Source organism: Triticum urartu, chromosome 3A (assembly GCF_056163025.1).
Source record: "Triticum urartu cultivar PI428250 chromosome 3A, HENAU_Tu73, whole genome shotgun sequence".
Taxonomy (NCBI): domain Eukaryota; kingdom Viridiplantae; phylum Streptophyta; class Magnoliopsida; order Poales; family Poaceae; genus Triticum; species Triticum urartu.
In genome coordinates this window covers 520,913,593-520,985,681 of record NC_141875.1, presented here as the reverse complement: position 1 = coordinate 520,985,681, position 72,089 = coordinate 520,913,593, and the positions used below count along the sequence as shown (strand labels likewise).

The 72,089-nt window shown below is 41.7% G+C and overlaps 1 pseudogene; it reads left to right on the top strand.

Annotated features, from left to right (window-relative positions):
* Positions 1–33,479: 33,479 nt before the first annotated feature.
* Positions 33,480–35,339, top strand: LOC147980348 (uncharacterized; annotated as a pseudogene).
* Positions 35,340–72,089: the final 36,750 nt, after the last annotated feature.

The window sequence follows — 72,089 nt, the reverse complement described above, 5'->3', positions numbered from 1 at the left end:
GCTATCACTATGCGTATATGGCTGGTGGAAAAGCTCTATGGTTATAATGTTTTTGCGTAAAGCCCATTTTCCCCAACTACAAAGGAATATAATTTATTTAACTACTAAGTTTGTTGAAAACATTGAGAAGGTTCCTCCAACTCAATCCCAAATTAACATCAATAACCCAACAAATTATTTAAGTAACATGATGAGATCAATATGATAATCCAAGAACCAGATACTCAAGATGTCCATAACCGGGGACACGACTAACCATGATTAGTTTATACACTCTGCAGAGGTTTGCGCACTTTTCCCCACAAGACTCGATCTCCTCCGTTGTATTTCTCGCACTACATGATGTTTGAGAAACGGATGACCGAGACACAGTCTTTTAGAAGCATTAACTCTCTACTCTAGATAGACTATACCACCTACAACCCACTACCTGCTAGTCTATCTCTTCAAGAGCTTCACGCAACTTACTCAACTATGCTAGAGCCCATAATAGCTTGTGGCTGCACACGGAAGTTTATAGCATGAATAATCTTATGATCCCTTTGAGCCTGGGTGGCATTCCATAGGGTGATCACACGGGTCCTCCGGGATCCCCTTGGGTAAACACTGGGTTCTCCAGGTGCCCAGGCAAACCACTGGGTGCTTCACGGTGCCCCAACCAATCCACCCAGATGTGTATTAAAGTAGCCACCTTAAGTTAACCATTAAATAATAACTCTCACATCTATCATGAATTCTCTCAAACCAATCCACGTCTACGAGCATAGCATAGCAATATGAGCATAACGTAAAAGTAACTCCCAGGGTTTGAATGCAGGGCAATAGGTTCCTACCTCATCAACTACTTCCCGATACCCACATGTTATCAAGTCCTAACCATGCAATGTTTGAGGGTTGAAACTAATGCATAAAAACTGGGTATGAAAGGGATATGATCAAAGCGTGAACTTGCCTTGTACTGTTGGTGAAGATGATTCACACTCATAACTCTTGATAGTTCTACTCGTCACACTCCGTTCAATCTACCGTGAGCAAGCAATAGTAACCACACATACGCAATCACTCAGAAGATCGGGAAGAACGAAGAAGACAGTTCGGAAAACATCAAAACCAAGCAGATAACTCTTGCAACATAAAACAATTTCTAACAGTACCAAAATTATGTGAATTTGGCCTTATCAGAAAGTTTAGGTCAAGAGCTTCGATTTGCAAAAAGAATCAAGTAAATCGGAGTTACGAAACTCAAGTTATGAACAAAAGAAGTTTGAATACAAATCTGTTTGAATTCAAAATTTAAAACTTTCAAAAACTTGTTTAAGTTGTTTTACTGGATAGAGGAGATCGTAACAAAGAGGTGGGCGTTGGTTTCATCTAATTTGGATGAACGAGTAAAAAGTTGTGGCTATTTGAAAAATCAGGGCCAAGCTGTTTTACGGAAGAAAAATAGCTACGACTAACTTCTAATGTATAAATATGTAGACTAATTGATAATCTAATTATTCTATCATATTAGTCTAGAAATAATAAACTACGGAAGTATAAAAAACAAAGAAAAATACCTTTATAACAAAGAAAAGACGACTTTAGAGAGAAGAGACAATTTCTAGAAGTCGCGCTGGAGAGGAGAAATATATTTTTCTTAAATGAATCTAGTCAAACCAAAATATTGATTTAACCCAAATCGGATGATTTTTTGGAGGCTCTATGGGTCTATATTTATTGATAGAAAAGAGGCTTAGAGGTCAAAGGCTAGGCAACGTGGGACTAAACGTAGATGAAAAGAAAACAAACAGAGAAGAAAAGAGGCGGCTCGCATGGGCCTAAAGGCCTTCGGCCGGCCGCGCGCACGCTGCGGCTGCAGCTTTTTTTAAACAAAATTCGGCCTAAAAAAATAGAAAGGCTGGCTGGGCCTGGCCCATTTAGGAGAGAGAAAAAAATGAGGCGCCCGCTGCCACTATGCTATGTGTGTGGGCCATAAATAACTGTGGGCTGCATGTACAGTTATTTTTTTAAATAAAAACAGACGGAAAAATGAAAAACGAAAATAAAATAAAATTATATAGGCATACTATATATCAAAATTTTGAGAAAAAGATTTTCTATGACATGAACATTATTCTAGCTCCAAATAAAATACACAAAATTTCAAATAAAGCAAAGAGTGCTACTGCTCTAATAAAATCCAATAAAAATCATTTTAGAAATACCAAAATAATTTCAAAAATATTTCTCTCCAATTTTTTGATGTAGGGAATCATGTTACCCTATTTTCCATTTATTTTATTTTTGGAGAAAATAATTTGAATAAAACCCAAATAACTCCAAATTGAAAATAATTTCAAATGGACTTTAAATTTGATCCTTTTAAACTTCCAACTCGTATTTCATATATTTTGAAGAAGTCATTTTATCTTCTCTCATGAAAATCATTGAGTTGCTTAAAGTTTCTGAATTTGAAATATTTCCAAATAAAATTCAAATCTTTTCAAAATCCCCTTTTCATTTAATTAAATGGAAAAAGTGATATCATCTTCTCTCGAGGGTTTTGTATTTGAAAAGAATTTGAATTCATGGAGATCAAAATGCAAAAAGGTGAAAGTTTGGGAAAGTCCTTTTATTCCCTCTCATTTAACTTTCAAAAACTTTCGAATTTCACTCAATCAATCAACAACAATCAAATAAACAAACAATCTATCTATTTATTATAACATTCCAAAATTTAGAATTTTGGGATGTTACAAACCTACCACCCTTAAAATGAATCTCGTCCTCGAGATTCGGAGAGGCTAGCAAGAAAAAGGTTAGGGTTTGGGGGTCTCTTCAAAATCCATCAATTGTCACAGGCTGGGGTCTGGGGTGCTACCACCCTTAGAAGCATGGTTACGGCTCCATCAAAACTCATATACTTCACCCATATTGTTAACAGTGTCGGTCTTCTCAGATCTTCAGGATAATTCCTTATCTGGGCTCTTTCAGTAGTGGCATAACCTTTTCCTCAATTATTATGTCTTTCATCTAGGTAAGGTTCTTCTGTGACTGGGTCTTCTTTGCTGACAGGTCTGGTGCGAAAACTAAACAACTATCGATATCTCATGGCGGTCATCCAATTATGGTTTCTCCTGCAGGAAATGGGTCTAGGTTGATCCTCACCATATAACCTACGGTTGGCAAAGCTGCTCTGTACAAGGGAAAATTGCTATACCATTCTAAGGTTTCAACAAGGTTTAATATCGTCGTCTCTCTACTATAGGTAAGTCACTCAGATTTACCATCCCATATAGCAAGGCGAACAATAAGAGTAAGTCGGTATGGTGATCAATCCATCCCGCACCCAAATCATTACCTTGTACATGGTTTAGCGAATCTCGCATTCTAACACTCGGTCATCCTCTCAAGCTTTGCAGAATTTCTCTTGTTGACGAACCAAGTTCGAATAAATCCATTGATTCTGCAAGCCAAACAAACATCTATCATTTCTTCACAACTCTCAGGTTTTGCGTTACTCTTATAAGATCGTCTATTGATAAAATCGTAACTTCTTCCAGGGTTTTTCCTTCATCAAGAGTGTGCTTGCTTCTTGGCAGGTCCTGGGGTCTGTGGGTTATGGCCCATCTCCTCACTTGTAAACCTTGAACTCATCCTCTGGGCAACGGATCGTTATTCCGACATCCAACTTCCAGCTTCCTAGCATACTTAAAATCCATCCAATTATACTGTCTTTCTTCCTTCTATTGGCACCAACTAAAACGTGATTACTTAGACTCATCCTGGAGTTACAATTGCTCCATATTACCAACATTATACCTCCTATATGTCCTATAGTACTTCATCCCTTCATACTCTGGGATATCCCACTTATCGAGACAAAACTCATTCTTATTTTGTCCGAAATCCACTCCGTGGAATATCCTTATCTTTTCCAGGGGTCAAGGGTTCTCACAGGGTACTACCACCCTTAAAATGCACAAATCTTCCATAGACCATATTTCTCATACCCTAAAAAATGGCCAAAATCCTTCTTCATAGAGTAACAACTCATAAAACCCAAATCTTTACCAACGATGCTAACTTTATTGATTCTCCAATGATTACAATCTCTTGCTTTTCCATTACATGCCTCAACTCAACACCTCAATATAAAGGAAAAATGTTCTCACTACTACTACTATACTTCTCACAAACACAACTAATTATCACAAGTCTCCTCCTTCTTGGGACAATCGCTGGCAAAGTGCCCTGCTTCATTACAACGAAAACATATTACTTCTGACATGTCTCGAGGTTTCCTCATGATTACATAGCCTCCTTGGATCCTCGGCTTCCTTTTTGGGCAACTGCTGAGGTAGTGCCCTGACTCCTTGCACCTGTAACAGGTGATATGACTCAGGTCCTTCCTGGTATCCAATCTACTTCTCTTCCTGGACTTTTCCGTTCCAATCAGGGCTTCTATTTCCTGGGGGTCATACTCTACTTCCTCTGTCGGGAATTCTACTAGGTCTCCATTCAGACAATTCTGGGAGATGTGTCCTTCTTCTCCACATGAATAGCATGACTTGGTGCAGGGTTTAATTGGGTCTTCTTCGGGTGTGTCCTCCACCTCTTCCTTCATCACAGGTTCTTCTAAAATTTCCATGAGGGCTCCTTTCATCGCTTCTTTCTTCTGCTGGATGGTTCTTCGTACCATGGGGTAAATGTGACACTGAGCAGGATAGTGGGTAGTCCCTTCACACAAGAAACAAGTAATCTGCCTAGTTGGGCATTCTTCAACTGGGTGACTTCCTTCACAATTAGGGCATTCATCCTTGTGTTATTTATGGGTGTGTCCTATTTCTCCACAAATCTTGCATGCACAAGGTTTCCTCATATCCTTTCCATAAGGCTTCAACTTCTGGGACACAAGATGAGATCTTTGCGGAGTCAACTTTAATTCTTTCCACGTGGTAACTCCTTGCCATCCATTCATGGTTTGGTACATCCTCCACCAAGTAGCAACACCTCTTTCAAAGCACCGAAGAGCATGTTGGGTCATATCATTTCCAACTATAGGGTTATTCTCCATGTGATCCTCCATGTTCTGAATCCATCGGTCTGTCTCCAACTGACTCATCGGTCCAGAAAATACAAGCTCATCTCCATTCATCCTCTATTGGGTCCATGGGTTTGGGGTGAGATGAGAGAGACAAAGGGGGATGCACACAATACAAACAATAGTTTTGAAGAGACGGATTTTATTTGTGGCTGTCGGAAAAAACATCGAACAAATGACAGCTCACAATCGTCGCATCTAACATAGGTATATAACAGGGGTTTGGTCTTTTAAAGGTCAATAAATCTTCAACGTCGCCAGACTCTTCAGGTCTTGTTCATGTCTCTGATGGCTTCTTTTGATCATGCTTGTCCTTCTCAAGTTCCTCTGCCAGATTTCTATTGACGCGAAGTCTCTAGTGACATCCTTTAATATTTCTGGAGTTGTGTTCCAAACTTCTGGGTTTCAACATCCTTGGCATGAGCCATGGTCCTACTGTCCTTTAGTTCCTGACAAATCTCCGGTATCTCGAGGTTGTAGCTCCTCTAGCTTGGCTACTTTCAGCTTCTAGTTTCTGAGTTCTTCACGAAATTCTTCCTTGTCTAATACGGCTCCCTGGAGCTCCATCTTAAAATTCTTGATGTACTACTCCAGATCCTGGTGATACACTGGCTAAGGTTAAAACTTCATATTTTGCTGATAGATGCTCCATCAGCCTTCTTCCATCCATTCCATTCTGAAGAAATGCATCCTTAACTCAGCACGGTGACAATAGCATCAGCGGGCGGTGACATCACGGATAACCGTGTTTCTGCTCTTGTCATTTCCACGAGCTAGCACTCCATAGTTGATATCTCCCGCCTTAGGGTTTTCTTGACAAAACTTCAAGTTCTCATGCTCCTTGTTTCATTCTTTCTCCGATACACCTTGATCTCGGTATTGACAGCTTCCATAGTCTGCCAAGTTTCATAAGGGTAGCCTTCCTAGGTCATACAAATCTGGGAATTCTTCAGAGCCTTCAAGTTCTCCTTGTCTTCGGTCTTCAACCGTTGTGGTTTCCATTATTCAAATGCACGGTAAATACTCTTCATTCCGACGTGGTCTTAGTTGTCCGATATCTTATACTTCTAGAAGTGGTCTCATTAGTCGAATCTTCATGTGGTCAAAAGGGGAAAGGAGTATAGTCTCACTAAAAGGGAATATTTGAATAAGCTCAGAAGAGAAGAGAGGAAAAAGATCTTTTGAAAATGAAGTTGTAGAGAAAATCTTTCCTATGGGCTTGCCAATTTCCAGGGCCACGTCCTACAGTCAACATGTGCTCTGATACCATCCTGTAGCGACCCGACCTCAGACGGTCAAGTCTTTGTGCTTAAGTGTCATCCCTGGATCGGTATGCTGACACACACAATACTCGAGGATTTATAACAGAGGTAAATCACATGTATAAAGTAACGTAAATACTATTACCTCAAATCCAAATAGCAGAAGTAACAAGGTTGTGGATTCCCATCAACACCAACGGCAAAGTTGAGTGTAGAAATCGTAATCCTAACGATAATCCTGCAACATGAGACGTTGCAGCCACAAAGGGTCAGTACATTGAATGTACTGGCAAATTCACACCATAGGATAATGATGAATAATAGCTATCACTACATGCATATATGGCTGGTGGAAAAGCTCTATGGTTATAATGTTTTTTGCGTAAAGCCAATTTTTCCCTATTGTAAAGGAATATAATTTATTTAACTACTAAGTTTGTTGAAAACATTGAGAAGGTTCCTCCAACTCAATCCCAAATTAACATCAATAACCCAACAAATTATTTAATTAACATGATGAGATCAATATGATAATCCGAGAAGCAAATACTCAAGATGTCCATAACCGGGGACACGGCTAACCATGATTAGTTTATACACTCTGCAGAGGTTTGCGCACTTTTCCCCACAAGACTCGATCTCCTTCGTTGGATTTCTCGCACTACATGATGTTTGAGAAACGGATGACCGAGACGCAGTCTTTCAGAAGCATTAACTCTCTACTCCGGATAGACTATACCACCTACAACCCAGTACCTACTAGTCTATCTCTTTAAGAGCTTCACGCAACTTACTCAACTATGCTAGAGCCCATAATAGCTTGTGGCTGCACACGGAAGTTTCTAGCATGAATAATCTTATGATCCCTTTGAGTCTGGGTGGCATTCCATAGGGTGATCACACGGGTCCTCCGGGATCCCCTTGGGCAAACACTGGGTTCTCCAGGTGCCCGGCTAAACCACTGGGTGCTCCAGGGTGCCCCAACCAATCCACCCAGATGTGTATTAAAGTAGCCACCTTAAGTTAACCATTAAATAATAACTCTCACATCTGTCATGAATTCTCTCAAACCAATCCACGTCTACGAGCATAGCATATCAATATGAGCATAATGTAAAAGTAACTCCCAGGGTTTGAATGCAGGGCATTAGGTTCCTACCTCATCAACTACTTCCCGATACCCACATGTTATCAAGTCCTAACCATGCAATGTTTGAGGGGTTGAAACTAATGCATAAAAACTGGGTATGAAAGGGATATGATCAAAGCGTGAACTTGCCTTGTACTGTTTATGAAGATGATTCGCACTCATAACTCTTGATAGTTCTACTCGTCACACTCCGTTCAATCTACCGTGAGCAAGCAATAGTAACCACACATAAGCAATCACTCAGAAGATCGGGAAGAACGAAGAAGACAGTTCGGAAAACATCAAAACCAAGCAAATAACTCTTGCAACATAAAACAATTTATAACAGTACCAAAATTATGTGAATTTGGCCTTATCATAAAGTTTAGGTCAAGAGCTTTGATTTGCAAAAAGAATCAACTAAATCGGAGTTACCAAACTCAAGTTATGAACAAAAGAAGTTTGAATACAAATCTGTTTGAATTCAAATTTTAAAACTTTCAAAAACATGTTTAAGTTGTTTTACTGGACAGAGGAGATCGTAACAAAGAGGTGGGCGTTGGTTTCATCTAATTTTCATGAACGAGTAAAAAATTATGGCTATTTGAAAAGTCAGGACCAAGCTGTTTTACGGAAGAAAAATAGCTACGGCTAACTTCTAATGTATAAATATGTAGACTAATTGATAATCTAATTATTCTATCGTATTAGTCTAGAAATAATAAACTACGGAAGTATAAAAAAACAAAGAAAGATACCTTTATAAGGCAAAGAAAAGACGACTTTGGAGAGAAGAGACAATTTCCAGAAGTCGCGCCGGAGAGGAGAAATATATTTTTCTTAAATGAATCTAGTCAAACCAAAATATTGATTTAAACCGAATCGGATGATATTTTGGAGGCTCTATGGGTCTATATTTATTGATAGAAAAGAGGCTTAGAGGTCAAAGGCTAGGCAATGTGGGACTAAACGTAGATGAAAAGAAAAGAAACAGAGAAGAAAAGAGGCGGCTCGCATGGGCCTAAAGGCCTTCGACCGGCCGCGCGCACGCTGCGGCTGCAGCTTTTTTTAAAACAAAATTCAGCCTAAAAAAAGATGAAAAGGCTGGCTGGGCTTGGCCCATTTAGGAGAGAAAAAAATGAGGCGCCCGCTGCCACTATGCTACGCGTGTGGGTGATAAATAACTATGGGTTGCATGTACATTTATTTTTTTAAATAGAAACAGGCGGAAAAATAAAAAACGAAAATAAAATAAAATTATATATAGGCATACTATATATCAAAATTTCGAGAAAAAGATTTTCTACAACATGAACATTATTCTAGCTCCAAATAATGTATACAAAAATTCAAATAAATCAAAGAGTGCTACTGCTATAATAAAATCCAATAAAAATCAATTTAGAAATACCAAAATTATTTTAAAAATATTTCTCTCCAATTTTCTGATGTAGGGAATCATGTTACCCTATTTTCCATTTATTTTATTTTTGGAGAAAAATAATTTGAATAAAACCCAAATAACTCCAAATTGCAAATAATTTCAAACGGACTTTAAATTTGATCCTTTTAAACTACCAACTCGTATTTCATATATTTTGAAGAAGTCATTTTATCTTCTCTCATGAAAATCATTGAGTTGCTTAAAGTTTCTGAATTTGAAATATTTCCAAATAAAATTCAAATCTTTTCAAAAGCCCCTTTTCATTTAATTAAATGGAAGAAGTCATATCATCTTCTCTCGAGGGTTTTGTATTTGAAAATAATTTGAATTCACGGAGATCAAAATGCCAAAAGGTGAAAGTTTGGGAAAGTCCTGTTATTCCCTCTCATTTAACTTTCAAAAAATTTCGAATTTCACTCAATCAATCACACACCAATCAAACAAACAATCAATCTATCTATTTATTATAACATTCCAAAATTTAGAATTTTGGGATGTTACAATGGGAGAGAGGGGAAGGAGGCTCACTGTAACATCCGATTCTTGGAATGTTTGTTTTTTCTGAAGAAAAAGTTTTCCAAAAATCAGGGCGAGAAAATTTCAATTGTTTTATTTGTTAACCAAACTTAAATTGGAATTTTATAATTTAATGGATTTAATTTGAACTAATGTGAACCTAAATTAAAATTTGTGTTTAGTTCTTTTCTTTTACTCGGATATTATTTTCTTATCTTGGGCATATTAATATGCACCTTTGAATTTTCTTCGGTGCTTTTGATATTTGTTCGAGTTTCTTTTCCTTCTCTAGATTTTCCTAAAGAGGAAAATCATTTTTATTCTTTCAAACTCTAGGCCAAATTCCCTTGATCCAACATCTTTCTCTCTTCCCTGGGCATGCAACCTACGTTACTTTTCCATCAAAACTGAATGGCCTAGCCAATCTGTTTTTCTTTCTCTTTCTCAAATTCATTCGTTTTGTCTCACCTGAATGGGAAAGCCCATTTGTTTTAATTCTATATGATGGGCCACAGCTGACCTCTGTCTCTCTCCATTTTTCTCCTCCTGTTCCAGCTCATGGGCCAGCCCATCTGTCCCAGTGAGCGATCGTCTCCTCTCTCTCTTGTTTGTATGTACATGTGAGAAAACATACAGGAAGAGAAACGACCAACAACCAAGCGTTTTGCCTCCTGCCCTCCTCCTTAATTCCCTCTTCTTGACTTTTCCCTTACCTTATCTCTCTCCACTTGCCATCTTCCAAGCGCCAGTCTCAACTGCTTCGTCTCCTCTTCCACTCACGTACACGCACACCACTACAGAAGGAAACCTACACCCATGAAGAAACCTCCTCTCTAATTCCCTTCAACTCCCCATCGTTTCCAGACCGGCTAGTACATATAGGTGCACCTCCACCTCCTCTTCCACCCCACAGAAACTCCTACCTCTCCCTTCTCTTTCTCTACAGAAACTCTCTCTCCAAAGAATGGTGCTCCATGGACACCGTTGCTCGTTCCCGGTGACGTAGACTATCTCCGTTAGCACCCTTGCGCCCTATGGTTCATCTCCACACCACGAATCCATTCAGAGAAGAAAGAACGCGTTTCGACAACTACATGCGGAGAATTCAGCATGTTCGTCTACACTGTTCATCGAGTTCGTTGGATCGATTCGTCATGCTCGGTGAGTTTCTGTCCAATTACTTTTGCACATGCACTAAACCATGTTCAACCTATCTCCTTGACATCCTAGTTCGACCTATTTCTCTTGTTGGCCGCGTCAACCACGCCATGTCCATGAATCGGAGTCCATCCAATGGCATCCACATATTTCTTCAGTTTTTATTCATCATATGACTTTGTTCCTAATAGATGAAATATTCTCTATGGCCAAAGAAGCCCGTTGGTAGAATAATCTTGCTTGTTGGGTCAATTGATTTTAGTTTAGGTTTTATCTAGTCGTTCTTGTTAAGTGTAACACTAGTTTTTAATATAGTTCTATATGATTTTGTGTAGATAATTCCGTGCATCATGTAGTAGTGAGATACACCTTTGTATTAGTTCTTATGTATTACTACCATGTGGAGTATTTGATCGGTCAACTTTTCTTGTTAGTATGTTATTTTATTATGTTCGTGATATGCCTATGAGTGTATGTTATTCGTCTTATAATTTTAGTTCGACGTAGGACTTGTTAGATTTATTTCTTTCACCGATTATAGTTATTCAAAAAAATTGATCAACGTGTTATTTCATGTTGATATTTTTCTTTCTTGTGGTATATAGTTATGATATGCATATGTACATGTTTTTGCAAATTATTACCATGCATAGGTTTATGTAGAATTACTGTAACCTCTGTGTGATTATGCAATACCTAATGTCTTGATTATTTCATTTTTTGTTTAGAATGAATATATTATAGATATTGATTATATATTCATTTTCTTCCATGCCACATGTTTGTTTTGTTTGCAAATATGCCATGTCTACGAAAGATGTTTACATATTTTTAGTACGTGTTGTTGCATAGTATTCTTTATGCTAGATGTCAAATGACATGCCTTACTGTTTGGATATGAGTACATTGTAGTTCATAGCATAGAATATTATTGGCTAGTTGTTCCTTTTATTTTATACATGTCTGTTATACAAGATTGCATGGATAGTTGCTCATGAAATCATTTAGTTTTGTATTGCTATATATAATTTGTTCTTGCAAAATAGAATTTAGTTTATTTCATCTTGGTAACTATCATGTGTGTCCATTTACCTTAGTTTATTACCATGCCATGTTAGCACTTGCTCAAAGTCCTACTCATGTTTTGATTGTATATGTGTTATATCATTGCTACTTTATATTGTATGACCAATCATATGGTTAATATTTGCTTGGTAGAAGTACATGTTAGTAGTTTATGATCTCATATATTTTAATTAAGTAGGATTCTTGCTTCAATATCGTGCCATGATATTGTGATTGTATAACTAGATGGCATAGAGTGTGTGTATATTTCTTGATTTTGCTGATGGCATGATTTAGTTGTTTAAATTGCCTACATGCTTAGTATGATGTGTCCATGTGTTTGCATGTTATAAACAACAATTGTTGTGTGCTACTTTCATTCTTCCATGTTCATGCGTGTCAACTAGTCTCATAGAGTTGTGTCCTATTTCCATGCTTTCTATTTATGTAGTCGATATAAACTAAGTTGGGTGTTGCATTGTATTGTATTGGTATCGTAGTGTGGTATCTCATGTGATGACCATCCATGTTTACACATCATATTAGTTTATTTGGTTATTGCATTGTTGTATGCCTAGCGTTTGATATGTTTTGATTATCTTTCTATTGCATTATGATATGCCTAGACATCTTTCATGCAAGTAATCTGTCATGTCTTATGGTGTTGTGTGTGTTATGGTTGCTTAGTTTAGTTCTTTCTTATAGATGTTTAACTTCATTACATCTTAGTCTTATGAGTGTTTTAATACTTGTTGCTATGACTCTTATACTTAGGACGAGTCATATGTCATGTCAGTAGAGTTGTGCTTTGATCACACACTCAGTGTGTGTATCGTGCTTTATTATTGCAAGCATGTGGTGATAATATTGTTGCTGGTGGTCATTAGTATTAGTTGTTCATTATTATTAAGAGCATGTCCTAATTTATTATCTTCTCTTGATAACTTTTATTTGTGATGCTTGTGTTATTACTTAAGACATCTGTATGATCCTATACTCACATGCCTTGTGTGAGATGTGTGTTATTATATTAAGTTGTTTAATTAGTTTATACCATAGTATTGGTTTGTCTTTTATTATAGAAATGCTTGCTAATAGTTGTTATGATTGATGTTTGAGTGCTTAACTAGTATGGCTTATAATGTTGGTTTGGTTGTCATATAGAATACTTGCTTTTGAGTTATTATAGTTGTTGTTTATATTTGCTTGCTAATAAACATTGTAAATATTTAGATTCTATCTAAATATTTATTATGGTTAAGTTTTACCTTTATCATGCCATGGTAATGATTGTGTAGTATGCAAAGGACACTTCATTATCATGCGTGTTGATGCCATTGCTTTTGTTTTATAGTTAGGTGAGATGTGTAGTGGGTACTATTAGTGGTTAGTACCATAGTTCGTATTAGAACGTTAGTATTGTTGGCAAGCTTTGATTATCCATCATCAACCTAAACCCTGTCAATTCATCGAGTCCTCTACTTACCTTCTAGTCACGTTATCTCCTTTTGGAATCTCCATCTTGATCAGTATCTTGCTATCCATCCACTCTTAATTTGTTTTGGATGTTATTTGGATTTTCTATTGCTTTGCCATTTATTGTTTGTCTTTTGCTATCGTTACGACAAGTAGGGAGTGACGACGATGTTGGACAAGGACAGAATCAGGTTACTGAAGAAGGACTCAACAACGAAGGCATGCCTCCTTCTTTGATCATACTTATCCTATGTTTTACAAAATTGCATTGTGTTTTATGGTTACTATATGCATGCCATTTTAATTCTTGTAGCTAGCATGTCGATTGACACATTACCTTGAACCGCTTGTCGCCTATTCGTTTGACACCTAAGTAGAAGTATATAATTTCGGTAGAGTAGAAGTGCTTAGCCATGCTTATCACCCTATAGGTGGCTTGTTGAATGACCTCTGAGTCATTGACAGTTGAAACTTAACGCTGAGTTAGGCCAGTTGGCCTTGTTGACCTTCTCTATCCTCTTCTACTCTGGGTGAAACTTACCATCTGAATACTGGCGCGGGCGGCAGCTGAATCAAGGATTGAAGGAGCGATTGGCCGCCCTTCACGAGTTGAAGGGGGAAATCAGTTGTCCCTGCCGCATAAGGCCTAATAAGTCTTGGATTTGAAGATTGTGATAACAGTACAGCCACATGCTATATGGGCACTGGCTTGGTCAAGTAAGCTATCCAGCCTTAGGTGTCGATGTTGTCATACCGCAGATGGGATAGCTGCCTTGCGAGGAGTATCCTCGGCACAGATGGGGGGACCGGTTTGAGGACGTACTCTCAGTTCCGTGCGCCAGACCCGGTGGGCATGTCACATCTTTGGGGGATCTAGTCCAAAGACCTCGTCACAATCTCCCGGCCGGTATACCAAATGCTGTACTATACTAGTGGCCACTGGTGGCATCAAGACGAGATTGTGTCGTGTGGGTAAAGTGTACGACCTCTGCAGAGTGTAAAACTATTCGAATAGCCGTGTCCACGGTCATGGACAACACATGAATCTTTCTTGACGTACACGACCTGTCTTGCTTATTCCCTCTTTGCCCCTATTCTTGAAACCTATGAAGGACGTGAGTTGATCGAGGATCCTCACTTGATGAAAGTTGTTCTGAAGATAAAACATGTTTTCATCTAAAACTGCTTCCATCCAACTACTTTATTTGTTAAACAAAATTAGCTTTACGCAAATGAGCCATACAGCCTTCCTTTGAAGCCACATGTAGCTATTAGGTCCTTCCCCGAGGGAGGCATGTTGAGTACGTAATGTACTCATGGCAATAAATTTTTTGACAACAGAGTTGCATGGAGATGAAGGTGATGACTACGGCTACTATGGCGATCCGTAGGAGTGAGGTCACGTGGACTACATCGACTGCCTGTGGCTGAGATGGAGTTGCTACGCATTGTACTTTCCGCTGTTTTTCTGAATGTAATAAGTGTCATGAGACATTTATCTAGGTATGCCTTGTGGCAAGATATATTTAAAATTGTATTACCTTTTATGTATTGTGCAATGATATCATTTCACTGTGTTGTCAACAATGATCCTGGGGTTGACAAATATACATAGGAGGGTCTGGAAGTTAATTCTGGGTTCTCACAGAAGTGGTATCAGAGCCGATGTCGACCTAGTCGCGTGGCCTTAGTTAGAAATGGAAAGCCTTTGGAATTATTTTGTTAAGAAAAATATATTTGAAAAGGATCATTCTCGTACTCTTCTTCTTCACTATTGCTCTTCTTGCATTGTTACATTCAAATAAAGTTTAAAGTCTACTTCTCTACCATTTTCTCTATAGTATGTGAAACCCATTTCCCCGCCCATGGTTTTGAAATGTTAGAAGATTCACAAGATGTGCCAAGAATTTCAAGATACTTCAACCCATGAAGCTCCGAGTAGCAATGTTTTGTCAAGTGAAGACACAACAAGAACTTAAGGAGTCAGCAACCGCTGACGATGCTCCAGTCATCAACATTGAAGATTTACTCAAAGTTATGATGTGACCTGCCATATAGGATTAGGTTGGTTAACACCCTTGTAGTGATAGGACCCATAACTTGTAGACGCAAAACCTTTCTTGTGTGAGTATTGTCTGCATATTTTTCTTCTGGCTTTTTCCTATGCAGTCATACTAAAACCCTGTTTGCAAAAATGAGTTGCTTTTGAGTTCTATTTGAATAGCTTCATGGTTATCTCGGTGTTATCTTTTGTTTATCTTCTGGGGTATCTCCGCCTTGTGTAGGATCCTTTTACTCTTCTTATGCTCTTTCCCTATTGTCTATAACCCTGGATGTCACCTCGTGATGAACAAAGTTGCGACAACCCGCTTGGAGATCTATTATCAGCATGAACCTTATGGGAAACCTCTTTTAAGGGGGGTAGTAGACGGTGATTTGGTGAGATTGAAGAATTGATGACCTTCATCCGCAAAGAAGACGAAGATTTGAAGATTTTCAATACATGTACTATAAGTTCAACCTGAATGAAGGATCAATAAAAGCTTCACCTATAGAAGAAGGACAAGACTGAATAATATGTTCAACCACTCAGAGAAGCTGCCAGATTATCATCGCCAAGATCGAAGGACTGCTACCAAGCATTCATCAAGCTATAGATAGTATCAATAATAGAAGTATCTCCAATCAAGACCACAAAGTTGGTTGCCACCAAAATCGGAATGAACCGTGGTTCCATAAGGTTCCGAGAAGAACAATGTTGAAGACGAAGCTAACCCAAACCCATTCTCTTTAGTCAGTCTGAATCTCGAGGACGAGATTTCTTTTAAGGGGGGTAGATCTATAACATCCCGATTCTCGGAATGTTTGTTTTTTTTAGAGAAAAAGTTTTCCAAAAATCAGGGAGAGAAAATTTCATTTGTTTTATTTGTTAACCAAGCTTAAATTGGAATTTTATAATTTAATGGATTTAATTTGAACTAATGTGAAGCTAAATTAAAATTTGTGTTTAGTTCTTTTCTTTTACTCGGATATTATTTTCTTGTCTTGGGCATATTAATATGCACCTTTGAATTTTCTTTGGTGCTTTTGATATTTGTTCGAGTTTCTTTTCCTTCTCTAGATTTTCCTAAAGAGGAAAATCATTTTTCTTCTTTCAAAATCTAGGCCAGATTCCCTTGATCCAACATCTTTCTCTCTTCCCTGGGCATGCAACCTACATTACTTTTCCATCAAAACTGAATGGCCTAGCCAATCTGTTTTTCTTTCTCTTTCTCAAATTCATTCGTTTTGTCTCACCCGAATGGGAAAGCCCATTTGTTTTAATTCTATATGATGGGCCGCAGCTGACCTCTGTCTCTCTCCATTTTTCTCCTCCTGTTCCAGCTCATGGGCCAGCCCATCTTTCCCAGTGAGCGAGCGTCTCCTCTCTCTCTTCTTTTTACGTACATGTGAGAAAGCATACAGGAAGAGAAACGACCAACAACTAAGCGTTTTGCCACCCGCCCTCCTCCTTAATTCCCTCTTCTTGACTTTTCCCTTGCCTTATCTCTCTCCACTTGCCATCTTCCAAGTGCCAGTCTCAACTGCTTCGTCTCCTCTTCCACTCACGTACATGCACACCACTACAGAAGGAAACCTACAGCCATGAAGAAACCTCCTCTCTAATTCCCTTCAACTCCCCATCGTTTCCAGACCGGCTAGTACATATAGGTGCACCTCCACCTCCTCTTCCACCCCGCAGAAACTCCTACCTCTCCCTTCTCTTTCTCTACAGAAACTCTCTCTCCAAAGAATGGTGCTCCATGGACACCGTTGCTCGTTCCCGGTGACGTGGACTATCTCCGTTAGCACCCTTGCGCCCTATGGTTCATCTCCACACCACGAATCCATTCAGAGAAGAAAGAACGCGTTTCGACAACTACATGCGGAGAATTCAGCATGTTCGTCTACACTGTTCATCGAGTTCGTCGGATCGATTCGTCATGCTCGGTGAGTTTCTGTCCAATTACTTTTGCACATGCACTAAACCATGTTCAACCTATCTCCTTGACATCCTAGTTCGACCTATTTCTCTTGTTGGCCGCATCAACCACGCCATGTCCATGAATCGGAGTCCATCCAATGGCATCCACATATTTCTTTAGTTTTTATTCATCGTATGACTTTGTTCCTAATAGAGGAAATATTCTCTATGGCCATAGAAGCCCGTTGGTAGAATAATCTTGCTTGTTGGGTCAGTTGATTTTAGTTTAGGTTTTATCTAGTCGTTCTTGTTAAGTGTAACACTAGTTTTTAATATAGTTCTATATGATTTTGTGTAGATAATTCCGTGCATCATGTAGTAGTCTGATACACCTTTGTATTAGTTCTTATGTATTACTACCATGTGGAGTATTTGATCGGTCAACTTTTCTTGTTAGTATGTTATTTTATTATGTTCGTGATATGTCTACGAGTGTATGTTATTCATCTTATAATTTTAGTTCGACGTAGGACTTGTTAGATTTATTTCTTTCACCGATTATAGTTATTCAAAAAAATTGATCAACGTGTTATTTCATGTTGATATTTTTCTTTCTTGTGGTATATAGTTATGATATGCATATGTACATGTTTTTGCAAATTATTACCATGCGTAGGTTTATGTAGAATTACTGTAACCTTTGTGTGATTATGCAATACCTAATGTCTTGATTATTTCATTTTTTGTTTAGAATGAATATATGTTAGATATTGATTATATATTCATTTTCGTCCATGCCGCACGTTTGTTTTGTTTGCAAATATGCCATGTCTACGAAAGATGTTTATATATTTTTAGTACGTGTTGTTGCATATTATTCTTTATGCTAGATATCAAATGACATGCCTTATTGTTTGGATATGAGTACATTGTAGTTCATAGCATAGAATATTATTGGCTAGTTGTTCCTTTTATTTTATACATGTGTGTTATACAAGATTACATGGATAGTTGCTCATGAAATCATTTAGTTTTGTATTTCTATATATAATTTATTCTTGCAAAATAGAATTTAGTTTATTTCATCTTGGTAACTATCATGTGTGTCCATTTACCTTAGTTTATTACCATGCCATGTTAGTACTTGCTCAAAGTCCTACTCATGTTTTGATTGTATATGTGTTATATCATTGCTACTTTATATTGCATGACCAATCATATGGTTAATATTTGCTTGGTAGAAGTACATGTTAGTAGTTTATGATCTCATATATTTTAATTAAGTAGGATTCTTGCTTCAATATCGTGCCATGATATTGTGATTGTATAACTAGATGGCATAGAGCGTGTGTGTGTGTGTGTATGTATGTATTCATGTATTAGATCATGCCTAGTTGTCCACTATGCAGTTGCAAGTGTAGGTTGTACAACATAGGAATTCTTGCCATCTTGTTACTCATTCTAGTATAGTATATTTCTTGATATTGCTGATGGCATGATTTAGTTTTTTAAATTGCCTACATGCTTAGTATGATGTGTCCATGTGTTTGCATGTTATAAACAACAATTGTTGTGTGCTACTTTCATGCTTCCATGTTCATGCGTGTCAACTAGTCTCATAGAGTTGTGTCCTATTTCCATGCTTTCTATTTATGTAGTCGATATAAACTAAGTTGGGTGTTGCATTGTATTGTATTGGTATCGTAGTGTGGTATCTCGTGTGATGACCTTCCATGTTTACACATCATATTAGTTTATCTGGTTATTGCATTGTTGTATGCCTAGCGTTTGATATGTTTTGTTTACCTTTCTATTGCATTATGATATGCCTAGACATCTTTCATGCAAGTAATCTTTCATGTCTTTTGGTGATGTGTGTGTTATGGTTGCTTAGTTTAGTTCTTTCTTATAGATGTTTAACTTCATTACATCTTAGTCTTATGAGTGTTTTAATACTTGTTGCTATGACTCTTATACTTAGGATGAGTCATATGTCATGTCAGTAGAGTTGTGCTTTGATCACACACTCAGTGTGTGTATCATGCTTTATTATTGCAAGCATGCGCTGATAATATTGTTGCTGGTGGTCATTAGTATTAGTTGTTCTTTATTATTAAGATCATGTCCTAATTTAGTATCTTCTCTTGATAACTTTTATTTGTGATGCTTGTGTTATTACTTAAGACATCTGTATGATCCTATACTCACATGCCTTGTGTGAGATGTGTGTTATTATATTAAGTTGTTTAATTAGTTTATACCATAGTATTGGTTTGTCTTTTATTATAGAAATGCTTGCTAATAGTTGTTATGATTGATGTTTGAGTGCTTAACTAGTATGGCTTATAATGTTGGTTTGGTTGTCATATAGAATACTTGCTTTTGAGTTATTATAGTTGTTGTTTTATATTTGCTTGCTAATAACCATTGTAAATATTTAGATTCTATCTAAATATTTATTATGGTTAAGTTTTACCTTTATCATGCCATGGTTATGATTGTGTAGTATGCAAAGGACACTTCATTATCATGCGTGCTGATGCCATTGCTTTTGTTTTATAGTTAGGTGAGATGTGTAGTGGGTACTACTAGTGGTTAGTACCATAGTTTGTATTAGAACGTTAGTATTGTTGGCAAGCCTTGATTATCCATCATCAACCTAAACCCTGTCAATTCATTGAGTCCTCTACTTACCTTCTAGTCACGTTATCTCCTTTCGGAATCTCCATCTTGATCAGTATCTTGCTATCCATACACTCTTAATTTGTTTTGGATGTTATTTGGATTTTCTATTGCTTTGCCATTTATTGTTTGTCTTTTGCTATCGTTACGACGAGTAGGGAGTGACGACGATGTTGGACAAGGACAAAATCGGGTTACCGAAGAAGGACTCAACAACGAAGGCATGCCTCCTTCTTTGATCATACTTATCCTATTTTTACAAAATTGCATTGTGTTTTATGGCTACTATATGCATGCCATTTTAATTCTTGTAGCTAGCATGTCGATTGACACATTACCTTGAACCTCTTGTCGCCTATTCGTTTGACACCTAAGTAGAAGTATATAATTTCGGTAGAGTAGAAGTGCTTAGCCATGCTTATCACCGTATAGGTGGCTTGTTGAATGACCTCTGAGTCATTGACAGATGAAACTTAACGCTGAGCTAGGCCAGTTGGCCTTGTTGAGCTTCTCTATCCTCTTCTACTCTGGGTGAAACTTACCATCTGAATACTGGCACGGGCGACAGCTGAATCAAGGATTGAAGGAGCGATTGACCGCCCTTCACGAGTTGAAGGGGGCAATCAGTCGTCCATGCCGCATAAGGCCTAATAAGTCTTGGATTTGAAGATTGTGATAACAGTACAGCCACATGCTATATGGGCACTGGCTTGGTCAAGTAAGCTAGCCAGCCTTAGGTGTCGATGTTGCCGTACCGCAGATGGGATAGCTGCCTTGCGAGGAGTATCCTCGGCACAGATGGGGGGACCGGTTTGAGGACGTACTCTCAGTTCCGTGCGCCAGACCCAGTGGGCATGTCACATCTTTGGGGGATCTAGTCCAAAGACCTCGTCACAATCTCCCTGTCGGTATACCAAATGGTGTACTTTACCAGCGGCCACTGGTGGCATCAAGACGAGATTGTGTCGTGTGGGTAAAGTGTACGACCTCTGCAGAGTGTAAAACTATTCGAATAGCCATGTCCACGGTCATGGACAACACATGAATCTTTCTTGACGTACAGGACCTGTCTTGCTTATTCCCTCTTTGCCCCTATTCTTGAAACCTATGAAGGACGTGAGTTCATCAAGGATCCTGACTTGATGAAAGTTGTTCTGAAGATAAAACATGTTTTCATCTAAAACTGCTTCCATCCAACTACTTTATTTGTTAAACAAAATTAGCTTTACGCAAATGAGCCATACAGCCTTCCTTTGAAGCCACATGTAGCTATTAGGTCCTTCCCCGAGGGAGGCATGTTGAGTACGTAATGTACTCATGGAAATAATTTTTTTGACAACAGAGTTGTATGGAGATGAAGGTGATGACTATGACTACTATGGCGATCCGTAGGAGTGAGGTCACGTGGACTACATCAACTGCCTGTGGCTGAGATGGAGTTGCTACGCATTGTACTTTCCGCTTCTAAATGTAATAAGTGTCATGAGACATTTATCTAGGTATGCCTTCTGGCAAGATATATTTAAAATTGTATTACCTTTTATGTATTGTGCAATGATATCATTTCACTGTGTTGTCAACAATGATCCTGGGGTTGACAAATATACACAGGAGGGTCTGGAAGTTAATTCTGGGTTCTCACACTCACGGTCATTGCCGAGTAGGGGGTCGGGGAGGCTTGAGGAGGCTGGCATGTGGAGGAGACATGGAGGCGTCCGACGAGGTGATGGCAGAGACGGCGAACGGCGGCGGGTGCTGTGATATCTACTACGCAACTTTATTCTTGTAGACACGTGTTGGGGATCTAAGCGCAAAGTTTTGTAGGATATTAGCAATTTCCCCTCAAGTGGATGACCTAAGATTTATCAATCCATGGGAGGCGTAGGATGAAGATGGTCTCTCTCAAACAACCCTGCAACCAAATAATAAAAAGTCTCTTGTGTCCCCAACACACCAAATACAATGGTAATTCGTATAGGTGCACTAGTTCGGTGAAGAGATGGTGATACAAGTGTAATATGGATAGTAGATATTGATTTTTGTAATACGAACAATAAAATACAGCAAGGTAGCAATTGATAAAACGAAGCACAGACGATATTGGCCTAGGTTCCGTACTTTCTCTAGTGCAATTGCTCAACAATGCTAATATAATTGGATCATATAAACATCCCTCAAGTGCGATGAAGAATCACTCCAAAGTTCTTATCTAGCGGAGAACATAAGAAGAAATTGTTTGTAGCTATTATTTCCGATCGATCTATCCACGTGTCCGTACTAAAGTAACACCAAGTTATTCTTTCCGATCGATCTATCAAGAGTTCGTACTAAAATAATACCAAGTTATTCTTTCCGATTGATCTATCAAGAGTTCGTACTAAAATAACACCAAAGCAAATTCAGATTCATAATACTCAATCCAACACAAAGAACCTCAAAGAGTGCCCCAAGATTTCTAGCGGAGAAACAAAAGACGAGAACGTGCATCAACTCCTATGCATAGATTACCCCAATGTCACCTGGGAATCCGCGTGTTGAGTGACAAAACATAACTCAAGTGAATCAATATAATACCCCATTGTCACCACGAGTATTCATATGCAAGAAATATATCAAGTGCTCTCAACCCGATAAAAGTATTCAATCTGATAAAACAAAATCTCAAAGGAAAAACTCAATTCATCAGAACAAGATAGAGAAGGAGAAACACCATATGATCCAACTATATTAACAAAGCCCGCGATACATCAAGATCATGCCATCTCAAGAACACGAGAGAGAGAGAGATTAAACACATAGCTACTGGTACAAACCCTCAGCCCCGAGGGTGGACTACTCCCTCCTCATCATGGTGGCCGCCAGGATGGTGAAGATGGCCACCGGTGATGATTTCCCCCTCCGGCGGAGTGCGAAAACGGGGTCTAGATTGGTATTTCGTGCCTACAAAGGCTTGCGGCAGCAGAACTTCTAATCTAGGGTTACCCCGAGGGTTTTTGGAATATTTGGGAATTTATAGGGAGAAGAGGCGGTGCGGGAGGCCACCGAGGTGGGCACAACCCACCTGGGCGCGCCTGGGGGGCCAGGCGCGCCCTGGTGGGTTGTGCATGTTGGGGAACATAGTAATTTAAATTTTTTCCTACGCACACGCAATATCCATCTAGGTGATGCATAGCAACAAGAGGGGAGAGTGTTGTCCATGTACCCTCGTAGACCGTAAGCGGAAGCGTTATGACAACGCGGTTGATGTAGTCGTACGTCTTCATGATCCGACCAATCCTAGCACCGAAGGTATGACAACTCCACGATCTTCACACATTCACCTTGGTGACATCGCACGAACTCTAGATCCGGCTAAGTGTCGAGGGAGAGCTTCGTCAGCACGACGGCATGATGACGGTGATGATGAAGTTACCGATGCAGGGCTTCGCCTAAGCACTACAACGATATGACCGAGGTGGAAATCTGTGGAGGGGGGCACCGCACATGGCTAAACAATCAACTTGTGTGTCTATGGGATGCCTCCCTCCCCTGTAAATAAAGGAGTGGAGGAGGGGTAGGGTCGGCCCTCTATGGCGCGCCCAAGGGGGAGTCCTATTCCTGGTGGGAGTAGGATTCCCCCCTTTCCTTGTTGGATTAGGAGAGAAGGAAGGGGGAGAGAGGGACAAGGAAAAGGGGCCCGACCCCCACCCCAATTTGGATTGGGCTTGGGGGGAGGCGCCCCCTCCTAGGCCGCCTCCTCCTCTCTCCCACTAAGGCCCATTAAGGCCCATACACTCCCTGGGGGGTTCCGGTAACCCCCCGGTACTCCGGTAAATGCCCAAACTCACCCGGAACCATTCTGATGTCTAACATAGCCTTCCAATATATCGATCTTTATGTCTTGACCATTTAGAGACTCCTCGTCATGTCCGTGATCATATCCGGGACTCCGAACAACCTTCGGTACATCAAAACACATAAAATCGTAATACCGATCGTCACCGAACGTTAAGCGTGCGGACCCTACGGGTTCGAGAACTATGTAGAATGACCGAGACTCATCTCCGGTCAATAACCAATAGCGGGATCTGGATTCTCATATTGGTTCCTACACATCATTATCGATCAAACCGCATAACAACATATGTTGTTCCCTTTGTCATCGGTATGTTACTTGCCCGAGATTCGATCGTCGGTATCTCAATACCTAGTTCAATCTCATTACCGGCAAGTCTCTTTACTCGTTCCGTAATGCAACATCCCATAACTAACTCATTAGTCACATTGCTTGCAAGGCTTATAGTGATGTCCATTACCGAGAGGGCCCAAAGACACCTCTCGATACACGGAGTGACAAATCCCAATCTCGATCTATGCCAACTCAACAAACACCATCAGAGACACCTGTGGAGCATCTTTATAGTCACCCAGTTACATTGTGACGGTTGATAGCACACAAAGTGTTCCCCGGTATTCGGGAGTTGCATAATCTCATAGTCATAGGAACATGTATAAGTTATGGAGAAAGAAATAACAGTAAACTAAATGATCAAAGTGCTAAGCTAACAGATGGTTCAAGTCAATCACATCATTCTCTAATGATGTGATCCTGTTCATCAAATGAAAACTCTTTTTCCATGGCTATGAAACTTAACCATATTTGATTAATGAGCTAGTCAAGTAGAGGCATACTAGTGACACTCAGTTTGTCTGTGTATTCACACATGTACTAAGTTTCCGGTTAATACAATTCTAGCATGAATAATAAACATTTACCATGATATAAGGAAATATAAATAACAACTTTATTATTGCCTCTAGGGCATATTTCCTTCAGTCTCCCACTTGCACTAGAGTTAATAATCTAGATTACGTTGTGATGATTCTAACACCCATGGAGTCTTGGTCCTGATCATGTTTTGCTCGTGAGAGAGGCTTAGTCAACGGGTCTGCAACATTTAGATCCGTATATATCTTGCAAACTCCCTCCTTGACTTGGTCTTGGATGGAATTTAAGCGTCTCTTCATGTGCTTGGTTGTCTTGTGAAATCTGGATTCCTTTGCCAAGGCAATTGCATCAGTATTGTCACAAAAGATTTTCATTATACCCGATGCACTACGTATGATACCTAGATCGGATATGAACTCCTTCATCCATACTCCTTCATTTGTTGTTTCCAAAGCAGCTATGTACTCTGCTTCACGCGTAGATCTCGCCACGACGCTCTGCTTGGAACTGCACCAACTGACAGCTCCACCATTCAATAAAAATATGTATCCTGTTTGTGACTTAGAGTCATCCGGATCAGTGTGAAGGCTTGCATTGATGTAACCGTTTACGACGAGCTCTTTGTCACCTCCATAAACGAGAAACATATCCTTAGTCCTTTTCAGGTATTTCAAGATGTTCTTGACCTCTATCCAGTGATCCACTCCTAGATTACTTTGGTACCTCCCTGCTAAACTAATAGTAAGGCACACATTAGGTCTGGTACACAGAATTGCATACATGATAGAACCTATGGCTGAAGCATAGGGAATGACTTTCATTTTCTCTCTATCTTCTGCAGTGGTCGGGCATTGAGTCTGACTCAGCTTCACACCTTGTAACACAGGAAAGAACCCTTTCTTTGCATGATCCATTTTGAGCTTCTTCAAAACTTTATCAAGGTATGTGCTTTGTGAAAGTCCAATTAAGTGTCTTGATCTATCTCTATAGATCTTGATGCCCAATATATAAGCAGCTTCACCGAGGTCTTTCATTGAAATAATATTATTTAAGTATCCTTTTATGTTATTCATAAAATCAGTATCATTTCTGATCAGCAATACGTTATCCACATATAATATCAGAAATGCTACAGATCTCCCACTCACTTTCTTGTAAATACAGGCTTCGCCGAAAGTCTGTATAAAACCATATGCTTTGATCACAATATCAAAACGTATATTCCAACTCCGAGAGGCTTGCACCAGTCCATAAATGGATCGCTGGAGCTTTCACACTTTGTTAGCACCTTTTGGATTGATAAAACCACCTGGTTGCATCATATACAACGCTTCTTTAAGATATCCATTAAGGAATGCAGTTTTGACATCCATTTGCCAAATTTCATAATCATAAAATGCGGCAATTGCTAACATGATTCGTACGGACTAAAGCATCGCTACAGGTGAGAAGGTCTCATCGTAGTCAACTCCTTGAACTTGTCGAAAACCTTTTGCAACAAGTCGAGCTTTGTAGACAGTAACATTACCGTCAGCGCCAGTCTTCTTCTTGAAGATCCATTTATTCTCTATGGCTTGCCGATCATCGGGCAAGTCAACCAAAGTCCACACTTTGTTCTCATAGATGGATCCCATCTCAGATTTCATGGCCTCAAGCCATTTTGGAATCTGGGATCATCATCGCTTCCTCATAGTTCGTAGGTTCGTCATGGTCAAGTAACATCACCTCCAGAACAGGATTACCATACCACTCTATTGCAGATCTTACTCTGGTAGACCTACAAGGTTCGGTAGAAACTTGATCATAAGTTTCATGATCTGTAAGTGCAACTATCCCTGGGTGGTTTTAGTAATTCCTAACAACATATAGCTCATTGAGCTAATGCTATTCCAAGATGAATATTTCAGGAAAGCTCAATGATTGGCATGGCATGGATTAGAAAGTGGACCCTTCAAAATACTAAGGATAAAAGATTGGCTCAAGCTCAAACACTACTAGGAAAAGGGCTAAAGATAGGATTGACACTAATGGCGCACCAGAGATGTGGTGCGCCACTACTATATACTAATAGCGCACCAGGTGGAGGTACGCCATTAGTGTGGAAGACACTAATGGCGCACCAAACAAAAGGTGCGCCACTAGTAACAAAAAAAATTTCTTTCCATTTTTTCAAACATACTAATGGCGCATTCGGGCAAAGTGCGCCATTAGTAGTTAGAACTACTAATGGCGCACCGGTGACAAAGTGCGCCAGTAATTTGTGTTTTTTTTTACTTTTTGGCAACACTACTAATGGCGCACTGTTGCACAGTGCGCCATTACTAGTTTGTGCGCCATTACTAGTTTAAACTAGTAATGGCGCACTGTGCAACGGTGCGCCATTAGTATAAAAATTATTTTTTTTACTTTTTTGCAAAACTACTAATGGCGCATCATTTACTTTTTTACTTTTTATTTATTTTTACTTTTTTGCATCATTTATCGGGACGAGCACGCGGAGTCTACCATATGTCCGGTGTGCGGCGTCACTCGATACAAGAAGAGGAAGAAAGCTCCTCAAAAATCGGTGTGGTACTTTTCGATCACTCCTCGTCTGCAGCGGTATTTCACGGACCCTAAGGTAGCAAAGCTCATGCGTTGGCACGCGGATAGGGAGGAGAAGAAGCGGGAAGATGACGAAAATGATCCGGAGATAAATAAAAAAGACAAGATGCTGAGTCACCCTAAGGATGCGAGCCAGTGGTGAGGACACTCGATCTCGATCCCCCTCCACCGCCGCCGACGAGCACCCGGCCCCCCGCACCCTCCCCCGCTCCGCCGCCGCCAACGGGCACCCCCCGCACCCTCCCCCACTCCACCGCCGCCGCCGATGATATTTTCAAGTAACAAATTTGAACATATTTTTTAAAAAATTATTACTGTTTTTATAAAAAAATATTACTGTTATGATTTAAACAAGTTTGAACATATTTAAACACAAATAAATATCAAACAGCATTTAAAATGCAAAAAAAAATATTGCGGAGCCTGGGAATCGAACCCAGGACCTCCTGGTGTGTGTGCTGTGTGCTGACCAGTCAGGCTAGTGGGCGGGTTCTAATGTGGATTGGGTTAGGTGCAATATAACCTGTGCTCGAACTGTAATAAAAAACATTCTAATGGCGCACCGCTGCAGGGTGCACCATTGCTATCTAAAAAAAAGATCTCTAATGGCGCACCGAGGAGTGGAGAGCCATTAGTAAGCTATCCTCCCTCTCCCTCACCAGATCCCCTTCGACCCTCTCTCCCTCGCCACCAGATCCACCCGCGCGCTGCCTCGACCCACGACGCCGCCGCCCCGACCCTCACCGGACTCCACCCCCGCGCCCCCGCGCCCCCACCCCCGCCGCCCCCGTGCCCCCACCCCCGCCGCCCCGACCCTCGCCGGACTCCACACCCCCGCCGCCCCCGCGCCCCCTCCCCCGCCGGACTCCACACCCCCGCCGCCCCCGTGCCCCCGCGCCCCCATCCCTGCCGCCCCGACCCTCACGCTAGGGTTCCTCGCCCCGCCGCCCGCTCCTCTCCTCCACCTCAAACGAGCGAGCGCCTCTTCCGACCCCTGCAGCAGCCGGCGACCTCGGCCCCGACGCACGCGCCCACCCCGCTGGCCCCTGCCGTCCTCCGCCTCTGGTCTCCCCAGCAGCAGCCAGCGAACCAAGGACGGTGCCGTGACCATCGTCGCCACCTCCCGCCGTCTCTCCCTGTGCGTGGCCGGCGGCTGCTCTCCTTCGACGCGCTGCCCATGGTGAGCCCCTCTTCCTTACTCACCTCCATGTTCCTTGTTCATCTCTCTGTTCCGTGTTCCTCTCTTGTCCATGCTGCTATTTACATGGATCAATGGATGTTGGATAGATGGATGTGTGTTGATGTTAGGTAGTAGATGGTTTGCTTGATGGTTGGTTGAATTGTGCTAGTTGCTTGCTAGATGGATGGACGAATGGTGCGAGTATGTAGACATCTTTTGCTACTATGAAGGGTCAGTGCTAGTGTAAAGGGTAGTAGTAATTCGTTCCCTTTTGCTTATGCCTGGTGCTAATTTGCTGCTGTTAGCTTTGTGTGGCTTCTTATTATTCTCTAAATCGTTCTTCAAAGCAGGCTTTGCATCGCTTTAGGTAGTTTTCTCCATGTTTTACCAAGTGACATGTTAACAGCTTGCTAGTTTAGGATACATAATTAATGCCTTTAAATGGTGCACTCTGTAAATGCCTTTAAATATAACCTTGCTAGTTTAGGATACATAATTGCAGAGAAATAATCACATCAATGCCTTTAAATGGTGCACTCTGTAAGAAATTAATAACCTAGCATCACAATTCAGAAATACTCCTGCTACTCATGTAGGTGCCGCATGAGTTTTTTTGGTTTTGTTACTGCTAGGTAGGTTGATAAGGAGAACTGCATATTTGACAGGCACAATGTCCTGTTTTTTTAGTAGGAGCACATTTTACATACAGTTTGGAGTACTAGCTCAGATACTGGTTCAGATTTTGATGTGCTTGCTTGTTACTGTAAGTGAGTTTATAATTGCACCCACTTGCTCGTCCTCATATTTTCTGTAGCCATGCAATTTATAATTGCACCCACTTGCAGCAACTAGCTGGAGTAGATTATGGCAAGTGAAAGCAACAAATTCTCTACAATTCGAAAGCTCAATATCCTTGCAGTAGGAAGAGCTTGCTTTAACTGAATTTGGACTTGGTGCACTAGCTTGGCAATTTTGCTTGCTTGCACCGCTTGAGTAGTTCTCCATCTAATGTAGTCAATAGATGTTGTCAAGTGATTGTGTCATGGTTTTGGTTCTTTTTTAAAAAAAGGAAAGCCACTTGTTCAGGCTTCAAGAAAATATTTTCTCAGAATATTACTGCTAAGCCCAAGCTTGTTAATCAGCATGTACATTTCTGTCATATATTGCTAATGTCTGCTCAGATGTGTGCTTGCTATTGTCACCTATCTTTTCTTCTTCTACATGATATGGAACCTTATGATACTGCACCAATAGCCTTTGTGCATCCAAGTTATCAAACTATGTGAACTAGAAACAAAAATAGAGAGAATTGATCATTACTTTTCTGAACTGTCGCAGAAGCCTCAGTAGTTCTTTCAAGTTCATACATTGAAAGGCTTGTTTCACAATTTCTGAATTACTTGTGATGCCTCTGAATTACTTGTGATGCCTATTATCATGCATGTTTTATGATCTGTTGTAAGGGTACTAATTGGTCTCTTCTACTGCTTATCAGAGATGGCGGGAAGCAGCCACCGCTGCTCTGCAACACCGCAGTACGAGTTGGATGCTTCCGAGTTCTTCACTATCATACTTGGGACTTCAGTATCATCCATGACACAGGTATATAAAATGAGAGATCTCCCCTTCACCCATCTCATTATGATATCTGTTGTTTGCTACAGCACTCATTGTCCCAAACTGCAGAGGCTGCCTGACAGTTTTATGAACATGCTGATGGGTGAAGATCCGCCAAATAATGTGAAGCTGCGATAGGCCGGCAGCGGGTTTCGCAGGCTGTGGGATGTGGAGTTGGTGATCAAGGAGGGCCACATGTACTTGTCTCGTGGGTGGGAGAAGTTCTACCGTGCCTATGACCTGCGGCTGGGGTACTTCCTTCTCTTCAGGTACGACGACGACGCCACCATGCTCATCATGAAGGTGTTCAACGCGACTATGTGTGCATGCACTACGCTGAAGATTATGATGCCGGTACGTTCTACCTCTTCTTATTCCTCTACATTTGGCTTTGTCTCACATCGATTGTTAACGGTCATTGTTGCATTTGGACAGTTAATGGGAGCAACAGCAGCGACAATGGCTACAGCCAACGTAGCAGCGACTATGGCTGTAGCGAAAGCAGCAGCGATTCTGGCTGTAGCGAAAGCAGCAGCGATTCTGGCAGCAGCATAGACAACAAGAAGGATGATCCGGACTGGAGTGCGGGAGAAGAGGAGCAGAGTGGGGATGAGGAGCTGCAGGATGACGATGGGCATAAGGCTGAGGATGACCTAGCACTGGTGGTGGCTGACCAAGGGCAAGAGATGGTGGTGGCTGACCATGGGCAAGAGATAGTGGTGGCTGACCATGGGCAAGAGATGGAGGTGGCTGAGGATGACCTAGCGATGGTCGTGCCTGAAGGTGGCCTCGCGATGGTGGTGGTGCCTGACAATGACCACGCACCGGTGGTGGCGCCGGTGATCCCACAGCTGGGCGACATGACCACGCCAATTGAGGTAGAAGACTACATCCCACTGCCTCCACCGCCTCCACCGCCTCGCCGCTCTTGGCGCATCAAGCTGAGGAAGGAGAAGGAGAAGAACAATGCATGAGAACTGAACTTTGTCAGGTATGTCAGATCTCCAAAATGATATATATATATATATACTTAGTTACCTATGTTATCTCTAATATGCTTAGTTTCCTATAGGTTAGCTTCATTTTACCTAAGTTGGCTCTAATATGCTAACTTAGAGCTTATATGCTTAGTTTCCTATAGGTTAGCTCCAAAATAACTTATGTTAGCACAAAATGATCAAGTTTACATAATAAGCTTATAGTCTTTTTCTTATTCTTCTTCTTTTCCAAAATGACATAGGTTAGCTTCATTTTACCTAAGTTGGCTCTAATATATTAACTTAGATCTTATATGCTTAGTTTCCTATAGGTTAGCTCCAAAATAACTTATGTTAGCACAAAATGATCAAGTTTACATAATAAGCTTATAGTCTTCTTCTTATTCTTCTTCTTTTCCAAAATTCTTCTTATTCTTCTTCTAGTGTTCTTCTTCTTCTAGTATTCTTCTAGTATTCTTCTAGTATTCTTCTAGTCTTCTTCTTTTTCTTCTTCTAACTTCTTGTTTATCATTTTGCAGATTTGATTTAATTCACGGAAGCTTGCATGGATGGAGTGCTTATTTTCCATTTGTGTTTTTATTTTGTATCAATGTGAAACTTTTGTGAATTGATGGATAACGGTGTTGGATGAACAATGTGAAACTTCTATAATATGTAACGATGGAACTATGTGTTGGCTATGTATGTATATATGATGGAACTTGTGTGTTGGCTATGATTGTTATATGGATGCTTGTTGTATATATATGTGTTGGATATATCATAGGTGAAATAGTGACCTGAGATTAAGAAAAAAAATTAAAAAAAATTGTTACTAATGGCGCACTACCATGTGGTGCGCCATTAGTATAGCAGACACTAGTGGCGCACCATGAGCAAAACTAATGGCGCACTGCCTGGTGCGCCATTAGTAAAAATTACTAGTGGTGTGCTACTAATGGCGCACCGGTGATGCGCCATTAGTAGGCAAAACCGGTGCGCCATTAGTAGGCCTTTTCCTAGTAGTGAAAGCATAAGACTCTACATTTTCTATTCTAGTGATCCAAGATCACATTGAGTCTATAGGAAAAGCCAATACTATTAAGAAGGGATGACGTGTTGCTTAATGAGGTGCTTGCTCAAAGTGCTTAGTGATATGCTCCAAAACCCTCCACTACTTTCTCACATGCACATATGTCCCAAACCAAAAGTCAAACTCGGCCCCACCGATTCTTTCTATCCGGCGCCACCGAGTTCAGTTGACATAGCCACTTCCAGAAACCCTAATCAGTTTGGTCTCACCGATAGGGATCTCGGTCTCACTGAGATGGGATTGTAATCTCTCTGTTTCCCTTCGTAACATTTCGGTAAAACCGGGATGAGTGATCGGTCCCACCGAGATTGCAATGTAAACTCTCTGTTTCCCTTTCGTAACACTTCAGTCCAACCGAGATGAGCGAATCGGTCCTACTGAGTTTGCCTGACCAACTCTCTGTTAGTCCATTACCAAAATCGGTCTCACCGAGTTTGTGTAATCGGTCTCACCGAGATTACGTTATGCCCTAACCCTAAAGAAATCGGTCCCACCGAGTTGACATGTCGGTCCCACCGAGAATCCTAACGTTCACATTTTGAACTAAATCGGTCTGACCGAGTTTCATGATTCGGTCCCACCGAGTTTGTTGATTTGTGTGTAACGGTTAGATTTTGTGTGGAGGCTATAAATACCCCTCCGCCTACTCTTCATTCAAGGTGAGAGCCATCAGAACATGCCTACACTTCCAATACACATTTTCTGAGAGAGAACCACCTACACTTGTGTTGAGGTCAAGATATTCCATTCCAACCACATAAATCTTGATCTCTAGCCTTCCCCAAGTTGCTTTCCACGCAAATCCTCTTTCTACCAAATCCAATCCTATGAGAGAGAGTTGAGTGTTGGGGAGACTATCATTTGAAGCACAAGAGCAAGGAGTTCATCATCAACACACCATTTGTTACTTCTTGGAGAGTGGTGTCTCCTAGATTGGCTAGGTGTCACTTGGGAGCCTCCGACAAAGATTGTGGAGTTGAACCAAGGAGTTTGTAAGGGCAAGGAGATCGCCTACTTCATGAAAATCTACCCCAGTGAGGCAAGTCCTTCGTGGGCGACGGCCATGGTGGGATAGACAAGGTTGCTTCTTCATGGACCCTTCGTGGGTGGAGCCCTTCGTGGACTCGCACAACCGTTACCCTTCGTGGGTTGAAGTCTCCATCAATGTGGATGTACGATAGCACCACCTATCGGAACCACGCCAAAAATCTTCGTGTCTACATTGCGTTTGCTCCCTCCAAACTCCTCCCTTTACCTTCATATGCAATTGCTTTATATTCTGCTGCTATACTCTTAGAATTGCATGTGTAGGTTGATTACTTGTTTGTGCTAAGTTGCTAAAATATGCCAAGAACTAAAATTGGGAAAAGGCTAGATTTTTATTTGGTCAAGTAGTCTAATCACCCCCCTCTAGACATACTTTCGATCCTACAAGTGGTATTAGAGCTTTGGTTTCCATTTGCTTTGATTTCCATAACGTTTGGTGATCATATCCTTGGTTTCACAACCTAGGAGAGTATGGCGTCTAGCGAGGGAAATTACCACCGTAGAGGTCCTTACTTTGATGGTACTAATTTTGCTAGCTGGAAGCATAAGATGAAAATGCATATTCTTGGACATAACCCCGCCATTTGGGCTGTTGTGTGTATTGGCTTGCAAGGTGAATTCTTTGATGGGAGAGAACCAAACCGTGAAGCTACCGCGGAAGAGTTGAAGATGCTACAATACAATGCTCAAGCTTGTGATATTCTCTTTAACGGATTGTGCCCCGAAGAATTCAACAAAATCAGCCGTCTTGAGAATGCAAAGGAAATCAGGGATGCTTTGATTGACATGCACGAAGGTACCAACTCCGTCAAGGAATCCAAATTGGGTGTGCTTCAAAGTCAATTTGACCAGTTCAAAATGAAGGATGGTGAAGGTGTTGCTGAAATGTATTCTAGGCTTGCTCTCATCACAAATGAGATTGCCGGCTTAGGAAGTGAAGAGATGACCGACAAATTCATCATCAAGAAGATCCTAAGAGCCTTGGATGGAAAATATGATACCGTGTGCACATTGATCCAAATGATGCCCAATTACAAAGATCTCAAGCCAACGGAAGTCATTGGAAGAATTGTTGCTCATGAGATGTCACTCAAGGATAAGGAAGAGCTCCACAACAAGTCAAGTGGTGCTTACAAAGCCTCATGTGATGCTCCCACATCATCAAGCGAGAAACAAATCTTCAATGAAGAATTGAGCCTAATGGTAAAGAACTTCAACAAGTTCTACAAGAATAGAAGCAAAGAAAGAAGTTCCAAGTCAAGGTCCTACAATGACAAAAGATCTTCTAGTCGTGAGCATAATTGCTACAATTGTGGTAGACCCGGACACTACTCCAATGAGTGTACGGCTCCCTACAAAAGAAGAGAAGATTCTCCCAAAAGAAGAAGTAGAAGAGAAGAATCACCACCAAGAGAAAGTAGGAGTAGAGATGATCGTTATGAACGAAAACCCTCTCGGAGAAGCAAGGACTCGGAAAGGAAAGAAAAGTCATCAAGGAGCTACACAAAAAGAAGACATCAAGCTCATGTTGGTGAATGGGTATCCGGCTCCGACTCCGACAATCACTCCGACTACGAATATACTCAAGATGAAGATGTTGCCGGTCTAGCACTTGCGTCAACCAACTCCTACGACATATTTGACTCACCAAATGAAGGAATTGGAAGGTGCTTCATGGCCAAAGGTCCAAAGGTAACACATCCCGAGTATGTTTATTTCAATAGTGATGAAGATGATTTGCTAGGTGATGATGATTTACTTGTTGACAACTCTAGTGATGAAAACTATGATGAAACGTCAATTAATAATGCTAATCAAGATAAAATGAATTATAATGATAAGAAGGATATTGAGCGTATAACTAAAGAACAAAACACTCTTAAGTTAGCTCATGAAACTACCTTGGAAAATCATCGAGAACTTTTAAAGACTCATGATAAGTTACGTTTTGAAAAGCTCAACCTTGAGCAAGAGCATGAGTTTTTAAAGGCAATCAATGATGATCTTCACAACAAAAGTTCTTCTTACATTGCCAAGCGTTTACTCTTGTCTACTTACGTGCCACAAGTTAAATCTAGCAACAAGAGCAAGAAAGATTCTTCATCTAGTAGTAACAACAATCATGCTAAATCCAATATTGTTGCTTCTAGTAGTTCTCTTGATTCCACTAATGATTCTCTTAGCTAAGTTACACTTGAGCAAGAAAATAGCTTATTGAAGGGAATTATAGAGAAAGGTGTTTACAAGAGCCTTGCGGGGACCAAGCAATTTGAGGAAATTATACGCAAGCAAGGAAGACACCGGAAGAATCAAGGTGTTGGTTTTGAATGAAAGTTCAATGCCAATGGAGTTGAGTGGGAAGAAGATCAATACCCCAAGACAAAGTTTGTTCCTCAACAAGAGAAGTATGATCCTACTTCTTTCAAAGGGACACAAGCTCAAGATGATCTTCCACCACAAGACCAGAAGCAAAAAGGCAAGGACAAGCTTCAAGAGGAGATTGATGCATTTGAAGGAGCACCCAAGGCCTTGGTCAAGTGGGTTCCCAAGACCACATCAAGTTCTACTTCATCAAGTACAACTACAACTCCAAGGGTTCCCATCAAGATGGTGTGGATCCAGAAGAAGAAGAACTAGGGAGTTCTTGAGGGTGACTCCACCAACATATTTCACTCTTATCATTTTGGCGAGGACAAGTGCAAACAACCTCCATATCTTGCACTAGTTCAAGGAGTTACAAACCCTCTTGTTGGTAAGACAAGGGACAAGTGAAACTCACTCCAAAGGATTGCTCCAAATGATCTACATCAACATTGAGCATCTACATCTTCAACACCTACATGAAGTCATCATCGACAAAACCCAAGGTTAGTTCATCCCTCTTAGGCAGGATATCACATCTAGGGGGAGATTTACTCTAACCAATTGAGCTAAAGCGACTCTAATGGTGTGAACACAACAATGCTTTATGTAAAAGTGGTAACCCCACTTGTGCTTAAACGATGAGTATGACCTATGTTCAAATGTTCTCATTTGACTCCTAAGTCAATATACTCATATATAGATGACCTAGTCATCGCCAAATTGCTTGATAGATGCTAGAGTGTTTGTGCATGCTTTGTCACATATTTCATTTACCATTTTATTGTGTGAGCATGTTGGTTGCATATTTTACTCATTCGAGGACATCCATTTGTTGTTTTGATTGTTTGGCTCTTTCTCTTTTGCCAAATGGATGGACAAGAATGCCTAAGAACTCCCTCTAGCTATCTATGCTTTTTCTCGTCTCAAACTCTATTCATGCTACATCACAAAGTTTGAACAAGTCAGATTTGAACCACTCTGTGTGAGGAGCACTCGGAGTTCCCGATTCATCATAGACTTAAACTTCCAAAACCTCTTTGTGTATCTCGGTCTGATCGATTCATCCTTCTCAGTCCTACCGAGTCACTAAGTTGACCTAGGGTTTTCAATCTCGGTGCAACCGATTAGAACCTTTCGGTCACACCGAGTTGCAGTAACTGCATGCAGTTTTGCATCTCGGTGCCACCGAGTCGTTCCACTCGGTCACACCGACGGGCCAAAATTTGGAAAATTTTCCGAACCTCCTCGCCCACGCATAACCAACTCTGCCTCCTCGGGTCTTCGGATCGTCCTCTCGTCGTGAGCGACTTCTCGCCGCTGGTCTCCGCCGCCGTCAACGAAAATCTTCACCGCCGTTGCCGCCGTAGCAAGTTCGTCGCCGAACTAGGGTACGAACTTGATCATTGTGCTAATCGTTAACTCCGATTCTTAGCACATTGCTTTGCCATGATTCTTTCCACGTTTGAAATCATCCTGTCCAGCAAAAACATCTTGTAGATTAGTTTTGATTTGAAAATTTAGGGTTAGGTCTCCACCGAATTCATCTCGGACCGACTGAGTTGTAGAAATTGGTCTCACCGATTTTGGCTTAGGCCAGAGCACACGCATTTTCGGTCTGACCGAAAATTGCAAATCGATGTGACCGAGTTCAATTCTCTGTGAAACACTAGCAGTCTCGGTGCCACCGAACTGTGACTCGGTCTGACCGAGTTCACTAGTTTAGATTCCAAAAACTGCTTCGGTATCACTGAGTTTACAAATCGGTAGATCCGAAATGCTTTCTGTGTAGAACTAAAACTAAGTTTTTAATTCATCCTTTTTGCAAAACTCCTGTACTTTGTGATGCTCATCTACTCTACCTCATCTATAATCTATTCATAGGGTCTGCTGTTAGGTTGCCTGCACGATGTCTGACCAAAGTGATAGCCGAAACAAGTCTAAGGAGCAGGTTCAACTATGTGAGGGCACTAATCCCTCCAGTTCATCTAATGATGGCAGCAGGAGCACACCAAGTAACTTGCATAAGGCAGCCACCAGAACAAGAAATAAGAAGACCTCAGATTCAGAGGATGAGGATTATGTGGCTGTTGAGGAAGAAGTTAGCTCCAAGAAAAAGGTGCTGAAAAAGGAGTATGGCTCAGCTGCTACACTCAAGCCAGGGATGCATAAGAAGGCACCAGCAAAGAGAGTCCCCATGTCTAAGGCCAGAGCATCCACTGCTGAAACCTCCAAGCCATCTGATGAGGCAGTTGGAGAAGGCAAGAAAAGGAAGGAAAGGGTCAAGAAGACCACTGCGGGAGTGCTTGGCGGATCATCAATTATGAGAGATGATGATGAAGAGGAAGAGGATGCTGCACCAGCACCCAAAGCTCAAAAGTTCATGGGAGATGCAATCAGATAAGGGGCTGCTCCACCTAAGCCCAAAGCTGCTCCCAAGACAGCCGCTCCATCTCAGAAGCCCAATTGAAGCACTAGAAACATTTCTGCTGAAGAAAAGAACAAGGCCCCAGTGCCTGAAGCTACTGAAGAATATGAAACTCAAGTGTTGAGGAAGTTGAAACCCAAGATCCCTGACCACAATGATGCACATCCAGTTGCAGAAAACATGAAAATCAGGAAGGATGCAGGATTGAGAATATGGAGAGAGTCTGATCCATATGCTATCAGGAGAAGAACTGCTATGGACTATAGGTTTCACACTAAGGAACAGCAGGACTTCTATGAGACGGTGTTGCTTGACAAGAAGCCCATTGTGTGTGATATGAGATGGGTAGACTGGGAGTACATTCAAAAGAATGAAGATCACTATCCTAGAGTGTATGACAGTTTTAAGGCATGTGGAGTTGATGAATTTGGTGCCCAGAAGCTCACCAAGTGAAATGATGAGCTGATCATGCAGTTCTACTCCACTGCCCATTTCTATCCAGATGGGAAGATCGTTTGGATGTCTGAGGGTACTAGGAACCAATCGTCTGTTGATGAATGGGCTCAGTTCATCAATGCCCCCAAAGAAAGCAAAGATGACTTGGACATTTATGCAAAGAAGAAGAAAGACCACAACACTATGGCCAACATGTACAAGGAGATCCCAGATGCTGCTTTGGATACACACAAGTTTGGATCTGTCCACTACCTGTTGTCTGGTTTGCCAACAATCAACTGGATTCTGAGACGCTCACTGCTACCCAAGTCAGGTGATCACAAGATGATCAGAGGACATGCCATCAACTTGTTGCACATATTTGATGTCCCACAGAAGTTCAAGGTCATGAGTTTGATTGTTGAGACAATCAAGAGGACAGCTGCTGACCAGAAGATTAGTTGTGGGTATGCCCCACAAATTCAGGAGCTCATTAACTCAAAGATGGGCACATGCACATATCTTTTGGACAAGGAGCACCTGCCCATCTATCCTGAATTTGAAGACAACACTATGGTGATGGATGAAAATGAACCATCTTCAGCTCAAGCACATTAAAAGAGAGAGAAGGCAAAGGCAGAGAAAGCTGCAAAGATGCCAACTGTTGAAGAGGCATCTCAAGTGTTCTTGATCCAAACAAGATCAACTTGGATATCTGATCCAATCCACCCTGAGGATTGAGAAGGGCTTGGCCACCCTGACTAAGAACCAGGAGAGTTTGGAGAGGATCGTTGAGTAGAAGTTCTATGATCTGGATGTCAAGGTCACCGAGATCCAAACTGCAGTTGAGCAGCTACAGGAGGAAGCAGAGGAGAGGAAGGGAAAGTCTACTATTGATGCATTCAAGAGAGTGCCACGAGGTCCAAGGTCTGCTGCAGTGCCTGTGACAGACACTATAGCTACATCATCATCACCAGCAGCCACAGCTCCAGTGCCACCTCCAGCACCCACTCCATCAGCTCCAACTACTTCATTGGAAGCCTTCGTCCTTGGAGTTCTCTCTACACCACCTCCAGAAGATCAAGCCTGAGAGTCGTTTAGCACTATGCATTTTTGAACTTTTTGGTAACTTGTTGCCAAAGAGGGAGAAAAATGTATAGGTATAGATCATAGGCTTCGAGAGAGAGAGTGTTGGTTTTTTATCTCTCTTCGCACTTATTTGGTTTGAAACTTTATTGTGTGCTTGTGTGAGCTACTTGTGAGATACTTGTTGATCATGTGTTTGATCATATGCTACATTAATGTTTGGTTGAAGGATGCTATCTTTATATCTCTTATATGATCATTCACTTGCTTGGTGATGAGTGCATGCTTTTAATCTCTATCATTTTGAGCGCTCCACCATGATGTATGTGACATGGAAGAGTAACCAATGATCCTAATTGATTGTGCATTTGCATTCAAAAGCAAATATTTTAAATAATGCACAAATTTAGCATGAGCTCTTGCTTATCACATACATCTCAAAGCGACAATGTTTTTCAATCTTATTTATCATTTGTCGAAGCTTTGATCTATATGTTGTCATCAATTACCAAAAAGGGGGAGATTGTAAGTGCAAATATCCCTGGGTGGTTTTGGTAATTCCTAACAACATATAGCTCATTGAGCTAATGCTATTCCAAGATGAATATTTCAGGAAATCTCAATGATTGGCATGGCATGGATTAGAAAGTGGACCCTTCAAAATGCTAAGGATAAAAGATTGGCTCAAGCTCAAAGCACAAGACTCTACATTTTCTATTTTAGTGATCCAAGATCACATTGAGTCTATAGGAAAAGCCAATACTATTAAGAAGGGATGAGGTGTTGCTTAATGAGGTGCTTGCTCAAAGTGCTTAGAGATTGCAATGTAAAACCGGGATGAGTGATCGGTCCCACCGAGATTGCAATGTAAACTCTCTGTTTCCCTTTCGTAACACTTCAGTCCAACCGAGATGAGCGAATCGGTCCCACTGAGTTTGCCTGACCAACTCTCTGTTAGTCCATTACCAAAATCGGTCTCACCGAGTTTGTGTAATCGGTCTCACCGAGATTACGTTATGCCCTAACCCTAAAGAAATCGGTCCCACCGAGTTGACATGTCGGTCCCACCGAGAATCCTAACGTTCACATTTTGAACTAAATCGGTCTGACCGAGTTTCATGATTCGGTCCCACCGAGTTTGGTGATTTGTGTGTAACGGTTAGATTTTGTGTGGAGGCTATAAATACCCCTCCGCCTACTCTTCATTCAAGGTGAGAGCCATCAGAACATGCCTACACTTCCAATACACATTTTCTGAGAGAGAACCACCTACACTTGTGTTGAGGTCAAGATATTCCATTCCAACCACATAAATCTTGATCTCTAGCCTTCCCCAAGTTGCTTTCCACGCAAATCCTCTTTCTACCAAATCCAATCCTATGAGAGAGAGTTGAGTGTTGGGGAGACTATCATTTGAAGCACAAGAGCAAGGAGTTCATCATCAACACACCATTTGTTACTTCTTGGAGAGTGGTGTCTCCTAGATTGGCTAGGTGTCACTTGGTAGCCTCCGACAAAGATTGTGGAGTTGAACCAAGGAGTTTGTAAGGGCAAGGAGATCGCCTACTTCGTGAAGATCTAGCCTAGTGAGGCAAGTCCTTCGTGGGCGACGACCATGGTGGGATAGACAAGTTTGCTTCTTCATGGACCCTTCGTGGGTGGAGCCCTCCGTGGACTCGCGCAACCGTTACCCTTCATGGGTTGAAGTCTCCATCAATGTGGATGTACGATAGCACCACCTATCGGAACCACGCCAAAAATCTCTGTGTCTACATTGCATTTGCTCCCTCCAAACTCCTCCCTTTACCTTCATATGCAATTGCTTTACATTCCGCTGCTATACTCTTAGAATTGCATGTGTAGGTTGACTACTTGTTTGTGCTAAGTTGCTAAAATCTGCCAAGAACTAAAATTTGGAAAAGGCTAGATTTTTATTTGGTCAAGTAGTCTAATCACCGCCCCCCCCCCCCTCTAGACATACTTTCGATCCTACATGATCAACATCATTAGATTCCTCACTTACTAGTGTAGGAATCACTGTTACTGATTTCTGTGATGAACTGCTTACCAATAAGGGAGCAGGTACAGTTACCTCATCAAGTTCTACTTTCCTCCCACTCACTTCTTTCGAGAGAAACTCCTTCTCTAGAAAGGATCCATTCTTAGCAACGAATATCTTGCCTTCGGATCTGTGATAGAAGGTGTACTCAATAGTCTCCTTTGGGTATCCTATGAAGACACATTTCTCCGATTTGGGTTTGAGCTTATCAGGGTGAAGTTGTTTCACATAAGCATCGCGGCCCCAAACTTTAAGAAACGATAACTTGGGTTTCTTGCCAAACCACAGTTCATAAGGTGTCATCTCAACGGATTTGGATGGTTCCCCATTTAACGTGAATGTAGCCGTCTATAAAGCATAACCCCAAAATGATAGCGGTAAATCAGTGAGAGACATCATAGATCACACCATATCTAATAAAGTGCGGTTACGACATTCGGACACGCCATTACGCTTTGGTGTTCCAGGTGCCGTGAGTTGCGAAACTATTCTGCATTGTTTCAAATGAAGACCAAACTCATAACTCAACTATTCTCCTCCACGATCAGATCATAGAAACTTAATTTTCTTATTCCGATGATTTTCCACTTCACTCTGGAATTCTTTGAACTTTTCTAATGTTTCAGGCTTATGTTTCATCAAGTAGATATACCCATATCTGCTCAAATCATCTATGAAGGTAAGAAAATAACGATACCCGCCACGAGCATCAACATTGCAACGCCCTCGATGCGGCTATATCTCCTACGTGTCGAAGCACGACTTAGAGGCATAACCGCATTGAAAGCAATGTTGCAAGTAAGGTAATCTTCACAACAACCCATGTAAATAGATAAAAGGGGAAAAGGTACATAGTTGGCTTACACTCGCCACGTCACACAAATACATGAATAACATTACAATCATCCAATACACTCATGGTCCGACTACGGTACCAAAATAAAAGATCAACCCCCACATGCGACACGGTCCCCGATTGCCCCAAGTGGGCACCACTACTGATCATCTGGGAAAGACACATAGTAACGGCGAGAGTCTTCATCGAACTCCCACTTGAGCTCAAGTGCATCGTCTGGAACAGTATCAACGGTCCCTGCATCTGGTTTTGGAAGTAAACTGTGAGTCACGGGGACTCAACAATCTCGCACCCTCGCGATCAAGACTATTTAAGCTTATAGGTAAGGCAAGGTATGATGTGGAGCTGCAGCAAGCGACTAGCATATATGGTGGCTAACATACGCAAAAGAGAGCGAGAAGAGAAAGTAAAAGCACGGTCGAACAACTATGATCAAGAAGTGATCCTAGAACAACCTACGTCAAACATTACTCCAACACCGTGTTCACTTCCCGGACTCCGCCGAGAAGAGACCATCACGGTTACACACGCGGTTGATTCATTTTAATTAAGTTAAGTTTCATGTTATTTACAACCGAACATTAACAAATTCCCATTTGCTCATAACCGTGGGCACGACTTTCGAAAGTTCAAATCCCTGCAGGGGAGTCCCAACTTAGCCCATCACAAGCTCTCATGGTCAACGAAGGATATTCCTTCTCCCGAGACATTCCGATCAGACTCGGCATCTCGGTTACAAGACATCCTCGACAATGGTAAAATAAGTCCAGCAACACCGCCCGAATGTGCCGACAAATCCCGATAGGAGCTGCACATATATCATCCTCAGGGCACACTCAGATGAGACATCCTACGAGTAAAACCAACCCTCAAGTTGCCCCAAGGTGGCCCCGTAGTCTACTCGGTCGGACCAACACTCAGAGGAGCACTGGCCCAGGGGGTTTAAATAAAGATGACCCTTGGGCTCCGGAAACCCAAGGGAAAAAGAGGCTAGGTGGAAAATGGTAAAACCAAGGTTGGGCTTTGCTGGAGGAGTTTTATTCAAGGCGAATTGTCAAGGGGTTCCCATTATAACCCAACCGCGTAAGGAACGCAAAATCCGGGAACATAACACCGATATGACGGAAAACTAGGGCGGCAAGAGTGGAACAAAACACTAGGAAAAAGGCCAAGCCTTGCACCCTTTACCAAGTATATAGGTGCATTAAGATAACAAGATAATAAGGTGATATCCCAACAATAAACAATGTTCCAACAAGGAACGATCACCAATCTTCACCTGCAACTAGCAACGCTATAAGAGGGGCTGAGCAAAGCGGTAACATAGCCAATCAATGGTTTGCTACGACATGGTGGGTTAGAGGTTTGACATGGCAATTTGGGAAGCATGATAAGCAAGTGGTAGGCATCGTAGCATAGACATAGCAAAAGAGCGAGCATCTAGCAAGCAAAGATAGAAGTGATTTCAAGGGTATGATCATCTTGCCTGCAAAGTTCTCAGAGTTGACTTGATCCTCGTAAGCGAACTCAACGGGCTCCTCATTCACGAACTCGTCTCCCGGCTCTACCCAAACAAGACAAACAAGCAAAAGGAACACAATCAACCACGTGCAATGCTCAAACAACATGATGCAAACATGGTATGATATGCGGGATGTGATATGTGATGCATATGCAAGATTTGACAAGGAATGATTGAACCTGGCCTCAACTTGGAAATCCAAGAGTGCCACTAGAAAGGTGAGGTGATTTCTGTTGAAATCGATATAAAGATCACCGGAATCGGATGCACGGTTTGGAAATGGCAAGAAAAACAAATATGACACCGGTCTGCGATAATCAGCAAGTAGCCATCTAAATGCATCAAGATAAATATGCTACAACACTCAAACATGACAACAAAATACATGGCAGGGATCCACTCATGAATCTTGACAAAAGATGAACACTGAGCTACGGCTAATTCATCCATTAACAGGTTCAAACAAGCATGACAAAAGTGCAAATGATAACAGGTTTCAGACTTAGTGAAATTAACACAAGTCTGGAATTTATCATCAGGAAGCACACTTTAGAGCATGAAAAATACATGCTACAGGAACTTAACATGGCAAAGCAAGACATGGCATGAAGCTACTCAAAGCACTTAACAAAAGTCCCTTAGTGACCTTGAGCCAAAAGGGATCAGAAAATACAATTTCAAGCATGTGAACATGGCAAAAATATAAACAGATTCAGACTTAGTGAAAAACTGGAGCATGCAAATCAGTTAACGAGTAGGCATGTTTACGAGCTCGATGCACTCACTACATAGCATGGCAAGACCAACTAAGCATACACCCATCACGAATACATAGCATAGAAGCTAGACATGGAAAGAACAACAACATAGAATGCACGGATCAATAGCAACATCCTCGGCAAAATCGCTAAACATGTCAAAAATCTGCCAGGATTCACGATATAGCAAAAGTAGAGCTCGATTGACTCAAGCTAGGCTGCTCCATGAATGCAAACAAAGACATGGATGGATAGAGCACCACAATGTAAAAACAACACCCTTACTGATCATCCTCAAAATAGGCACGGATCACTAGGAAACAACATGAACATATGGCATAACGACCAAATCAGGACAAGGACTTGGTGAAATTCTAAGTCCCTGAAATCAGCATTACCGATTATGCTACTTTGCAAGCTTCTGCTAGTCACCACAAATATCACAAAAATACATGGAAAGCACCTCTATAAAGATGGCATGACATATAACAAAATAGATGTAGAGCTCAGGATCATAGCATGCACACATTAATCATGGCAAAAATGACAAAATGCCATTTGATGAAATAGATCTGACAAATTCATCACATAGCCCTCTTCCAACAGCATTTCAGGCATCGAGATGAGCTCAGATGAAAATGATGCAGCGAGATTAAATGATATACTCATTGAGACGAACATTTTGATATGCTACGCGTGCAAATCGGAGCTACGGATGCAATGATACGACATGCCAAAGTTTGCAAAATAAATCTGAGAGAGGGGAGAAGGTCAACCCAGATCTAGGGTTTGCACGCGCCCCAAGGTCAGATCCGAGCTCGCCGGAGGTCTTGCCGGCCTCGACGGATGGTGGCGGCCGGAGTGCGCCGCGGGGAGGAGGAAGAGGAGGCCGGCCGGCTTCGGAGGTCGCCGGAGCGGCGGAGGAGCTCGACGGACCTCCGGGCGACGTGGCGGCGTGAGGAAGAGGTGGCGGTGGTGCGTGGCGGCCGGGGCGGCGCCCGCCGGCGAGGGAAGCAGGCGGCGGCGCGGCGAGCGAAGGGGGCGGAGCTGGAGCAGCGTCGGGGGCGAGGAAGATGAAGGCGGGCAGCGGCGGACGGATCTGGGCCGCGGGGGCCTGTTGCGGGCTCCCGCGGGCTTCGGCGATGTAGGGTGCAAAGGCGCCACGTGGCGGCTCGCGGTAGGTCGGGCGGCAGCGGGGGGACATGTCCGGTCCGATCCGGACGCGTCCGGCGGCGGGAGGAGGAAGAGGCTAGGGTTAGGGGTGTTTTGACCCGAAATTTCGGGGGGAGGTCTAGTTTTATAGGTAGGAGGAGCTAGGAAGCTCCAAATGGAGTGCGGTTTTCGGCCACGTGATCATGATCAAACGACCGAGACGATGGAGAGGGTTTAGGTGGGTTTTGGGCCAAATTGGAGGGGTGTTGGGCTGCAACACAAACGAGGCCTTCTCGGTCCCTCGGTTAACCATTGGAGTATCAAACGAAGTCCAAATGGTACAAAACTTGACAGGCGGTCTACCGGTAGTAAACCAAGGCCGCATGACAAGTCTCGGTCCAATCCGGAAATTTTTAACCCCCACACACGAAAAGAGGTAGAAAGGACCACCGGAGGAGATAGGAGCGCCGAAATGCAAAACGGACAACGGGGAAAATGCTCGAATGCATGAGACGAACACGTATGCAAATGCAATGCACATGATGACATGATATGAGATGCAAGACAAAGGCAAAAACACACGGAGACAAAAACCCAACACCGAGGAAAATAAAATAACTTAGGCCGGAAACGACAAGAGTTGGGATACAGATAAGGTAAATTACATCCGGGGTGTTACAACACTCCACCACTACGAAAGGATCTTGTCCCGAGATCTAGGACTGGAAAAATGCTGGGTACTCAGAACGGAGGTGATCCTCGTGTTCCCAGGTGGCTTCACGGTCAGAATGGTGTGACCACTTGACTTTGAGGAATTTGATTGACTTATTGCGAGTCTTGCGCTCAGTCTCTTCAAGAATAGCAACTGGGTGCTCACGGTAAGAAAGGTCTTCTTGGAGATCAATGTCTTCGAAGTTGACGGTGCGGTCAGGGGTCTTGAAGCACTTGCAGAGCTGAGAGACATGGAACACGTCGTGCACGTTTGCAAAGTTGGAGGGAAGCTCGAGTTGATAGGCGAGATCGCCTCTCTTGCTGACGATCTTGAAAGGACCCACGTATCTAGGGGCAAGCTTCCCTTTGATACCAAAGCGACGAGTACCTTTCATTAGAGAGACGCGGAGGTAAACATGGTCTCCGATCTTGAAAGCCAAATCATGATGCTTACTATCATAGTAGCTCTTCTGGCGCGATTGCGCTGCTTTGAGGTTATCACGAATGACTTTGCACATTTCCTCTGCCTCTATGATCAAGTCATTTCCAAGAAGTTGACGTTCACCAGTCTTTGACCAGTTAAGAGGAGTACGGCACTTCCTGCCATAGAGAATTTCAAATGGGGCCTTGCCCGAACTCGCTTGGAAGCTATTGTTGTAGGAGAACTTGGCATATGGAAGACAATCTTCCCACTTCATACCGAAAGAGATAACGCAAGCCCTGAGCATATCTTTGAGAATCTGATTGACACGCTCGACTTGGCCGCTAGTTTGAGGATGAAAAGCTGTGCTGAAATAGATGTTGGTGCCCATGGCCTTTTGAAAAGAATCCCAAAAGTTGGAGGTAAAGATGCTGCCACGATCTGAAGAGATCAAGTGTGGAATGCCGTGCAGAGAGACAATCTGAGAGGTATAAAGCTCTTCCAATTGAGCTGCAGTGATAGACTCTTTGATAGGCAGGAAATGAGCCACTTTAGTGAGTTTGTCGATGACAACGAATATAGCATCATTGCCACACTTGGACTTTGGAAATCCCGTCACGAAGTCCATCTCAATGTGGTCAAACTTCCATTCTGGAATGGCAAGAGGTTGGAGGAGACCAGCTGGTCGTTGGTGTTTTGCCTTCACTCTTCTGCAGACATCACATTCATTCACGAACTGAGCAATCTCACGCTTCATTCGAGTCCACCAATATGCCTGCTTGAGGTCCTGGTACATCTTTGTACTTCCAGGGTGGATAGAGAGGAGTGAATTGTGAGCCTCGTTCATAATGACTTTACGAAGGTCACCTTTAGGCACCACAATGCGATCCTCGAAGAAAAGAGTATCCTTGTCATCAAGGCGATAACACTTGTACTTGGGTTGACTCTTGGCAATCCCAATCTTCACCTTCTTCACCATAGCATCAAGAAGTTGAGCCTCGCGAATCTGATCTTCCAAAGTAGGAGAGACTTGAAGGTTGGCGAGGAAACCTTGAGGAACAACTTGCAGGTTGAGTTTGCGGAAAGCTTCACAAAGCTCGGGTTGGTAAGGCTTGAGAATCAGACTGTTGCAGTAAGCCTTCCTGCTCAATGCGTCAGCAATTACATTGGCCTTGCCTGGAGTATATTCGATGCTCGGATTATACTCTTGAATCATTTCGACCCAACGAGTCTGCCTGAGGTTGAGAATAGGCTGAGTGAAGATGTACTTGAGACTCTTGTGGTCAGTGAAGATGTCCACTTTTCTTCCCAATAAGAGATGTCTCCAAGTCAAAAGAGCATGCACAACTGCCGCCAACTCGAGGTCATGAGTGGGGTAGTTCTTCTCGTTGGGCTTCAACTGGCGAGAGGTATAAGACACAACTTTCTTCTCTTGCATCAACACTGCACCAAGACCTTGAAGAGAGGCGTCACAGAAGACCTCGAACAGTTTGGATTCATCAGGAGGATTCAGAACTAGAGCAGTGACTAATTTCTCTTTCATGGTGTTGAAAGCGATGTCACATTCCGGAGACCAAACGTACTTCACATGCTTCTGGAGAAGGTTGGAAAGAGGCTTCGCGATATTTGAAAAGTTCTCAACGAACCTTCGACAATAGCTTGCGAGCCCAAGGAAGCTGCGGAGTTGCTTCACGTTCTGAGGTGGTTCCCAATTCACAATTGCAGACACCTTCTCATGATTCATCACTATGCCCTTGGCAAAGATGATATGCCCAAGATAGAGAACCTCATCGAGCCAAAACTCGCACTTAGAAAACTTGGCGTAGAACTGATGTTCTCTGAGCTTATCGAGCACCAAACGCAAGTGCTTGGCATGATCTTCCATTTTCTATGAAAAGACCAAAATGTTATCGAGGTAGACCAAGACGAAGTCATTTGTGTAGGGATTGAAGATGAAGTTCATCATGCGAGAGAACGTCGGAGGAGCGTTGACGAGGCCAAAAGACATGACAGTGTATTCATATGAACCATAGCTTGTTGTGAAAGCCGTCTTGGGGATATCTTGCTCACGAATTCGAATCTGGTGATAGCCCATACGGAGATCAAGCTTGGAGAATACTTGAGCACCTTTCAGTTGTTCAAACAGCTCGTTGATGTTGGGAAGTGGGTACTTGTTCTTTATAGTCTTCTTGTTCAGTGGACGGTAGTCAACACAAAATCGGTCGTTCCATCCTTATTCTTCACAAAAAGAACTCCACAACCCCACGGAGAAGAACTAGGTCGGATGAGACCCATACGCTCTTGAATATCGAGTTGCTTCTTCAGCTCCTTCAACTCTTCAGGTCCAAGCTTGTAAGGACGTTTGCAAACGGGTACCGTGCCAGGCTCAAGATCTATGACGGATTCAACTGGCCGGTGCAGAGGCATTCCTGGAAGCTCTTCTGGAAAGACGTCTTGATATTCGCAAACGACTGGAATTTGAGAGATGGCATCTAGTTCACCCTTCTCATTGAGAGAAAACAGGCGGATGGTATCATCACGAGCGGTAAAGACAATTACATCCTCAGACGAATGAGTTAATTGAATCTGCCTAACAGCACAATCAAGATGAGCCTTGTGCTTAGAAAGCCAATCCATTCCAAGAATAAGATTAATATCCGAGTTACCAAGGACCACTGGAGAGGACAGAAACTTGTAGTCGCCCAACGTGATAGAGACACCTGGAGTAACCAAACTAGAAGTCAAAAGCTTGCCAGGAGAAACAACTTGCATGACTTTCGGCATAACCTCAGTATCAACATTGTTCTTCGATGCAAATGGGAATGAAAAGAAAGAATGCGATGCACCAGTGTCAAAAAGTACTTTTGCAGGAACATCGTTAACAGGAAGGTTACCCATAATGACATCTGACGAGTCCTCTGCCTGAGCTGCTTTCATCAAATTGACCTTGGCGTGCTTGGGGTTATGCTTGACCACAGCTGTACTTGCCGATCTCACAGGAGGAGGAGGAGGAGGAGGGAGACGCCTTTGATTGAAGCATTTGTTGGCATAGTGACCCTTCTGTTGGCACTTGTTGCACGTGACCTCCGAGAGCGGACGGTGATACGGAGCACTCGATCTTGGAGCTTGAGATGAAGTCTTGTTCTGAAAGCCAGGGTTGGGTGGGTGAGAAGATCCACTGCCACCTTTGCTCTTCTGCTGATGAGGCTGACGGAACGTAGGAGGAGGAAGCCAATACTTCTGCTGCTTAGCCATTTGAGTTGAGGAAGAAGGAGTTGCATCTCTGACACGCTTCTTGGAGGCATCGCACTTTAGTTGAGCAGTCTCTTGCTTCATTGCCATGTTGTAAAACTCATTGTACCTCTTGGCCTCAAAGAGGACGAGAGCTAGCTGTATTTCTTCTCTGAGACCACCCCTGAACTGGTAAATCATGCTCTTCTCGTCAGGGACGTCTTGCTTAGCAAAACGGGTGAGCTTGTGAAACATCTTGTTGTACTCGTAAACAAACATAGAGCCTTGCTTCAGGTTGTGGAATTCCTCATGCTTGCTTTCAACCACACTCTGAGGAATATGATGAGCTTTGAAGTCTTGATGGAATTCATCCCAGGTAATCACATGGCCTCCTCTGGAATCTTTGTACTGCTGAAACCATCCTGCATCTTGGTCTTTGAGTTGGAAGGAAGCGAACTTGACAAAGTCCTCAGGCCTGACGTTACTGCACTCGAAATGCTTGCATATGTCCACGAGCCAATCATCAGCGTATGTTGTCTCAACACAATTGTTGAAGGTCTTTGGCTGTTTAGCAAGGAACTGGTTGAGTGTAGCAAACTGATTCTAATTGTTGCCATGACCCTGGTTCCCTTGGTTGCGCTCTTGAAGAAGTTGCATGATCAGCTGCGTGTTTGCATTGGTAGCGGCCATCACAGCTTGCCATGCCTCCGGAGGTGGAGGTGGTGGTGGCGGATTAGGATTTGCAGTCGTATGCGTTGGAGGAGCCATCCTGAAGAGGTTGACATCCATTAGCACATTGACAGACAAGTATTGAAGCTGAATCAAACGGGTTGAAATTGCAACATAAAGTCTTCACATCCGAACCAAATGAACGAATGCTTTCCAATCGAAATGGTCACATATCCATAAATTGAGAAGCCACTTTGAATTGAGGTAGAAGAAAAACAACAAGGTACGGAACAAGAACAAATACTTGGTGAGGATTACCCAATCCCAAACCAAATATCCGGGGAAGAAGAACTAGAGCTACAAGAATTCCCACCTATGAAACTCCCGAACCTTTCTGGTTATGCAATCAGGTGTTGGGGATACAGGGGAAGCATAATATCTCACCCAAAACTAGCAAATCCTACATCCAGCTGTATCCATCCTTCAACACATAACCGAGAAAACTTCGGAAATCATTTACCTCAACCTTCGAAAAGCATCCGTTATACGAGTTATGGCAATACTCCCGAACTCACGCCCCAGTACTGGGTGGCGAGGTTATCTCACCAACAACTGCATAAAAGAGATTTTCAATGCCGGCGAAACTCAGGTATTCCAGAATCTCAACGATAAAATTGTGACGACAACACCTCGGAGCTCAACTCCCCGGGACACTGCCACAAACCCTAAATGACAGGAGGCACCAAGAACAATGTTCTCGTCACAAATCGATCGGAACAATTCCAAGATACCCGCGTGATCCTAATTTTTTTTAGTGAAATTTGAGAAGAGAAGAGTCAAAACTCTACATCAGGATGCCTTACCAGAGCGATGAAGGGACCGGGGAGTAAAAATAATTCCTAAACTCTCCGATATATAATTCCTAAATGACTCAAAACATTTTTCTAGACTCAACAACGCCAACGATTCGATCAAGCATGGGGCTCCTAAGGTCGGGAAAGGCTCTGATTACCAACTTGTAACGCCCTCGATGCGGCTATATCTCCTACGTGTCGAAGAACGACTTAGAGGCATAACCTCATTGAAAGCAATGTTGCAAGTAAGGTAATCTTCACAACAACCCATGTAAATAGATAAAAGGGGAAAAGGTACATAGTTGGCTTACACTCGCCACGTCACACAAATACATGAATAACATTACAATCATCCAATACACTCATGGTCCGACTACGGTACCAAAATAAAAGATCAACCCCCACATGCGACACGGTCCCCGATCGCCCCAACTGGGCACCACTACTGATCATCTGGGAAAGACACATAGTAACGGCGAGAGTCTTCATCGAACTCCCACTTGAGCTCAAGTGCATCGTCTGGAACGGTATCATCGGTCCCTGCATATGGTTTATGAAGTAAACTGTGAGTCACGGGGACTCAGCAATCTCGCACCCTCGCGATCAAGACTATTTAAGCTTATAGGTAAGGCAAGGTATGATGTGGAGCTGCAGCAAGCGACTAGTATATATGGTGGCTAACATACGCAAAAGAGAGCGAGAAGAGAAAGCAAAAGCACGGTCGAACAACTATGATCAAGAAGTGATCCTAGAACAACCTACGCCAAGCATTACCCCAACACCGTGTTCACTTCTCGGACTCCGCCGAGAAGAGACCATCACGGTTACACACGCGGTTGATTCATTTTAATTAAGTAAAGTTTCCTGTTATCTACAACCGAACATTAACAAATTCCCATTTGCCCATAACCGCGGGCACGGCTTTCGAAAGTTCAAATCCCTGCAGGGGAGTCCCAACTTAGCCCATCACAAGCTCTCACGGTCAACAAAGGATATTCCTTCTCCCGAGACATTCCGATCAGACTCGGCATCCCGATTACAAGACATCCTCGACAATGGTAAAACAAGTCCAGCAACACCGCCCAAATGTGCTGACAAATCCCGATAGGAGCTGCACATATCTCGTTCTCAGGGCACACTCAGATGAGACATCCTACGAGTAAAACCAACCCTCAAGTTGCCCCGAGGTGGCCCCGCAGTCTACTCGGTCGGACCAACACTCAGAGGAGCATTGGCCCAGGGGGGTTTAAATAAAGATGACCGTTGGGCTCCGGAAACCCAAGGGAAAAAGAGGCTAGGTGGAAAATGGTAAAACCAAGGTTGGGCATTGCTGGAGGAGTTTTATTCAAGGCGAACTGTCAAGGGGTTCCCATTATAACCCAACCGCATAAGGAACGCAAAATCCGGGAACATAACACAGATATGACGGAAAACTAGGGCGGCAAGAGTGGAACAAAACACTAGGCAAAAGGCCAAGCCTTCCACCCTTTACCAAGTATATAGGTGCATTAAGATAACAAGATAATAAGGTGATATCCCAACAATAAACAATGTTCCAACAAGGAACGATCACCAATCTTCACCTGCAACTAGCAACGCTATAAGAGGGGCTGAGCAAAGCGGTAACATAGCCAATCAATGGTTTGCTACGACATGGTGGGTTAGAGGTTTGACATGGCAATTTGGGAAGCATGATAAGAAAGTGGTAGGCATCGTAGCATAGGCATAGCAAAAGAGCGAGCATCTAGCAAGCAAAGATAGAAGTGATTTCGAGGGTATGATCATCTTGCCTGCAAAGTTCTCAGAGTTGACTTGATCCTCGTAAGCGAACTCAACGGGCTCCTCGTTCATGAACCCGTCTCCCAGCTCTACCCAAACAAGACAAACAAGCAAAAGGAACACAATCAACCACGTGCAATGCTCAAACAACATGATGCAAACATGGTATGATATGCGGGATGCGATATGTGATGCATATGCAAGATTTGACAAGGAATGATTGAACCTGGCCTCAACTTGGAAATCCAAGAGTGCCACTGGAAAGGTGAGGTGATTTCGGTTGAAATCGATATAAAGATCACCGGAATCGGATGCACGGTTTGGAAATGGCAAGCAAAACAAATATGGCACCGGTCTGTGATAATCAGCAAGTAGCCATCTAAATGCATCAAGATAAATATGCTACAGCACTCAAACATGACAACAAAATACATGGCAGGGATCCACTCATGAATCTTGACAAAAGATGAACACTTAGCTACGGCTAATTCATCCATTAACAGGTTCAAACAAGCATGACAAAAGTGCAAATGATAACAAGTTTCAGACTTAGTGAAATTAACACAAGTCTGGAATTTATCATCAGGAAGCACACTTTAGAGCATGAAAACTACATGCTACAGGAATTTAACATGGCAAATCAAGGCATGTCATGAAGCTACTCAAAGCACTTAACAAAAGTCCCTTAGTGACCTTGAGCCAAAAGGGATCAGAAAATACAATTTCAAGCATGTGAACATGGCAAAAACATAAACAGATTCAGACTTAGTGAAAAACTGGAGCATGCAAATCAGTTAACGAGTAGGCATGTTTACGAGCTCGATGCACTCACTACAGAGCATGGCATGACCAACTAAGCATACACCCATCAAGAATACATAGCATAGAATCTAGACATGGCAAGAACAGCAACATAGAATGCACGGATCAATAGCAACATCCTCGGCAAAATCGCTAAACATGTCAAAAATCTGCCAGGATTCACGATATAGCAAAAGTAGAGCTCGATTGACTCAAGCTAGGGTGCTCCATGAATGCAAACAAAGACATGGATGGATAGAGCACCACAATGTAAACACAACACCCTTACTGATAATCCTCAAAATAGGCACGGATCACTAGGAAACAACATGAACATATGGCATAACGACCAAATCAGGACAAGGAGTTGGTGAAATTCTAAGTCCCTGAAATCAGCATTACCGATTACGCTACTTTGAAAGCTTGTGCTAGTCACCACAAATATCACAAAAATACATGACAAGCACCTCTGTAAAGATGGCATGGCATATAGCAAAACACATGTAGAGCTCAGGATCATAGCATGACACGTTAATCATGGCAAAAATGACAAAATGCCATTTGATGAAACAGATCTGACAAATTCATCACATAGCCCTCTTCCAACAACATTTAGGGCATCAAGATAAGCTCAAATGAAAATGATGCAGTGAGATTAAATGATGTACTCATTGAGACGAACATTTTGATATGCTACACGCGCAAAATGGAGCTACGGATGCAAAGATACGACATGCCAAAGTTTGCAAAATAAATCTGAGAGAGGGGAGAAGGTCAACCTGGATCTAGGGTTTGCACGTGCCCCGAGGTCAGATCCGAGCTCGCCAGAGGTCTTGTCGGCGTCGACGGATGGTGGCGGCCGGAGTGCGCCGCGGGGAGGAGGAAGAGGAGGACAGCCGGCTTCGGAGGTCGCTGGAGCGACGGAGGAGCTCGCCGGACCTCCGGGCGACGTGGCGGCGCGAGGAAGAGGTGGCGGTGGCGCGTGGAGGCCACGGCGGCAAGGTGGCGGAGCCCGCCGGCGAGGGAAGCAGGCGGCGGCATGGCGAGCAAAGGCGGCGGAGCTGGAGCGGCGTCGGGGGCGAGGAAGATGAAGGCGGGCGGCGGCGGACGGATCTGGGCCGCGGGGGCCTGTTGCGGGCTCCCACGGGCTTCGGCGATGTGGGGCACGGAGGCGCCACGTGGCGGATCACGGTAGGTCGGGCGCCAGCAGGCAGACGTGTCTGGTCCGATCCAGACGCTTCCCGCGGCAGGAGGAGGAAGAGGCTAGGGTTAGGGGTGTTTTGACCCGAAATTTCGGGGGGAGGTCTAGTTTTATAGGTAGGAGGAGCTAGGAAGCTCCAAATGGAGTGCGGTTTTCGGCCATGCGATCGTGATCGAATGACCGAGATGATGGAGAGGGTTTAGGTGGGTTTTGGGCCAAATTGGAGGGGTGTTGGGCTGCAACATAAACGAGGCCTTCTCGGTCCCTCGGTTAACCGTTGGAGTATCAAACGAAGTCCAAATGGTACGAAACTTGACAGGCGGTCTACCGGTAGTAAACCAAGGCCGCATGACAAGTCTCGGTCCAATCCGGAAATGTTTAACCCCTGCACATGAAAAGAGGTAGAAAGGACCACCGGAGGAGATAGGAGCGCCGGAATGCAAAACGGACAACGGGGAAAATGCTCGGATGCATGAGACGAACACGTATGCAAATGCAATGCACATGATGACATGATATGAGATGCAAGACTAAGACAAAAACACACGGAGACAAAAACCTGACACCGAGGAAAATAAAATAACTTAGGTCGGAAATGGCAAGAGTTGGGATACAGATAAGGTAAATTACATCCAGGGTGTTACAAACACTCATTGGACCGCCTACAGCAGTGTGTATTATTTCCAACAAGTTTGTTGCTCGCTCCATTGTTCCAGAAAACGGACTCTTAGTCATCTTGCCCATGAGGCATGGTTCGCAAGCATCAAGTGATTCCAAAAGACCATCAGCATGGAGATTTTTCATGCGCTTTACACCAATATGACCTAAACGGTAGCGCCACAAATAAGTTGCACTATCATTATTAAACTTATATCTTTTGGCTTCAATACTATGAACATGTGTATCACTACTATCAAGATTTAGTAAAAATAGACCAATCACCAAGGGTGCATGACCATAAAAGATATTACTCATATATATAGAACAACCATTATTCTCTGATTTAAATGAATAACCGTCTCGCATTAAACAAGAACCAGATATAATGTTCATGCTCAATGCTGGCACCAAATAACAATTATTTAGGTCTAAAACTAATCCCGAAGGTAGATGTAGAGATAGCGTGCCGACGACGATCATATCGACTTTGGAACCATTTCCCACGCGCATCGTTACCTCGTCCTTAGCCAATCTTCTCTTAATCTGTAGCCCTTGTTTCGAGTTGCAAATATTAGCAACAGAACCAGTATCAAATACCCAGGCGCTACTGCGAGCATTAGTAAGGTACACATCAATAACATGTATATCAAATATACCTTTCACTTTGCCATCCTTCTTTTCTGCCAAATACTTGGGGCAGTTCCGCTTCCAGTGACCAGTCCCTTTGAAGTACAAGCACTCAGTCTCAGGCTTAGGTCCAGACTTGAGTTTCTTTACTTAATCAGCAACTGGCTTGCCGTTCTTCTTGAAGTTCCCCTTCTTCCCTTTACCCTTTTTCTTGAAACTGGTGGTCTTGTTGACCATAAAAACTTGATGCTCCTTCTTGATTTCTACCTTCGCAGCCTTTAGCATTGCGAAGAGCACGGGAATCGTCTTATCCATCCCTTGCATATTATAGTTCATCACGAAGCTCTTGTAGCTTGCTGGCAGTGATTGAAGAACTCTGTCAATGACACTATCATCAGGAAGATTAACTCCCGGCTGAGTCAAGTGGTTGTGGTACCCAGACATTCTGAGTATATGTTCACTGACAGAACTATTCTCCTCCATTTTGCAGCTGTAGAACTTTTTGGAGACTTCATATCTCTCAATCCGGGCATTTGCTTGAAATATTAACTTCAACTCCTGGAACATCTCATATGCTCCATGACATTCAAAACGTCGTGGAAGTCCCGGTTCTAAGCCGTAAAGCATGGCACACTGAACTATCGAGTAGTCATCAGCTTTGCTCTGCCAGACGTTCATAACATCTGGTGTTGCTCCTGCAGTGGGTTTGTCACCTAGCGGTGCTTCCAGGACGTAATTCTTCTGTGTAACAATGAGGATAATCCTCAAGTTACGGACCCAGTCCGTGTAATTGCTACCATCATCTTTCAACTTAGCTTTCTCTATGAACGCATTAAAATTCAACGAAACAACATCACAGGCCATCTGTGTACAACAACATAGACATGCAAAATACTATCAGGTACTAAGTTCATGATAAATTAAAGTTCAATTAATCATATTACTTAAGAACTACCACTTATATAGACATCCCTCTAATCATCTAAGTGATCACGTGATACATATCAACTAAACCATGTCTGATCATCACGTGAGATGGAGTAGTTTTCAATGGTGAACATCACTATGTTGATCATATCTACTATATGATTCACGCTCGACCTTTCGGTCTCAGTGTTCCGAGGCCATATCTGCATATGCTAGGCTCGTCAAGTTTAACCCGAGTATTCTGCGTGTGCAAAACTGGCTTGCACCTGTTGTATGTGAATGTAGAGCTTATCACACCCGATCAACACGTGGTGTGTCAGCACGACAAACTGTAGCAACGGTGCATACTCAGGGCGAACACTTATACCTTGAAATTTAGTGAGAGATCATCTTATAATGCTACCGTCAAACTAAGCAAAATAAGATGCATAAAGGATAAACATCACATGCAATCAATATAAGTGATATGATATGACCATCATCATCTTGTGCCTTTGATCTCCATCTCCAAAGCACCATCATGATCACCATCGTCACCGGCTTGACACCTTGATCTCCATATAAGCATCGTTGTCGTCTCGCCAACTATTGCTTCTATGACTATCGTACCGCTTAGTGATAAAGTAAAGCAATTACATGGCGATTGCATTGCATACAATAAAGCGACAACCATATGGCTCCTGCCAGTTGCCGATAACTCTGTTAGAAAACATGATCATCTCATACAATAAAATTTAGCATCATGTCTTGACCATATCACATCACAACATGCCCTGCAAATACAAGTTAGACGTCCTCTACTTTGTTGTTGCAAGTTTTACGTGGCTGCTACGGGCTGAGCAAGAACCGTTCTTACCTACGCATCAAAAACCACAACGCGGTATAGTGATTGCTTTTTGATCTTCACAAAGAACCTTGTTCATTGAATCCGATTCAACTAAAGTTGGAGAAACTGACACCCACTAGCCACCTGTGTGCGAAGCACGATGGTAGAACCAGTCTCGCGTAAGCGTACGCGTAATGTCGGTCTGAGCCGCTTCATCCAACAATACCGCTGAATCAAGAATCTACTAGTGATGGCAAGCAATATGTATATACCCACTCCCACAACTCCTTTGTGTTCTACTCGTGCATATAACATCTACGCATAAACCTGGCTCGGATGCCACTGTTGGGGAACGCAGTAATTTAAAAAATTTCCTACGCACACGCAAGATCCATCTAGGTGATGCATAGTAACAAGAGGGGAGAGTGTTGTCCACGTACCCTCGTAGATTCTAAGCAGAAACATTATGACAACGCGGTTGATGTAGTCGTACGTCTTCAAGAGTCCAACTGATCCTAGCACCGAAGGTACGGCACCTCCGCGATCTGCATACGTTCAGCTCGGTGACGTCCCACGAACTCTAGATCCAACTGAGTGTCGAGGGAGAGCTTTGACATCACGATGACGTGATGATGGTGATGATGAAGTTACCGATGCAGGGCTTCGCCTAAGCACTACAATGATATGGCCAAGGTGGAAATCTGTGGAGGGGGGCACCGCACATGGCTAAACAATCAACTTGTGTGTCTATGGGGTACCCCCTCCCCCGTATATAAAGGAGTGGAGGAGGGGGAGGGCCGACCCTCTATGGCGCGCCCAAGGGGGTAGTCCTACTCTCGGTGGGAGTAGGATTCCCCCTTTCCCTTGTTGGAGTAGGAGAGAAGGAAGGGGGAGAGAGGGAGAAGGAAAGGGGGGGCGGTCCCCCACCCCAATTCAGATTGGGCTTGGAGGGGCGTGCCCCCTCCTAGGTCGCCTCCTCCTCTCTCCCACTAAGGCCCATTAAAGCCCATACACTCCCCCGGGGATTCTGGTAACCCCTCGGTACTCCGGTAAATGCCCGAACTCACCCGGAGCCATTCTGATGTCCAAACATAGCCTTCCAATATATAGATCTTTATGTCTCGACCATTTCGAGACTCCTCGTCATGTCCGTGATCATATCCGGGACTCTGAAAAATCTTTGGTACATCCAAACACGTAAACTCATAATACTGATCGTCACCGAACGTTAAGCGTGCAGACCCTACGGGTTCGAGAACTATGTAGACATGACCGAGACTCATATCCGGTCAATAACCAATAGCGGAACTTGGATGCTCATATTGGTTCCTACATATTCTAGGAAGATCTTTATCGGTCAAACCGCATAACAACATACGTTGTTCCCTTTGTCATTGGTATGTTACTTGCCCGAGATTTGATCGTCGGTATCTCAATACATAGTTCAATCTCATTACCGGCAAGTCTCTTTACTCGTTCCGTAATGTAACAACCCATAACTAACTCATTAGTCACATTGCTTGCAAGGCTTATAGTGATGTGCATTACTGAGAGGGCCCAGAGATACCTCTGCGATTTACGGAGTGACAAATCCCAATCTCGCTCTATGCCAACTCAACAAACACCATCAGAGACACCTGTAGTGCATCTTTATAGTCACCCAGTTACTTGTGACGTTTGATAGCACACTAAGTGTTCCTCCGGTATTCGGGAGTTGCATAATCTCATAGTCATAGGAACATGTATAAGTCATGGAGAAAGCAATAGCAGTAAACTAAACGATCAAAGTGCTAAGCTAACGGATGGGTCAAGTCAATCACATCATTCTCTAATGATGTGATCCCGTTCATCAAATGACAACTCTTTGTCCATGGCTAGGAAACTTAACCATATTTGATTAACGAGCTAGTCAAGTAGAGGCATACTAGTGACACTCAGTTTGTCTATGTATTCACACATGTAATAAGTTTCCGGTTAATTCAATTCTAGCATGAATACTAAACATTTACCATGATACAAGGAAATATAAATAACAACTTTATTATTACCTCTAGGGCATATTTCCTTCAGTGCCCCCCTCGGGGCACCCCAGGTGCTTCTTTGGCCCATCTGGTGTCTTCTGGTCCAAAAAATCCACAAAAATTTTCACTGCATTTGGACTCCGTTTGATATTGATTTTCTATGATGTAAAAAAAGCAAAAAATTGCAACTAGCACTTGGCACTATGTCAATAGGCTTGTCCCAAAAATGATATAAAATGATCGTAAAATGATTGTAAAACATCCGAGAATGATAATATAATTGCATGGAACAAACAAAAATTATAGATACATTGGAGACGTATCACGCTGGTGTCGGGGATGTGCGGCGGGGTCGCCCAGATCTGTCCGAGGGAGAGGACGGGAACGAGGGGAGAGTGGGGGAACGGGGGAGGGGGGGCTAGGTCACGGAGAGTGGGGGATAAGGGAGCGGCTGGGCTGGGCTGGCTGGTTGCGGCTGATACGTCTCCAACATATCTACAATTTTTGATTGTTCCATACTATTATATTATCTATTTTGGATGTTTAATGGGCTTTATTATACACTTTTATATTATTTTTGGGACTAACCTACTAACCCAAGGCCCAGTGCAAATTGTTCTTTTTTTGCTTATTTCAGTGGTTCGCAGAAAAGGAATATCAAACAGAATCCAAATGGAATGAAACCTTCGGGAGAGTTATTTTTGAAACAAACGTGATCCAGGGGACTTGGAGTGAACTTCAAGAAAGTAGCGAGGAGGCCACGAGGCAGGGAGGCGCGCCTGCCCCCCTGGGCGTGCCCCCACCCTCGTGGGCCCCTCGCAGCTCCACTGACCTACTTCTTCCTCCTATATATATATCCATATACCCTAAAAACATCTAGGAGCACCACGAAAACCTAGTTTCACCGCTGCAACCTTCTGTACCCAAGAGATCCCATCTTGGGGCCTTTTTCGGAGCTCCGCCAGAGGGGGAATCAATCACGGAGGGCTTGTACATCAACACCATAGCCTCTCCAATGATGTGTGGGTAGTTTACCACAGACCTTCGGGTCCATAGTTATTATCTAGATGGCTTATTCTCTATCTTTGGATCTCAATACAAAGTTCTCCCCGATCTTCTTGGAGATCTATTTGATGTAATTCTTTTTGCGGTGTGTTTGTCGAGATCCGATGAATTGTGGGTTTATGATCAATATTATCTATGAACAATATTTGATTCTACTCTAAAATCTTTTATGTATGATTTGTTACCTTTGCAAGTCTCTTCGAATTATTAGTTTGGTTTGGCCTACTAGATTGATCTTTCTTGCAATGGGAGAAGTGCTTAGCTTTGGGTTCAATCTTGTGGTGTCCTTTCCCAGTGAGAGCAGGGGCAGCAAGGCACGTATTGTATTGTTGCCATCGAGGATAAAAAGATGGGGTTTATATCATATTGCTTGAGTTTATCCCTCTACATCATGTCATCTTGCCTAATGCGTTACTCTGTTCTTATGAACTTAATACTCTAGATGCAAGATGGATAGCGGTCGATGTGTGGAGTAATAGTAGTAGATGCAGAATCGTTTTGGTCTACTTGTCACGAATGTGATGCCTATATACATGATCATGCCTAGATATTCTCATAATTATGCACTTTTCTATCAATTGCTCGAAAGTAATTTGTTCACCCACCGTAATACTTATGCTATCTTGAGGGAAGCCACTAGTGAAACCTATGGCCCCCGGGTCTATCTTTCATCATATAAGTTTCCAATCTATTTTACTGTGCAATCTTTACTTCCAATCTATATCATAAAAATACCGAAAATATTTATCTTATTATCTCTATCAGATCTCACTTTTGCAAGTGTTCGTGAAGGGATTGACAACCCCTTTATCGCGTTGGTTGCAAGGTTCTTATTTGTTTGTGCAGGTGCGAGGTGACTTGCGTGTAGTCTCCTACTGGATTGATACCTTGGTTCTCAAAAACTGAGGGAAATACTTACGCTACTTTGCTGCATCACCCTTTCCTCTTCAACGGAAAACCAACGCAGTGCTCAAGAGGTAGAAAGAAGGATTTCTGGCGCCGTTGCCGGGGAAATTTGATCGCCCGCCAACATGCGGATTTCTGGCGCCGTTGCCAGGGAGATCTACGCACAAGTCAAGACATACCAAGTACACATCACAAACTCTTATCACTCGCATTACATTATTTGCCATTTGCCTCTCGGTTTCCTCTCCCCCACTCCACCCTTGCCGTTTTATTCGCCCTCTTTTCTATTCGCCCTCTCTTTCTGTTAGCCTCTTTTTCACTCGCTTCTTGTGTGCTTGTGTGTTGGATTGTTTGTCACGATGGCTCAAGATAATACTAAATTGTGTGGTTTTTTTCAATACCAACAATAATGATTTTATTAGCACTCCGATTACTCCCCTTACCGATGCTGAATCTTGTGAAATTTATACTGCTTTGCTAAATCTTGTCATGAAAGATCCATTTTCTGGCCTTCCTAGTGAAGATGCCGCTACCCATCTAAACAGCTTTGTTGATTTGTGTGATATGCAAAAGAAAAATATGTGGATAATGATATTGTTAAATTGAAGCTATTCCCGTTTTTGCTTAGAGATCATACTAAAACTTGGTTTTCTTGTTTGCCTAAAAATAGTATTGATTCTTGGAATAAGTGCAAAGATGCTTTTATCTCTAAGTATTTTCCTCCCGCTAAGATCATCTCTCTTTGAAACGATATTATGAACTTTAAGCAACTAGATCATGAGCATGTTGCACACTCTTGGGAGAGGATGAAATTAATGATTCGCAATTGCCCTACTCATGGTTTGAATTTATGGATGGTCATACAATTTTTTTATGCTGGATTGAATTTTGCTTTTAGAAATCTTTTAGATTCGGCCGTGGGAGGCACTTTTATGGAAATCACTTTAGGAGAAGCTACCAAACTCCTAGATAATATTATGGTTAAGTATTCTCAATGGCACACCGAAAGATCTACTAGTAAAAAGGTTCATGATATAGAAGAAATTAATGTTTTGAGTGGAAAGATGGATGAACTTATGAAATTGTTTGCTAACAAGAGTGTTTCTTCTGATCCCAATGATATGCATTTGTCTACTTTTATTTAGAATAATAATTAATCTATGGATGTGAATTTTGTTGGTAGGAACAATTTTGGTAACAACGCGTATAGAGGAAACTTTAATCCTAGGCCGTTTCCTAGTAATTCCTCTAATAATTATGGTAATTCCTACAACAATTCTTATGGAAATTATAATAAGATGCCCTCTGATTTTGAATCTAGTATTAAAGAATTTATTAGTTCGCAAAAGAGTTTCAATGCTTTGATTGAAGAAAAATTGTCTAAGATTGGTGAGTTGGTTAGGAACGCGGATATAATTTCTCTTGATGTTGATTCTTTGAAACTTAGATCTATTCCACCTAAGCATGATATCAATGAGTCTCTCAAAGCCATGAGAATTTCCATTGATGAGTGCAAAGAAAGAACCGCTAGGATGTGTGCAAAAAAGGATTGCTTTATAAAAGCGTGTTCTTCTAGTTTTGATGATACTAAGGATGAAGATCTAAAAGTGATTGATGTGTCTCCTATTAAATCTTTGTTTTGCAATATGAATCTTGATAATGATGGGACTGGAGACGAGTCAACTTTAGTTAAAAGGCATCCCAATGATTCATAGTTTTTAGATCTTGATGCAAAAATTAATAAAAGTGGGATTGAAGAGGTCAAAAATTTACATAGCAATGAACCCACTATTTTGGATTTCAAGGGATTTAATTATGATAATTTCTCTTTGATAGATTGTATTTCCTAGTTGCAATCCGTGCTAAATTCTCCGCATGCTTATAGTCAAAATAAAGCTTTTACCAAACATATCGTTGATGCTTTAATGCGGTCTTATGAAGAAAAGCTTGAATTAGAAGTTTATATCCCTAGAAAACTTCATGATGAGTGGGAACCTACTATTATAATTAAGATTAAAGAACATGAATGCTATGCTTTGTGTGATTTGGGTGCTAGCGTTTCCACAATTCCAAAAACTTTGTGTAATGTGTTAGGTTTCCGTGAATTTGATGATTGTTCTTTAAATTTGCACCCTGCGGATTCCACCATCAAGAAACCTATGGGAAGGATTAAGGCTGTTCTTATTGTTGCAAATAGGAATTATGTGCCCGTAGATTTCATTGTTCTTGATATTGACTGCAATCCTACATGTCCCATTATTCTTGGTATACCTTTCCTTAGAACGATTGGTGCAATTATTTATATGAAAGAATGGAATATTATATTCCAATTTCCGTTAAGGAAAGACATGGAACACTATCCTAGAAAGAAAATTAAATTACCTTATGAATCTACTATGAGAGCCACTTACGGATTGCATACCAAAGATAATACTCCCTCCGTCCGGAAATACTTGTCCTAGAAATGGATGTATCTATAAGTAAAATAAGTCTAGATACAACCATTCCCAGGACAAGTATTTCCAGACGGAGGGAGTAATACCTAGATCTATCCTTGCCTTTATGCCTAGCTAGGGGCGTTAAACGATAGCGCTTGTTGGGAGGCAACCCAATTTTTTTTGTTTCTTGCTTTTTGGTTCTGTTTAGTAATAAATATTTCATCTAGCCTCTGTTATGGTTGTGTTTTTTATGTTTAATTAGTGTTTGTGCCAAGTAGAACCTTTGGGAAGACTTGGGGGAAGTTTTTGCAATCTTGCTGTAAAAACAGAAACTTTAGTGCTCACGAGATTTGCTGCCATTTTTTTATTGGGGAGTGTGATTAGGTTGATTCTTTTTGAAGATGATTAATAGAAAAATTCCACACGTACAGAAATTTATTTAAGAATTTTGGGGGTTACAGAAGTATTAGAAACCTACAGACTACTACAGACTGTCTGTTTTTGACAGATTCTGTTTTCCGTGTGTTGTTTGCTTATTTTGATGAATCTATGGCTAGTATCGGAGATTATGAACCATAGAGAAGTTGGAATGCAGTAGGTTTAACACCAATGTAAATAAAGAATGAGTTCATTACAATACCTTAAGTGGTGGTTTGTTTTCTTATACTAAGGGAGCTCATGAGATTTTCTGTTGAGTTTTGTGTTGTGAAGTTTTCAAGTTTTGGGTAAAGATTTGATGAATTATGGAATAAGGAGTGGAAAGAGCCTAAGCTTGGGGATGCCCAAGGCACCCCAAGGTAAAATTCAAGGACAACCAAAATCCTAAGCTTGGGGATGCCCCGGAAGGCATCCCCTCTTTCGTCTTCGTCCATCGGTAACTTTACTTGAGGCTATATTTTTATTCACCATATGATATGTGTTTTGCTTGGAGAATGTTTTATGATTTGAGTCTTTGCTTTTTAGTTTATCACAATCATCCTTGCTGTACACACCTTTTGGGAGAGACACACATGAATCAGAATTTATTAGAATACTCTATGTGCTTCACTTATATCTTTTGAGCTAGATAATTTTGCTCCAGTGCTTCACTTATATCTTTTTAGAGCACAGTGGTGGTTTTATTTTATAGAAATTATTGATCTCTCATGCTTCACTTATATCATTTTGAGAGTCCTTTAGAATAGCATGGTAATTTGCTTTGGTTATGAAATTAGTCCTAATATGATAGGCATCCGAGATTGGTATAATAAAAACTTTCATAAAAAGGTGCATTGAATACTATGAGAAATTTGATACTTGATAATCATTTTGAGATATAAAGATGGTGATATTGGAGTTGTGATAGTTGAGTAGTTGTGAATTGGAGAAATACTTGTGTTAAAGTGTGCAAGTCCCGTAGCATGCATGTATGGTAACTGTTGCGTAACAAAATTTGAAACATGAGGTGTTCTTTGATTGTCTTCCTTATGAGTGGTGATCGGGGACGAGCGATGGTCTTTTCCTACCAATCTATCCCCCTAGGAGCATGCGCGTAATGCTTGGTTTTTGATGACTTGTAGATTTTTGCAATAAGTATGTGAGTTGTTTATGACTAATGTTGAGTCCATGGATTATACGCACTCTCACCTTTCCATCATTGCTAGCCTCTTCGGTACCGTGCATTGCCCTTTCTCACCTTGAGAGTTGGTGCAAACTTCACCGGTGCATCCAAACCCCGTGATATTATATGCTCTATTACACATAAACCTCCTTATATCTTCCTCAAAACAGCCACCATACCTACCTATTATGGCATTTCCATAGCCATTCCGAGATATATTGCCATGCAACTTTCCACCATTTCATTTATTATGACACACTTCACCATTGTCATATTGCCTTGCATGATCATGTAGTTGACATCGTATTTGTAGCAAAGCCACCATGCATAATTTATCATACATGTCACTCTTGATTCATTGCCCTTCCCGGTAGACCGCCGAAGGCATTCATATAGAGTCATATTTTGTTCTAGTATCGAGTTGTAATCATTGAGTTGTAAATAAATAGAAGTGTGACATCATTAATAGAGCATTGTCCCAAATAAAAAAGGAAAGGCCAAAAAAAGAAAGGCCCAAAAAAGGAAAAAGAAAGATAAATAAAAAGGGACAATGCTACTATCCTTTTTTCCACACTTGTGCTTCAAAGTAGCACCATGATCTTTATGATAGAGTGTCTCTTGTTTTGTCACTTTCATATACTTGGGAATTTTTCGTTATAGAACTTGGCTTGTATATTCCAACAATGGGCTTCCTCAAATGCCCTAGGTCTTCGTGAGCAAGCAAGTTGGATGCACACCCACTTAGTTTCTTTTGTTGAGCTTTCATACATTTATAGCTCTAGTGCATCCGTTGCATGGCAATCCCTACTCCTTGCATTGACATTAATTGATGGGCATCTCCCTAGCCCGTTGATTAGCCACGTCGATGTGAGACTTTCTCCTTTTTGTATTCTCGACATAACCCCCATCATTATATTCTATTCCATCCATAGTGTTATATCCATGGCTCATGCTCATGTATTGCGTGAAAATTGAAAAAAGTTTGAGATTACTAAAGTATGAAACAATTGCTTGGCTTGTCATCGGGGTTGTGCATGATGAGAGAATTCTTGTGTGACGAAAATGGAGCATGACCAAACTATATGATTTTGTAGGGATGAACTTTCTTTGGCCATGTTATTTTCAGAAGACATGATTGCTTAGTTAGTATGCTTGAAGTATTATTATTTTTATGTCAATATTAAACTTTTGTCTTTAAACTTTTGGATCTGAATATTCATGCCACAATAAAGGAAATTACATTGAGAATTATGCTAGGAAGCATTCCACATAAAAAATTATGTTTTTATCATTTACCTACTCGAGGACGAGCAGGAATTAAGCTTGGGGATGCTTGATATGTCTCCAACGTATCTATAATTTTTGATTGTTCCATACTATTATATTATCTGTTTTGGATGTTTAATGGGCTTTATTATACACTTTTATATTATTTTGGGCACTAACCTACTAACCCAAGGACCCATGCAAATTGTTGTTTTTTTGCTTATTTCAGTGTTTCACAGAAAAGGAATATCAAACGGAATCCAAACGAAATGAAACCTTCGGGAGATTTATTTTCGGAACAAACGTGATCCAGGGGACTTGGAGTGGACGTCAAGAAAGAAGCGAGGAGGCAAGGCAGGGAGGCGCGCCTGCCCCCTGGGCACGCCCCATCCTCGTGGGCCCCTCGCAACTCCACCGACCTACTTCTTCCTCCTATATATATATATCCATATACCCTAAAAACATCCAGGAGCACCACGAAAACCTAGTTTCACCGCTGCAACCTTCTGTACCCAAGAGATCCCATCTTGGGGCCTTTTTCGGAGCTCCGCCAGAGGGGGAATCAATCACGGAGGGCTTGTACATCAACACCATAGCCTCTCCAATGATGTGTGGGTAGTTTACCACAGACCTTCGGGTCCATAGTTATTATCTAGATGGCTTATTCTCTATCTTTGGATCTCAATACAAAGTTCTCCCCGATCTTCTTGGAGATCTATTTGATGTAATTCTTTTTGCGGTGTGTTTGTCGAGATCCGATGAATTGTGGGTTTATGATCAATATTATCTATGAACAATATTTGATTCTACTCTAAAATCTTTTATGTATGATTTGTTACCTTTGCAAGTCTCTTCGAATTATCAGTTTGGTTTGGCCTACTAGATTGATCTTTCTTGAAATGGGAGAAGTGCTTAGCTTTGGGTTCAATCTTGCGGTGTCCTTTCCCAGTGAGAGCAGGGGCAGCAAGGCACGTCTTGTATTGTTGCCATCGAGGATAAAAAGATGGGGTTTATATCATATTGCTTGAGTTTATCCCTCTACATCATGTCATCTTGCCTAATGCGTTACTTTGTTCTTATGAACTTAATACTCTAGATGCATGTTGGATAGCGGTCGATGTGTGGAGTAATAGTAGTAGATGCAGAATCGTTTCGGTCTACTTGTCGCGGACGTGATGCCTATATACATGATCATGCCTAGATATTCTCATAATTATGCACTTTTCTATCAATTGCTCGACAGTAATTTGTTCACCCACCGTAATACTTATGCTATCTTGAGAGAAGCCACTAGTGAAACCTATGGCCCCTGGGTCTATCTTTCATCATATAAGTTTCCAATCTATTTTACTTTCCAATCTTTACATTCAATCTATATCATAATAATACCAAAAATATTTATCTTATTATCTCTATCAGATCTCACTTTTGCAAGTGGCCGTGAAGGGAAACCCCTTTATCGCATTGGTTGCAAGGTTCTTATTTGTTTGTGCAGGTGCGAGGTGACTTGCGTGTAGTCTCCTACTGGATTGATACCTTGGTTCTCAAAAACTGAGGGAAATACTTACGCTACTTTGCTGCATCACCCTTTCCTCTTCAAGGGAAAACCAACTTAGTGCTCAAGAGGTAGCAGCGGCCAGCTGGGTCGAGGCCCAGTGGGGAAAGGGGGCTCTCCCTTTTTTCTTTTTCTTTTCTGTTTGTATTTCCTTTTTCTTTTAATCTCTTCTATTTTCTTTTTAGTTTCTTTTTATTTTTAGTTTTACAAAATAAAATGCTTGCACATAAATTAGTATATTAAACGAGTCCACTTCCACAATTAGTTTGAGGTTTTAATAAAATTGTTTAGTATTTTTATAATTTAAAAAGGAATTAAATTATTATTTAGGCCACTCTTTTGATTAATTTAGGGCATTAAAGTACTTTATAAACATGTTGGCTCACCACCAATATCAACAAATGATTATTTGCAACAACTTGAACATTTTAGTTTTCATGTTTGACAAATTTGAATTTTTTACTTTAAATTTGGATTTGAATTTGAATAGTGATTTGGATCAAGTGAGGATTAGCAACAGTAATGTGATGACATGGCACCATTAATATGGGGTTACTGTAGCTTAATTATCCGGGCGTTAGAGCAGCAATTAATATATCTGGTCCCAACACTATAGAGAAGAGTAACAGAAACAAAGGAAAGCAAAAGTGTTATCTCCTCAAGAAAAGCTATCAAGGATAACCGTTGAACCCCCATTTTTAGGAGTTTTACAACAAGTATCTTGTAAACAAGTACTTCAAGAATGGAAGAAGTAAGTTATCTCTTCAACATCAAACGAACTTCCTATTATACAATTTTTTCTCAACTGTTCTCTTCTTTCATGCAGTCCAATTGTTGTCGATATCAACGGTTTTTAGTTTGAGTATGATAATTTCTCTAATTCACTAAAGGAAATACAAGAAATGTGGATAACGAAGTATTCAATGTATGTGTCCAAATTTTCAATTATGAGAATGGAAGTCCATATCCTACAACTAAACAACCTTCGAAGTATTACTTTGCATCCTACTTCACGATAATTCATCCAAATTTTTCTAATTATTTTTCACATAATACTCAAGTTGTTTTCTTAATGTTTTCATCTGTTTCATTCCATTGTACTTTCTGCATCAACAAACTATTTGAAGCAGTTACAAGGACTTGTGTTCCTCACAACCAAGTCAACAAGTTAACATCAAACCTGGTTCATTTTCTTTTTTTCCATTTACAATTTGCCTCGTAACATCAAACATTTGTGGTACCTATATGTCACCTTTTTTGATTAAAGTGCCACATATTTTTTTCAAATTATTTTGTTACAAAAGTATTGTGCTTATTGAACTCTAGTACTTCTTTTACGATACATTATTACCATGGCCAGCCTTTTCAAGTCTTTCGGATCCACATACAAGAATGTTGAGAATTTTGCATACATTTCACTTGAAAACTACCCTAGCAAGGGAACCTGTGAGTAAAACAATCATCAATATACTTCCTCCGCCTTCTTTTAACCTTGTTATTCAGTTGCTATTTTTAAACAATCCTTTCTTTATTAAAGAAAATGTACACATGTACAGTCGCAATTGCGCTCTATATGGATTATGTACATGGATATCTGGGATGAGAAGAACATGAAGCAGTTTGAGGATGTATGCTTAATCTAGTTTCCTATTCTATGTTGTCTTTTTTCTATATTTTTGTTGACGTTTATGCTTAATCTAGTTTCCCTCAATTTCATCTTTATCAAGAGATTATTCATCCATTTTGGCAGCTTATTGCTTACAAACTGGTGAAGTCTGACCTCAATAATATAGATTTCAAGGGACTTCAAGAAGATGTTTCAACCAAGAAGAGGAATACACATCATTAGTCCAGTGTAGAAAGCGAAGACTTTAATCACCTAAAATGCATCTTTTGTCCCATCAATGTACACCAGAAGTACTCTTTAGTCACATGTCTAATGTGTGGAAATACTAGGTGATTCTTAGGAGCAATATTCAAGTGTTTTCCGCTTAGCTTGTACTAAATGGTATTTGCGTTACAAGACGGAATGGTGTCACTAGTATTTTGTTATTAGAATAGTATATGTTGTTCTCCATTATGTGTTTTGCATGTAATTCTAAATATTTTTCCGCTTAGCTAAGCTATTGAATAGTTTTATCACACGTAATTTGGCGTAGTAAACAACCCGCATTGCATATGCATCATGAGGTATTGCTACTTGTGATAGGCATTGGGATTTCCCTGAATAGGAAGGGTGATGTAGTATAGTAGCAGATAATATTTCCCATAGTTAAGAACCAAGGTTTATCGAACCAGTAGGAGAAGCCACACAAACAAGATAAGCGGTACCTGCACACATACAAAGAAAATTCTTGCATGCAATGAAGGCAAGAGGGTTGCCAATCCCCTTGCACTCGCCAATTGCAAGGATTAAATCTGATAGTGGTCGATAGATAAAATAAAAAGGAAAATAAAAGTAAATAAATTGCAGCAAGTATTTGTTCAGGGTTTTAGTAAATGTAAAGTGAATGGACTGAGGGGCATAGGTTCACTAGAGGCATCTCTCTATGAGCATAGTAATGTGGGTAGACAAATTACTATTTGGGCAATTGATATAAAATGGCATAGTTATGATGATTCTTCATGGCATGATTAATATATAGGCATTATGTCCGAGAAAAGTAGACCGAAAATATATCTACATGCATCTTCAGGTATTAAGTTCATAACAAACAACAAACAGAGTAATGCTTGGAGCATGATGACATAATGTAGAAAAATCAATCAAATAATATATTCAAGCCCCATCATTTTACCCTTACTAGCAACAATACAAATACGTGCGTTGAAACTCCTCCTGCTGCAGAGTAAGGACATCACAAGA